Source organism: Haliotis rubra, unplaced genomic scaffold, assembly GCF_003918875.1.
Source record: "Haliotis rubra isolate DU_JTF1 unplaced genomic scaffold, ASM391887v1 Scf218, whole genome shotgun sequence".
Lineage (NCBI taxonomy): Eukaryota > Metazoa > Mollusca > Gastropoda > Lepetellida > Haliotidae > Haliotis > Haliotis rubra.
Window position 1 is genome coordinate 740,004 of NW_025766203.1, and position 72,089 is coordinate 812,092.

General features: G+C 40.1%; 2 protein-coding genes across 2 annotated transcripts; both read left to right on the top strand.

Annotated features, from left to right (window-relative positions):
• The first annotated feature begins 19,235 nt into the window (after positions 1-19,235).
• On the top strand, positions 19,236-29,432 carry LOC124277097 (matrilin-2-like). Its single transcript, XM_046712749.1, has 5 exons — positions 19,236-19,291; positions 21,329-21,386; positions 25,284-25,412; positions 28,444-28,557; positions 28,757-29,432. The coding sequence occupies exons 2-5, from the start codon at positions 21,332-21,334 to the stop codon at positions 29,347-29,349; spliced, it is 891 nt and encodes a 296-aa protein (XP_046568705.1). The 5' UTR covers positions 19,236-19,291; positions 21,329-21,331; the 3' UTR covers positions 29,350-29,432.
• Positions 29,433-37,685: 8,253 nt separating this feature from the next.
• LOC124277096 (scavenger receptor class F member 1-like) lies at positions 37,686-60,592 on the top strand. Its single transcript, XM_046712748.1, has 6 exons — positions 37,686-37,878; positions 40,302-40,425; positions 41,106-41,130; positions 56,303-57,126; positions 58,999-59,086; positions 59,754-60,592. The coding sequence occupies exons 2-6, from the start codon at positions 40,341-40,343 to the stop codon at positions 60,328-60,330; spliced, it is 1,599 nt and encodes a 532-aa protein (XP_046568704.1). The 5' UTR covers positions 37,686-37,878; positions 40,302-40,340; the 3' UTR covers positions 60,331-60,592.
• The last annotated feature ends 11,497 nt before the right edge of the window (positions 60,593-72,089 follow it).

Sequence of the window (72,089 nt, forward strand, 5' to 3'; positions counted from 1 at the left end):
ACGTCAATATGAAATTACTATTAGTCAATGGAAGGGCAAGAACAGACCGCATTGGGGGGGATGGCAGCAGTTAGTTTTCACTCCCGTGGGCCAAGAACATGACTGCCATTTATAACTTTATCTGACGGTTGTAAAATGGTTTTTTTTTATTGATGATGTACCAAGCACATGTCCAAATGCAGATGTCTTTGCATTCTAAACGGCGCACCTTCTTTATATTAATATTATATATATTCAAACCCAAAGCCGATGTAGAATTATTCACACGCGTAGTTATATGAGTTTTTAAGTTAAGTGCCCGGTTCAAACACAGTCATGAAAATGATTTATTAGAACCTTTGGATATACATGTATGCCCTCGAGCTCTGTTACGAGATGTTGAGGAACCAGCATGTACAGAACTGCAGTTACCAATCCGCAAATGACCTCACATGATCAATAAAGACATCATTAATTATATCTGTTTAAACACACTGGTTCCAGTGGAACAAACAATGAAACAGGTCACCACCAATATCACAACAGCGGTAGGTAACAGGAGATAAAGCATTTGACTAGGCGCACTGACCAGACTAGTGCACAGACCATTTTAACTGTTGGAGTAGCCTAATGGTTAAAGCGTCCGCTCGTCACGCTGAAGACCAGGGTTCAAATGGGTACAATCTGTGAAGCCAATTTCTAGTGTCACCCGTTGTGATATTACTAGAATATTGCTAAATCGGCGTAAAACCATATTCACCAGCTCACTTTTTTTGAGTGACATGCACGGGGGCGGTCGGGTAGCCTAGTAGTTAAAGCGTTGGCTCGTCACGCCGAAGATCCGGGTTCGAATCCCGACATGGGTACAATGTGTGAAGCCCATTCCTGGTGTCCCCCACCGTGATGTTGCTGGAATATTGCTAAAGGCGGCAGAAAATTCTGGTTGTCTGCAATGTACATTAAGACAATATTCTATCATCAGAGGACAATCTTGTAATCCCATTAAATAGCACTGGTGTAATAATGTTAGATATGAATTACGTCAACCATAGTTAAAATATATTCATTCAAAGACTGTGGAACAATCCTATCTGTTTTAAAAAAAGAGAATTATTTGAGAATTTACGTTGCTAAATTGGAAAGGTAGTAAAAAGTATCCCTTGTGAGAGAAAATTCTAAACAGAAAAGCAAAACGTGCTTGACTGTCATTTTCCTCATCACAAGGGATACAAAACTGAGGATCCTCACTTTTCAACATATTTCATGTGCACCCGCGGATTACCAATGTGACTTCTTAGCATTACAACTTCATCATGACTGGATTACCCGTGAAGATCCAGGTTAGAATCGATCTTCAGTAACCCATCCAAGTCGGTGGTCGACCTGGTTGACACAATGTCATGACATTGTATCCCAATTGCGTAGATCGATGCTTATGCTGTTGATCAATGGATTGTCTGGTCCAGACTCGTTTATTTACAGACTGCCCCCATATAGCTGGAATATTGCTGAGTGCGGCGTAAACTAAACTCACTCACTCATGACTGGATTGACATGCTCAGTAGGTATAACCTAGATTACACCTACTTGGTTTTATTTCATGCAGTTTGTTTATACCTACTTGGGTGTTCCACTTTTCTGGCATAAAACTGTCGGATATTGTAGACGCAAGAGTAACAAAGCTCCCGTAACTCGCATCCACAGCGTTTAATCGTTGATGGAAGACAATGATTACATTTTAGGTGTTGAAGCACGTTGACCCATTGCCAATACACGTTTCACGTTGATCGTTAGCCATTGGAACTCTGCAACTCTTGCTTTCAGCAAAACACTTCTGACAGTGCCATGCGTATCCACCTCAGACTGGATTACACGACCCAAGGACCATGCACTCCTGGATAAAGTGTCATCCTTGATAAGAACAATATCGTCCAGTTGACAGTTCCTGTTAGGAAAATTCCATTTGTGTCGTTGCTCAGAGACTGAAGGCACTCTTTCTTCCCCTCGACAAGAAGACGTTGGTCAAATAATGAGTACGCTTCCAACGTTGGCTGGCGTACACATGATTCTGCTGAAACGTGCCAGGCGGTGGGATAAAAAACATCAGGCTGCATCGTGAGGAGGTGATTTGGAGTGGGGCTGTGAAGGTCATCTGGATCTCCATAAACTGTAGTAAAAGGCATGGAGTTCAGGATAGCATCAATTTCACTAAATAACGTTCTGTACAGTTCATCGTCAAGGTATGATCCAAACTCATGAAGCATGGGATTGAGAATGCTGCGGGAGGATCTCATCAGTCTCTCCCAAACGCCACCCATATGGCTTGCTGATGGAGAATTAAGGCTGACATTGATCTTGTGAAGCATATCAGAATGATGTTTTTTTCTTGATTGAGCCGATCCAAAGGCTCCTTGAGCTTTCTAACTCCACCAATAAAGTTTGTCCCATTAACACAGAAGATTTCTTGAACTGGTCCCCTCCTGGTAATGAAGCGACTAAGAGAGTTAATGAAGGGACTTGTATCGAGTGAGTTATCCGATTCAATATGGACAGCTCGGTTACTGAGACATGTGAAGAGCAAGCCATAGAGTTTAAGACACTTCCTGCCCTCCTTTAATAACATGTGGTCCAAAAAAGTCAATTACTGTGTAGGTGAATGACCGACTGGATTCACTCTACATGCTAGAAGGTCAGACATCATCTTTGTACTTGTCTGAGTCTTAAATCTTCTGCAAAATACACATTTGTTCATCACATTTCTTATAGCAGAATTTGCCCTAGTGATCCAATACTTGCTCCTCAAGGCTGATAGAACATGAATTCTCCCAACATGCCCAAGCCTATCATGAGTGTCTCTAGCGGTTAACATGGAAACATTGCCCTTTGGGGCAGAATGATAGGATGTTTCGTGTATTCAGAAATATTGGCTCCACAGAGAAAGCTGTCTCTTATAACTGGGTTCAGCTTGTACAATGGGCTGCTATTCCTTACATTCTGTGCTCGGCCTCGTTTTTCTGCTGCTATCAGCAATAAGTTCATCCCAGACTGGTACTCTTGATGCTGGACCTGTACAGCTCCAGACGTGGAATGGTGATGGCCTTGAAAGATGCAATTCCGTGCATTACCCATCACCAGAGCAGTGTGAATGTTCTCTTCATTACAGAGTCGAATGTAGGTCGCACATCCATAACCTGTAACACTTGCATCCGAAAATATATGAAGCTGGCAAGAGACAACATTACCAAAAGCGGGTGGTTTCAAACAGCGTCTCACCTCAAGGTCTCTAAGCAACTCAAGTTCACACAACCACCTGTTCCAGCTATCACAACAGCTCCTTCCTACATGATCATCCCAGTCAAAAGACCTGTCCTTGCACAGGTCTTGCAATATTTTGGCTGGAAGTAGAACTTGAGATACAAGGCCAAGAGGGTCATACGGGGAAGACATTGTAGACAAAATCCCTCGTCGTATAGCAGGCTTTTCTGGCAAGTCAACTGAGAACTTGAAGGAGTCAGACTGAATGCATACCGAGAGCCTGTTCATCACAGCTAAGATCTATGGCTTGGATGTCTTTAGGACAATGCTCTGAAGGAGGCGAAGACAAGACATACTTACTGTTACTGGTGAATTTTGTGAGATTGAATCCCCCTTCAGCGCGTGCCGATCGCAACTGTGACATCAGTGTGACAGCAGTCTCTTCATCCTGAACAGACTGAAGACAGTGTTCTACGTAAAAGTTTCTATCTATTCTATAGGCAACATCAGAGTCATACGTGCCCTCAGACTTGCGTGCAGTTGCTTTCAGAACATAGTTGGCGATACTTGGGGGAAGAAATAGTCCTAAAGGTGTGGACAGTCATTCTGTATTCCTTCAAATCACTGTCTACATCACCGTCAGGACCCAATGACATTGCAGGTAATCTTGTTGCACCTTTTGTACTTTTACTTGATGAAACATTGCTTCATCGTCTCCCATGATACCCGCTGTGATGAGGCAAGTACGATATATGACCAGGCTGACCACAGAGTTCACTCTTGGGGACCTCACAAGCATATCCTGTTAACAGGATAGAGTTCATGAAGGCAACATAGTCTCTGTGATAAATATCATTCTTTAACATCTTTTTTTCTTTGCCATAAAATGTGTTTAACAGCTTGCTGTCTGTTACATGGCATCGCACCAACTTTGTGGAGTGGGATGGTGAAAATGACCATCAAGAAACTTCATATTCTTATCAGTGTCATCAATGAAGCGTTGATCTTCGATATAATATCCTCATTTATATTCCTGACCTCAAATCCAGCTGAAACAGTTTCAGTACATTCTCAGGTGTAATACACTCATTCACTTTCACCGTGTCCTGAAGAACTATTCTGTTGCAGACTACTGTATTATTCTGGAGATTACGGGTAAGTTGAAGTGGTCCGTTCACTGTCCAGCCAAGCTTGTAACAAACTGCAAACAGTCCTGCATCGTCTGAAGAGATCATTCCTAGCGGCTGTAGAGCTTCTGGACAGCATCCTATCCCCAAGTCAGGTTGATACGCTGGGAGCTTGTCTGCAAGAGACACACGTTTTAGAACTTCAGGCTTAGCAATGTGATCATGTTCAACGGGCTTTACATCACGAGAAAATATGCGTGGCAAACAGGCAGAGTTACTACTGGAGATGTCAGACACTATGAGATCTGGTACAACTGATGTGTCTATGAGATCTGTTCCATTCATAGTCTGTAATTTTAAATGGTTAGCATCCAATTGTTCCCTGAGACTGTCCGTAATGAAGCTACCTGTACTACCGTTGTCCAAGAATGTATATGTTGTAACTACCCTCTCACTTCCCTTCTGTCTGCCGTTTTCAGGACTGACCGATTGAAGGATAGTTTCGTTGATATTGAAACTATTGGAGTCCCCATGATCCCCAGTAAGGTGGTCTGGCTTTGTTGACTGCGGTATATAGCTCGTATTTTAATGGTATTACATGTAGTACTGATCTTTGTGTTAAATAAAGTCTTTTATCATTTGAACTGGTTAGTTTTTAGATTCAAATTGTGATAACTTATTACTTTTTTACTGTCCTTTGCGACATATATTTCTTATAGTTAAACCAAATGTTTCTCGTCACTTTATGGCCAAAAAATTGCCGATGCGACGTAAAAGTTTAACTCACTCACAATTTGTTGTGCTGGTAGTTATCTTGTTCATAGGTGTCTTGGTAGCTGATGCCTCGTTCGAGTCTTCAGATTTTCTGTTAGGCTTGAAGTTCTCATCGTGCAAAGCGGTTGGGTGACGTTTACCACAGGTCCTGCATTTTCTCCTCTTCATGCATCCCCTGACAGAGTGGTTCAAATAGGAACGTCTTATCTGCCAGAGACTTGCTGCAAAATGCACTACAATTATCAATGTCATGAGGTGCCTTGCAGAAGTAGCAAGATGAGTTTGTCTTACCATTTGAAGCACTGTTGTCAACTTGTGAAGCAAAACTCTGAGACTTGGGAACTTGTTATGTGTTGCGTGAAGCATCATTAGCTTTGCGGGGACAATCACTGCTCACAAACAGTGTCTGCTAACCAAACGTTGCTGAATTTGCTGAAAGCTACGAAGTCTACAAGATCTCCAAATCCAACATACTATGCTTCATCCATTCTGGTTTTCGTAACATGATCTCCCCATCTAGTCTGTAGATGCTGTGGAAACTTCTGTACAATTGACTCCCCTATAAGGAGCATGGTTTAATAGATACATATGAAATATGCTGTCCATCACATGACAACATTTCATGAGAAGATAGGAAAAGTGTCCAGAATAATCATCATTTTTCAGCGTAGGCCATGACAGCACTTTGTTCAGGTGTGCTGATGATACTTTATATGGATCTCCATATTTCTTTAATAGCAAATCTCGCCCTGGACACCATTGAAATCATGAACATTAGATGAATAAACGTTCTCAGTGACATTAGGAATGTCACCAGTTATGTTTGCGAGTACATCGTTCACGTTACACAACAAAGTCAATAAATAAGCACCATGCATTGCACACGTTGAATACAGAAGCGACGTTACCAGGCAAGGTTGGAAGAGCGGTGGAGCAATACGGCCTCACACAGTAGACATCAATATCATCGTTGTCATCATTTTCCTAAAAAAATTAGACGCAAGAATAACGAAGCTCCCGTAACTCGCATCCACAGGGTCTATTCGTTGATGGAAAACAATTATTGCACTTTTGGCGTTTGAAAACTAGAATTAACAGAAACAATTTGTAATATACTTTGATGCGGAAGCGTAGTAGGGCCACGGTGAACACTTTTTTCTGTATCACTATCTTCTACGTAGGAGTTTTTAAGTCCTACGTAGAACTTATTATCTCCTACGTAGGAGTTAGTATTTCCTACGTAGGACTTAGTATCTCGTACGTAGGACTTAGTATCTCGTACGTAGGACATACTATCTCGTACGTAGATCATACTATCTCCTACGTAGGGCATAATATCTCCTACGTAGGGCATACTATCTCCTACGTAATACTTAATATATCCTTTTTAAGGTTCGGATTATGAAGTATATCAGTGAATATTCATGACACTAACGCAGTGTTACTATACAGGGTTATTGTGTGTGTATTACGATAGGGTGACGTGGATCCTGATCTAATTGCAGGTATGGAGGTTTGGGCATGGTTATGTTTAACCTATCATGCATACATCTGTTCACACACACAGGTGGATGGGATGGTTGGGGTGAGGTTCTGATATGAAACTCGGGTTAAAACACGACCTCCGCAAGTTGTTGCTTGTCTTCAGATTGGGCTAGGTTGGATCGGATGCAACGCTCGTTTGCGGCTCGTTTCTTTCCTAATTGTTATCAGACTTGACTGGGGTATATACTGCGGCGTAAAACAATACGAAATTCAAAAAGGCAAAAGAATTGTCATTATAGTTACTTGTATAGATATAAGGATACGTACACATAGATTGCCACCGATGTCTGTAAATTATGACTCATGTGCAACGACCTTGATCTTATGTGTTAAATAATAGTAAAGAAAAACTGAACGTCAAAGCAGACTCATAACAGTCGATCAACCCATAATAATTGCAACAATTGGTTAGACTTTTAGATTCAAATTTAAAAGTAAATCCTGATGTATTAGGTAGGAGATACTAGACTCTAACAGTCTTGACGTGTCTGGGGATTTAAAGTACCATTTCCATTAATGCCGAGCGCCAGGCAGGGACCAACAAGTACCATATTTTAACGTCTTTTGGTATGACGCGGACGGGGATCCTACGTATGAGATATCCACCTAGGAGATACTAACTCCTACGTAGGAGATGATAAGACCTACGTACGGGTGCTAAGTCCTCCGTAGGAGATATTTAGTACTACGTAAGAGATACTAAGTCCTACGTAGGAGATATTAAGTACTACGTAGGAGATAGTAAGACCAAAAAAAAAGTCTTATAGAAATAGTAACAGTGAGAAAAAGAAAGATGCAAGACTCACATTTGTGTTCCTGTGTGCTACATTATTATCTAACAGTCAGGGGATACCTCTTGACAATTTGGAGGCTGCTAACACACATAAGAATTGGGTCCCAGTACCACATATGCTTTTTATGGTCACATGACAGGAAGGTGGTACTGTGGGGTATGAAACATAACTTAACAAATCTGCAAAAAGTTTCTGCAGAAAGCTGGGCTTGTACCCTAGCTTGCAGGATTACTAACAAGGGAGGTAACAACTGATACTGGGATGAAGTAAGAGCTGCACTGTGCTAGGGAGACAGCACAGGTCAGGAAGAATATGAAATATGTATATGAAAATTATGCGATAATATCTGCAGGAGAAATATGTGCACAGAATAAATGAAATTTATTAATCTTGCATAGCGTATATATTCTCTGATATAAGGTTTAAAATCAGAGTATGGAATCAACAAGGGAGAGGCAGATTTGTGAAAAGTTGGTTTGGCAGCAGCATCAGCTTTTATATTGCCAAATATGGTGGCATTACTCCGTCACCAAAAAAAACCGATGTCGAACTTGCCAGTAGAAAGATTATGATAAAATTGTAAGATTTCATGTAAGATATAGTTTTCGGTGCGTGAAGGCGTGACAGGGAAAGGTGATAAATTGTTAACTATTGAACTGCTGCTGAATGTACTCCAGTGCTGTCAGAATGGCCTTTGATTCAGCCGTGCACATTGAACTACAATACATGATCTGGTATTCTGAAGATATTATTTTGGATCCAGTAGTACTTGAAACCTTGTCACAATATCTGGCATTATTAACTTATTAACTGACAAGGAGGAGTAGGCAAGTCTGTATGGCGAAATTATATCAATATCAATGTTGGCAGCTGTAATGTGTGGTATGATCCGAATACCAATTATACGTGATGGCACTAGTTTAGTATTATTCTGAAAAAGTTCATAAGACAGCGTAGTTTGAGAGAAGGTCCGACAGCTTCCAAATACAGACTGTCACTTGGAGCGGTCTGAAAGCTCCTGTACAGAGTCCCAGGCCTTGATGTACTGGATGTAGTATTTCCAGAGTACTCTTGCATGTTTCACTATATATGATGAAACCATAATCCAGTTTTGAACGAATTTGGGATCTTTATAAGAGAATGAGAGTAGACTGGTCCTCTCCCACTTAGAATTAGACACGACTTTCAATAAATCCAGTGCCTTCAGACACTAAGCTTTAAGAAATTGTATTTGTGGCTCAGGCGTAAGATAACACACAAGAACTTCACTTCTTGTTCTTCCTTAACTGGAGGACCAGCTAGATAGAGCTGGGAATCACTATGCGGTTGATATTTACGTCAGGAATGAATGCAATTTGTTTAAAAACTTAAAACTGTTACTATGCGACCATGCATCTGTTTTATTAACTTACTGAGAAAGTGTAATTCCAAATATTACATGTTTTATTAAGTTGCAACTGTTTCTCAATAGTCCGAATATTTATTCCTCGACACGCAAATTAAAATCATCCACAAACGAAGATCCGTCCACAGAGTCATTTAAGACTTTTGGTAAACCATTTATGTTAACAATGAACAATGTTACCGATAATATGTTAATGGGACTGCCTGATCTTGATCATAGACATCTGGCAAAGTGGATCCCACACGTACCTGCATTTCTTAAATAGTGTAATTTATAATTAGGCATATGACCTCACAATCCCAGTTCGTGCAGATCCCATGTTTCAAGGTGGTATCATACGCTTTTTCTAAGTAAAGACATATCGATACCGCATGCTGTTTATTGACTATAGCATTTTCCACAAATGTCTCCAATCTTACCAAATGGTCAACAGTACTTCTTCTATGTTTTATAAAACCACACTGGATATTTGTTTTAAGAGTATTTGTTTCTAGGTACCCTATCAGTCGTTTATTGACCATGCTTTCCTTGGTTTACATACACAGCTTGTAAACGATATTGGCCTGTACCTAGAGGACCTGTATGATCCCGACCGGGTGTAGGTACAGGAATGACGACAGCCTTCCGTCATGAAGAAGGGAACTTCCCAGTAGCCCTTACATTGTCAGAAATACATAATATTACTTAAATACAAATGTTTAAATAGCTGATAATGAATATTATCACCCACTGTAGCTGAATCGTGTGCTTGCCCAAAAGCAGTGTGCATTTCATGTAAGGAGAAAGGTTCATTATATAGTCCTCGCCGTCAGCAGAAAAAGGATTTTTCTTTCTTCTTGGTATTTAAATTCCTGAAATTTTGGTGTATAATTGGATGAGAAGGAATGTTTCGCTAATCGTTGTTAGTAATCGGTTACCCTCCTTTGAATGGTGAGCACGAGATCCAGAACGTCTTCCTTTAATTGTGTTGTATCATATTCCATAGAGGATTTAGGAGTACTTCCATCAGCAATTTTCAGTTATTCTTCTGAAAAGATCTCAATCGGGTCAGAGGTTTTATCAATTATTTCAAATAATTATATCAATAATTGTACGTTGGCGTAATGCCCCAAACAATGATTAATTAGCCTTAACAAAATTATATATTGATGAAGGTGGACTAGTGAAAGTAAAAAGTAAAGTTGGAAAATGGTCTCTTCCACAAAGGCTATTGGTGAACTGACCATTCAAATTCGTTGAGCAGCCTTGAATCTGTTCAAATCAAATCTGCGACAAATCAAGTGAGGAGTGCCTGTATCATGGTGTAAATAAGTATGTGAATAATAATTAGAAAAACTTAATGTATTATTGGTAATAATTCCTCCGGAACTTTGTGTGTGTACCAACCCAGAGCGGGCTGTGGACAGTTAGATCACCCACGATGATACATAGTTTAGGTAATTAATCAAACAATGTCTGAAGATCAGATCGCTGAAGAAAGAAAGAAAGCCGAACATTCAAAGAGCACAATGTAAACGTCACGTGTGACGCATGTCGGACGGCAACAGCCTGTAGGTTGCTATACTGTTGAACAAGGCTCTAAATCACTTCCTCCTTCACTAATATAGGAGGAGGAGAAACACGAGTCATCATAGCTGCACTAACGAAAGTTACATTTGCCTGTCTGCTTTAAATATGTCTATCTGAATATTTTAGACTTAGAAACGCTCTGAAAAACTAACGAAAAACTAAATGCCAGGCTGGTTCGGCGCCCATGACATCATTCCCAAGAATCACAAATTTCAGGAGTCCAATAACACCAAATTGGCCCATGAGCCACCCCCTTCTGGCACAGAACACTGGGCAGTCTTAAGTAATCAATAATTTATACACATTAGATCAAAGCCGATTGATAGAATCGGGCTAGTTGTAGCACCCGACAAGGTGAAGTAAGAACCAAAGTGTTGCGTTTGGCAAAAGAAACACGGTTCCAGGCTCCTGTTGCCCTCAACCACCAGAAACCCGTCCTCGGAACCAATTGCTATAAGCGACAGCAATCAACAAATCAGTTTGTCAGCATTAAGGTCACAATGTAAATCATCGAATACCTTTATTCCAAATCCTCTGAGATGATTTAAATGCTAAACGCGATCTGAATATTGGCACACTGTCTGTTACTTGAGCTTACTAAGACGTACATCAGAGGATTCTGACAGTAACTTTTAAAAACTTCAGGAACTCACATGTCTTTTTCGAAATATTGTCTATTATGGAAACAGCAAATGGAGTTCAACAAGCTTAAATACACCCGATCGATAGTTTTGTGGATGCGGAAAAACTTGTTCAAAGCTCCGACCTGAAAGAAACCTATGCCTCCTTAACCAGAATACCACCGGAAGCATCCACTAAAGTAACCGAAACATCTGAAAGCTGTCAGTCGAACTTGCTTCGATCAGAGCCATTTATTTCTTGTGTCACCTGAAATGTAGAAATACTTCAATGCAGAAATAGGGGCGGTGGGGTAGCCTAGTGGTTAAAGCGTTTGCTCGTCACGCCGAAGAACCGGGTCCGATTCTTCAAATGGGTACAATGTATGAAGCCCATTTCTGGTGTCCCCCGCCGTGATATTACTGGAATATTGCTAAAAGCGGCGTAAAACCATACTCACTCACTCAATGCAGAAATCAATTCCAACCACAGTCATCGTATGGTCAGTATTCCTCTTTATCCCAGGCAGAAATATCTCAGTAAGTTCGAAAACCTGAAGGGGATCAAATATTTAAGTACATGGAACATGCAATAAAATCTACATCCAAATCTTCAACAAAAAAGTTAAAGTAGCAGAGTTTGGAATAAACACAGCAAAGTCCTTGATAAGTTCGGATTCCTACGGGACACGGATGTGTGCGAAAGGAACCGTAACAGGATACATTGCTTGTAAAACAGGATTTGTTACAGAAATAAATAGTGGCAATTCTCGTGTCATCATACTGCACCTCCAATGATTTTTTTTAACATGGAGCAGAACAGAGAGAACACATCGTATTCTCTCTGTTGGACAGACTGCAAAAAAGCGGACGATTCTGTGCCTCTCAAATAGATCTTGAGGACACTAGAATGTATGGACCTTTTTTTCCACTTATTTCGCTCAAGTCTTTGGCATGAAGTACTAAACTCGACTCGATGTATTCGCAAGTGCAGGTGCTGACCTAGGAACCATTACCGTTAGTTCGTCTGGGCTCGAATAAATTCAACATTCTTAAAGTTAAACAAATCAAGATAGAAGGGGATCGGCCAGTTTACTTTTGGGTCAGGTCTATACGTACACAGGTTAGAGGATGCAGATTAGAGACACAGGTGCAAGTTAGAAACCCCACAATGCCCATGTAACGCACAACGTTTGGGCAAAATACAAGTGTACAGCTGAACGCTTGTACCATAGTCAAATCAACGAGAACTTGTGCTCTGAACGTCCTCGCGTATACTTTTGGTGTTATTGGTTGGACGATTGGCATTATGTATTCATCACTGCTTTGCTTCCATCAGTTACGAAGCATGACTATTGTAGAGACGTACGAATAAAATTTGCAGTCATGTCGACTTTACTTAAATTAATAAAGCTGTTCAGGTCAGTTGGCACACAACATCCTATTTCTGATTAATAGTTTTGTTGGATTGCAAAGTGCCAGCACAAAACTAATCGTTTGTATTGTCTCATAATATGGTTGTTGTGATAAAGTTAAATGGCTGAGTGCAACACAGGATCGTCCTGTCATCAAAGTGCTGCGCACCAGCACTCTAGGCTCATAATTGTGTACCTGTCCTCCTGGATTTCAAGGAAATGGATCTATCAATACAGGTTGTGTACAAACGCAGAATGCTCCAAAACGTTAGCAAATAAAACACACGTACTTTTATTTGGTTTGAATGTTTAAAGCCGCAGTCAGAAATATTCCAGCTATATGACTGCAGTTTGTAAATAATCGAGCCTGGACTAGACAATCCAGTAATCATGAGCAACAACCTACGCTATGGGGATACGATGATATGTGTCCACCAAGTCAGCAACCTGACCACCTGATCCCGTTAGTTGCCTCTTACGACAAGCATGGGTTGTTGAATACCAATTCTTATGCGTGTAACACAACTGAGAGAGTTCAAGGTAGACATGAACGTGGCATTGGGAATATTTAAATTATTGAGTGAGTGAGTTAAAGTTTTACGTCACATGGGCAATATTTCAGCCATATGACGACAAAAAGTTATATACTAAGAATAAATATATTTATACATTTGTAAAAAAAACTGTCAGCGAAGGACAATATAACGATTAGATTATCACATATTAAATAAAACTAGTTTGAGTTAAGTGTAAAATGCTAAGTAATTTCAAAACAACATAACATAAAATCGGGCTGAAGATCACCAGCAACTGAAGGTAGATCACCATACAAGGAACCATGGGGACTTACATTACTTTTGCTACCTTCATGGGCCCTAGCTGGATTCACATAATCTCCTCGGCTGTTGGCGAATTTTCAGCAATTTATTTATATTTTTGACTTGTATACCTGAACATATGAAACTTGTTCATGATATCCAGATATCATATTAGTACACTGAACACACCAACATATAGAGCTGACAAAAGTGTGCAATAGGCTCTAGCACATATGTTTGCACACTGAATAACATCAGACATCGCTGTTCCATGATTATATACTTGGCGTCATTAATAAAGGGTCAAATGATACGCAACCAGAAATTATTGAGAATTTAAGATTGTAATTTTTTATATTTTTTTCACTAACTACTCACGTATTAAATGTGAATATTAGCAGAACATAACTACAGATTCAAAGACAGGTGAACAGTTAGTATTTTGTCAAGTCACCATGCGCAATGGACAGTTTCCTTCATAAGTCCCCAAACATTTTCTATTGGATTTAGGTCAGGACGATCGCTTGGTCAATCTAATAATGTCATATTTTGGGTCCAAAACCAAACCTGTGAATGCTTTGAACAATGTTTTGTGTCGTTGTCCTGCTGGATATCCAAACATTTCCATAGAACACGTGAGCAGATGGAAGTAAATGTCCCTCGAGAATATATGTGTACCGCTCACTGTTCATATTCCCTTCAAATACTCAGTGGGCGTTGTCCCTAACACAGATATGCCGACCCACACGTTAAATTTTGGGCGCTGATACAAAGGTTTTTCAGTTTGTTTGGTCCCGAATTTCAGTGTATAAGGAAACAGCCACACAGAACCTTTCATCTGAGAAAATCACATTGTCCCAGTTAAAATTTCTATGCTGTAAGCACCAGTTCAACTTTTGCTCCTTTTGTTCAGGTTTCATGATCGGTGATGAAATTCCTCGACATTTCTGCCAACCCATTGCATGCAGCTCACTTCTAATTGTCTCCTTACAGACAGACACGGTTTCTCTATCAATCATATCCAGCCTTAAGTTTTCTAAACTCCATCGTTTGTTTTTAGAAACAAGAATACCAAGCCGCCTCCTGTCACCGACAGTCAATTTTCTGCGCCTCCCTGGTGCTCAATACCATATCCATTTGCAATAGTTTTCAAAACATGAAACCAAACAAACTGAAATACCTTTGTGTCAGCGCCCAAAGTACAGTCTGAAATTTAACGTGTGGGGTGGCATATCTGTGTTAGGGGCAACGCCCTCTGTGTATTTCAAGGGAATATGAACAGTGAGCGGTGCACAGATATTCTCGAGGGACATTCCATCTGCTCACGTGTTCTATGGAAATTTTTGGATTTTCCAGCAGGACAACGACCCAAAACATCGTTCAAAGCATTCACAGGCCTGGTTTTGGACCCAAAATATGACATTATTAGATTGGCCAAGCTATAGCCCTGACCTAAATCCAATAGAAAATGTTTGGGGACTTATGAAGGAAAGTGTCCATAAGAAAAATCTGACAAATATTGCTGAAATGAAAGGAGAGGTGGTCCGATATTTGGACAGCATTGGCCACGACTTTCTAACTTCTTTGATCAGTAGTATGCCCCGCCGCATTGAAGCCTGCATTGCTGCCCATGGTGACTTGACAAAATACTAACTGTTCACCTGTCTTTGAATCTGGAGTTATGTTCTGCTAATATTCACATTTAATACGTGAGTAATGAGTAAAAACAAATTTTAAAAATACAATCGTGAATTCTCAATAATTTTTTGGTTGTACTTGATATGTTGTGTTAACAGAGATTACAAACAAAACATTCAGGTAGATTTAACTGTTTCAAACCCAGATAAGAGAGTGAGTGAGTTAACATTAGTGTCACATCGGTAGTTCAGACATATCGTCAATAGGAAAATTGTATAATAACAAACTGGAGTGATGTCGCTCACCTGCATAAAACGTATTCAAAAACGCCATTAAATATGAACATAGAAAGGACACTCAGGTTAAGTACCTGTCAGCATTAATTGACCCTATGCTCACAATAGTTCCGAGAAGCAAAGTGCTAAGTGCATATTATATCAAAAGGCAGTCATCAGTAACCTCTGAAACAAGAGTGAGTTAGTGAGTTTAGTTTTACGCCGCACTCTTGTTTCAGAGACCCGTGAAGGTCAGAGTTAGAATGGATCTTTATCAACCCAAGCTTGTCGTTAGAGGCGACTAACGGGAACGGGTGGTCAGGCTAGCAATTCTCAATTCAATTCAATTCAATTCAAAGTTTATTCTCATGAGTCATATACATGACATAGAGTAAAACAATTACATGTGCAAAACAATGAAACAAATACATATTACATTAACGGAGCGTACGCAAGCCCCATTTCACAAAAAGAGCAAGTTTAACAAGTATTGGTTTGTATGTGATAGACATAAGTGAAATATATTTATCCACAGTGGGATGTTTACAATAATATGGAGGGAGATATTTGTTTCGTAATTTGTTTAACTCATTGCATTCTAACATAAAGTGAAATTCATCCCCAATTTTACTCTTGCATGATGTACACAATCTATTTTCTTTATCAAGTTTATGCCATCTACCAGTTTCAATAGGGAGTCTGTGGTTACAAGTTCTAAGTTTTGTAGTATAAATACGTAAATCTAAAGGAAGTTGCAACAAATAAGTTTCAATATAAAGATTATCCTTAAACATATTGTAATATAGGCCTTTCGATGATTGTGATTTACTTTCTCTCCAAGTTTGTAGAAACTGATCAACGAGTACAGTTTTAACATTATTTACCAGCCAATGGGTACTCTGAAATTCTTGTAACTGCCAAATGTAGCTAAAGCCTGTATTCTCTAAGACAGATTTTACTTCCGCTATTAGCGGATATTTAGCATTTGCCTGAGAATTGTGCAAATTGAACATTAATTTATACATTACTTTTGATAGTTTACCATGAGATAATAATAATTTACACCAATATGATAACAATCTCAATTTGATAGAAATACTAAGTGGATATCTTCAAAGTTCACCGTAAACCATAAAGTCTTGGGTTGTTGTTTTTACCGTCAATATGTATTTACGAAATTTTAAATGAATACGTTCTAATTGAATAGTGTTTTCGTAGCCCCACACCTCAGCACCATACAATGAAATAGGCTTAACAAGTTGATCAAAAAGTTTAAGTTGGCAGTCGACCGGTATATCTAACAAGCGAATGTTTCTAAATATAGCAAACATTGCACGAGAAGATTGATCAGAGAGCCGTTTAATGGCTTTACAAAAGCGACCAGTGCATGTGAATAGTACACCAAGATAAACATAATGTTTTTCTACCTCTAAAACAGTATTCTGCAGAACAATTAATGAACCAAGTTTACTGCTTCTTTTGGAAAAAAATAAAACTTTAGTTTTAGAAATGTTTACTGTTAGTTTCCATAGTGTACAGTAAGCATCAAACGTTTCCAAACAAAGTTTCAAATCAGAAAGAGATTCAGATAAAAGAATTACCAGCATAAAGAATTACAAGTAGCTTAATGAATATACCAATTTCTTTTAGTGCATAAGCATATACAAATTCCAAACCAATTACGTTATTTGATAGAAAATATTCCAAATCATTTAAAAAAAGAGCAAACAGAAATGGAGATAAATTTTCGCCTTGTCTAACACCCGTATTACAAGGAAAGAATTGGGTTGTACTGCCATTATGAGAAACACATGATTTTATATGCTGATACATATTTTTTATAACATTAAAACATTTTCTAGTAATACCATTATCAACCATTTTCCGCCAAAGGCCACAGCGCCACACAGTATCAAAGGCTTTACTAAAATCAACAAATACGCAGTATAATTTCTTATTTTGATTAAGGTATATATATATCAATGCCTTTAAGATATAAATGTTATCAATGGTGGAATAGTTTTTCCTGAAGCCCGCTTGCGCAGAGCTTATGACACCAACGCTGTCAGAGTAAGATTAGAGCCGTTTACTTAATATGGAAGTGAATAGTTTACCCAAGCAGCTTAAAAGTGACACCCCTCGATAATTAGCAGACTTGGTTGACACTTGTCATCGGTTCCCAATTGCGCAGATCGATGCTCATGATGATGATCACTGGGTTGTCTTGCCCAGACACGATTATTTAGAAACCGCCGCCATATAGCTGGAATATTGCTGAGTGCGGCATTAACAACAAAGTAACCAACAATTAAAACTAGCAAGTATCGTCCTGTACACGACAAATTATGAAATGAAACGGGCTAAACAGTAAACTAAACAGTATATCTTACTTTTTTCACCAGCAGGTACCCTAGTTGGATTTACACCATCCTTTCATTTGCAATCGATTACAGGAAATTCTAGTCCTGAATTGAAATAACATATATTCTACGAATCCTGCTTAGGTGAAATCACACATTTTGTACATAAAAAATGAATCAAGTCAATTGTCTTAAAAAACTAATGTACCAATAACTACTCAACTAACCGAAACTTCGAACCATTAAACAGATCCTTTACAGATGATGATTTGAAATATTAATACCTTGTGAGGGAAAAATGGGAATGTACTGCCGCTGAAGACCCAGGGTAGATTAGGTCCTCATCACCCTATTGTCTGTGGTACAAAGCGACCAAATTCTGCAACCAGTCCTGTTTGCCGTGGGTTGGTGGAGGACGGGGTACTGGAATTTGAGGGCACAGGTTCCTCCAATTGGCTTCCCTTGCCCTAATACACCACCTAGACGAGCAAGAATGGCAGGTTCTATCAGCTGGCCATGCAACGCCCAATTACTACTGTTGCACGAAATTGATAAAGAATGATCGATTTTTTCAGGCTGGGGCAAATCGGAATTACAATGCCCAATATCGTTTTCGTTTGCTCAGAATGCGGTGGCTCATGGGCAAAAATAGTATTTTTGTTGTTTTTGTCTCTGCTGGAGTATATCATCTGTGTATCCTGTCCGTGCAAGTCAGAGTTCCACTTTTTAAGTGTTGTCCTCATCATACTCCCTGGTGGGAGGGGAGCTCGGATATGAAATGTAAACCCTAAACATTGCTTATGTAACACGCACAAACAAAGCACATGTCCAGTTGACAACGATCCTGATAACGAACAGTGACATCTGACTACTTCTACCAAAACAACCGGCCATGGTTTATAGTGATTGAGACTCAAGATAAAACACGCTTGTGGAATCCAAAGTTATACCATGCATTGCATGAGACGTTAAGTTCAATTAAAGGCTCAGTGTAAAGTGCAATTGAATGAAGAAAAAGCCAGCAGATAACAAACCTGACGACTACTGAATCGTTTGTTAGTATTCCTGTCTCAGTCTCTGCTCACAGAAAACCCAACTTTAACGCCTACCTTTTTCTAGCTCTACAGTGTAAAGATATTTAACTGTATTGACATTTCCATGTCATGGTGGAGTGTTATGCGCACAATCAGTAAAAACATGAATATGTGCACTTGCAACATGAGCAACACTATGAAAACAATTACTTTAGACACATTTTATTTTGGCAGATTGAGAATTGCCTGGAGAACTCTTCAAATATCACTTGAAATTCGTTCGAGGACAGCTGAACGTTTTATTTCAGTTGAGAACGTTACTAAATCTCTTGTTAGGCCCTTACTGTCAAACACATGCTATACATGACTCCGACAACCTTGGTCGTTTCTCACGAAATCAACCACTTTGTAAACTGCAGCGAATAAAAACAAACAATTGATCTCCGCGAGCTGGTCCTAATGAGTGGTGTGCATAGGACCAAATACATTAATCATCGTACCATCCAGAACATAATACTTTATCGTTGCTTCGTAAGCGTTTTATCTTGGTAGCTCTCTTAAAACTATTACAATTCAATAGCATGCACATGTTGCTCTGGAGGAAAGGATGCATATAAGACCAAAGCAAAACCTGTCATCAAACTACAGATGCTGTAATACGCGAGGCGACTGTCAGAAAACAAACGGTAAGATGTACACTCACTCATTCAATTCTAGACAAACTTTGAGGATTATAATCATCTCTTTCTATAGGTGTATCATGCTATAGGCAATCTTGTACAGCTGTTGTTATTCTCTCAAGGAAGGGGTTGGTTACTTTAAATTCCGCTACGCTGATCTGAATTTTGAAACGTCTGTCGCCAGTCTGAATTTTCAGAATGAAATGGTATTTTAGGGAAAGACGAGGTAAGATAACGATGAACGGTCCATACGAACAGCGCACGGGCATGGGGTTCATAAAGAATTTCATACAACGCATGTGTCCACCCTGTGCATTGATGCAAGCCTAACGCCTAATGATTTGGCGGAGTTTCTGCAGCGTTGTTGGCGGATTCGAGTGACGTCGCAAACGTCGTTCCGTTTCATCCCTGACGTGTTCAGTGGGTGACAAATCAGGGAATCTCACGTGTCTGGATAACACACTAACATTGCTCTGATTAAGATACAGATGTGCACCCCGAGCAACGTCTGATCAGGCGTAATCATGTAGCAACGCCAATCCATGGCCTTCACAGTTGCAAAAACGGTAAAGCAGCCACTTGCGAAATTCACGTATGTGCACCTCAAAGAATTCAAAGTTCCCTCAATCACAATTACTGGCGTTCTTGCTGCAGCTGTTATTCCAACCTGTCCAACCATTATGGCCCTAGATCCCATTCCATAACTCATGGCCTGACGCTAACTTGACGAATCGGTTAAGATACACATGAGATACACCCATTGCTATTTTTGTCTGCACTCGACGTCAAATGTTCTGGCATCAGAATTAGCCGTCGGGCGGGATGTCGTGCATGGATGCCGTAGATATTGTTGAGGAGTTCTCGCAGATGCAACTCTGTTGTCAGGTATGGTACAGGCCGTAAAGTTTGCTAGCTGTAACCGTTGTCGGATGTGCGAAGTTTCCCAATCCTTTAATACTATAACTTGATTGTCGTGCTAAAACGTCGCCATAAGTGCCAAACTTCCTTTCTGTAGAGGTTGAATCCACAAGGCACGGGGTACCAGACTGACACATACCCATAGCTCTCCATTGGCAATTTTACCCGAGGCATGGAATGTCAATCTTGTTCCAGAGCCAGGGACAGAGGTGTCTTCATTCGCTTAAGCCTGCATTGAGTGGAAATGATACGTGCCTAGTTGTCTGGTCTTTCAAAGTGAATACTGATGGCAATCCTTCTCGAATATGTCGTGGAGCTTGCAAATGTAGAGCGGTTCGAACAACAGCTGCTTTTATTCCTGCCACCATTTATCACACTCCTTATCTGGTTTCAAATCCAAACATTCTTTCATAAAATTAGTTTAGTTTTACGCCGCAGCCAGCAATATTCCAGCTATATGGCGGCGGTCTGTAAATAATCGAGTCTGGACCAGACAATCCAGTGATCAATAGCGCCAGCATCGATCTACGCAATTGGGATACGATGACATGTGTCAACCAAGTCAGCGAGCCTGATCCCGTTAGTCGCCTGTAACGATAAACATGGGTTACTGAAGATCAAGGGGTAGAATAGGTCTTCAGCAACCCATGCTTGCCACAAAAGGCGACTGTGCTTGTCGTAAAAAGGCGACTAACGGGATAGGGTGGTCAGGCTCGCTGACTTGTCATCGGTTCCCAATTGCGCAGATCGATGATCATGCTGTTGATCACTGGGTTGTCTGGTCCAGACTCGATTATTTACAGACCTCCGCCATATGGCTGGAATATTGCCGAGTGCGGCGTAAAACTAAACTCACTCACTCAGTCACTCACTGAAGATCAATTCTAATCCAGATCTTCACGGGTCGAATTACGGATGAAGGCAAACCATGCCAATAACACCTGCCTCTGATATTATATGAAACATCTATCCAACATATATTTTGCAGGACTAGAGGAACACTTTTTACAAGAATCCTGTAATTCCTTGGTAAAAACATATTTTAGTGGTGAGATTAATATTGAGCATGTACTTTTCTATTTTATTGTGTGTGGAAATGATATTATTGATATATGTATTTTACAGGAAATGACAGCCAGATTTGTTCTCCTCTTCCTCGCAGTACTGTCCCTGTACAGCGCTGGTAAGTCGAACTACCTCTAAATAGAGCATAATTTCCTTTGTTTGTGTTGCCTGAGACCGTGGTATGTTAGCTGCAAAATATTTTGACATACTTATATCACAGCGACCGACTGAGCCAAAGCAACACCTGCGGGCCAGGCTACACAGGAAACCGTATTTGGACCGATAACATTTCTCCTAAGGCTACTTTTGACTGATTACCCAATCTTCAAACGCTTTCTTTTCTTGAAAGACGACAATCTGAATCAACAAAAGTGCATCTTGCAGCAGTTTCAAGTCAAGGCAGAAAGCAAAAGCTTTCAGGCCTGAATTTAATTTGAATTATCAACATGATTTCTTAAAGTTTCATTACTAACAGCTGAAGGGATGGTGTAAATACAGCTAGGGTCCATGCAGGAAGCAAATGTACTGTAAGTCCCCATGGTCCCTTGTATGGGGATCTACCTTCAGTTGTTGGCAATATATAGCCTGTTCCTATATTGTATCGTCTTGTATAGTTAAACTGTTTTCAATTTCATTACTAGTTTTTAAATTTCGATCTGTGATAAACTAGTTGTTTTACTGCCCTTCATTGACAGGTTTTAATAATTTACCTGTATTTATTATAAATATATAACTTGATATTGTCACGATATGGCTGACATACTGCCGATGTGACTCAAAATCTTAACTCACTTTTACTCTATGCTTACCGACGATGTATTTAAGGCAGAAAAACAACGGTGTCGGCGACCGAAATTAACATTCATCGTTCAGGGCGAACTGATCTGCTGTTCTATTGACGCACGTCGTCTGTCCCTTTCGTTAAGACGCGAAGTTACCAAGATGAAAAACACATTGAAGATGGTTGACGTTCGGGTTAAATAACGTCTCTATATTATCTGAATGTAATTTGAGATTAGACCATACGGAGGAAGTACATTTTGATCAATACATCTCACATGAAGCTGACTTGTCACGCATCATGATATGTCACGTATGCACCGTTGGGCTGTGGACACAGGCTTAGTTAGCGAACATTTGTTCCGTAGAAAAAAAAATGAGAGGTAATGTTTCCACTAGCCGTAATTTCCATATACGTACATGTTAATTTTGTGTAGCAAAAATAATTATTGTAAGATCCAAGTCAAATTTTGCACATTTCTGAGGAATCATCTTACCTACAATCACATAATTTCTGTTTAATTTTCTGTTGCTAATTTATCGAATGGCAACAGTTTTATCAAGATATGTACAGTGCCGTGAACATGGCGACCTATGAGATTGTCCATTGTGGAACCATACGTAAGTGGATAAATGTGATGCCATTAGCTAAATAGTGGTCGGAAAATTTAACTGAAATTATGTGCGCAGAGCATAGATAATTTCACATTTGCCTGTCAAATTTTACAAAGATCCATCCTAAACTCACTTCATGAAAATTATTTAAGCTTCACTGAAATAACATGTAAGTATATGGGGATTACGTCAAGTAGCCCAATATAACTGGCAGGAGTCTGTAAACACACTGCGCGTTTGCACATGCGATAGCAGTACCAGTTACAATGTATAAATTAAAAGCATTCTGCATGAAAACGTCCACTCGCCCATGGAATGGTATTAACCGTGCTCATGAAAAGCAAAAGTATTCGGTTTAGCCTATTAAACGAAGTAGTATTTATCCACCCACTTAAATACTTACTTCACGACTAGGGCTGCACGGTATTACCGGTATACCCGTAAACTGCAATACGTAATTGTAACAACTACATATCGCGATACGTTTATGACGTACCGGTATACCCATTTAACACCGCACATAATACTTCCGCCGGTACACCTCCTAATTTTAATGGTGAGGAAAAAGATGTATATGCATATTCAGGTAATATGGGTGGTGGTGTGTGGGATTGGGCAGAAGTCTTTCTAAATGGTTGGCAACGGGTCCACTTAAAATTGTCTAAGAGCAAAGTATCGTCGTTTTGAGGAAATCATTAAAATTGAATAAACTAATGAATAAAATCCAGTTTTCATAAAAGTTCTCAAACGTGCATCTAGGTTACTACTTCCATCTTTTCGTGCGATCATGTTATGTAAGTCAAGTGACATCTCGGCTTTCGTCGCCTCGATCTTCATGTTCGGACACGATGTTTAATGAGAAAACATTTGCGTAAAGAATATTTGTCACAGGTCACCACCTAGCACGATACGTCCAATCAGTTCCATAATTTACGTATATATGGCGATTTGATGCTTAACACGTTCAGAATAGCATTATTGTATCCAAATCTTTTGTCTAAAAGTTTTCGTTTATGAGGACGGTATCCATTGCTGTAATATGATTGGCTAACAAACATGATTTTTACCAATGACGAACCTTATAGCAGACTGTTGCGAAAAAGCGTCATTTGAAACCAATCTTTATCCAATAAAATCGCTTCTTACAACTGCAAAAATACTCCTGGCAAGGTTACTGTGTTATTATTGATGATTACAGCTTTGGAACAATATCCGCCATCAAATGAATCTTCTCGAGTGTTGTTCATACGGAGCGTCGAAAACGGAGGCATTTCCCAGTGTTGTGTCATGATACCGGGTGAAAAGCCACGGTTATCGGGAAAAAGGCGACCATACATATTCTTTAATTCATCTTTATATACGTACAAATGAAATTATAAAAGAAATAGGTAAGAGGATATTATGGCATCTTACAAATGGATTAAAATAGCGGGAGTTTACGTGTCCTTCGTGGTTGATATGGACATTTTAAGTGTGTAAAAATGTATTCCTATTAGAAATAAATTTATTGAAGTTGAAGTTGTATTATTTGAACGATTTGATAAACATACCTTTGGTATTTATCAACAGTTGGATTGGACCTAAACATTTTAATGGTGTATGACATAGCGATAATGTTTCACGTGCTGATATTTTCCTTGATAAACGTAGGCTTTTATCTTATTATAAGATATATTTCTCATGGTTTTTGGTTTTTTCATTATTCTATTCAGTATAAAGAAAGTGTACTTTACCTGATACAGCGTGACTTTTGCCAATCGTGAGTGTTTTGTTAAATCATTTCTTTATGAGAAAGTGTACCAAACGCCATTCGTGAAATAAGTAATGTTAATAATACTTTTACACAAAGACATGGGCTCATATATCATTGTTTTCATTATAACGTGCCTTTCAAGATCATGTCACATGATTGTGACTTTAATTAATTTTTCTTGAGTAATACAGATGTGCACAGTAAATTCTTTAACTCTTTAAATTATTTCAAGTTCAACACCCTTTGCTGTTTAAAGAAGTTAAAGTATATAAATAGAATGGGTGGGTCGATGGAGGACATGGTGTAAGCTAGTTTCAGTTGAATTTGTCATATATATGAAATGGGAAATCATGCATTTATCTGCGTTAACTTTTCTTTGAACAGCAGTTACATTTACAAGAAAGACTTGTTGAAAGTTTTTTAATAGTAAAGCGTAGGGCTAGTAATTTTTTGAAAGGACTAGTGACATATAAAATCCACTAGCCCGGAAGGCCAGTTAAAAGTTTTATTTAATGTCGATCCCTGCTGTTATAAATTTATAATATAAACAGAACGATGTTCTGGATTTTCCTGTTTTCACTTTGAAAGAAGCTATGCAGTGCACAATGGTTACTCACATATAATGTGATTCAATATGAAGATAATTAAATATTACCAAGTGGACAGATCTCAATATCTGTTCTTTCACAATATATTGCAATACGTATGGCAATACAGAAGAGTGTCTCACAATATATCGCAATATGAAATTTGGGGCAATACAAAGTCCTATGGAGGACCAAACTTGTGTTGATAATGTTAGTAATCCCGGATATCGCTACATACAGAAATCACTCTATGGTGACGTAAATCTTCATTATCTTTCAGCAACTGCAAAAGTTGTTCACCCATGCAAGAAGAAGCCATGTGCTAATGGAGGAAAATGTATTGAGAAAACACCAACGGATTTCTACTGCAAATGTGCTGCAGGGTTCTCAGGTGGCCATTGTAGAGGATGTAAGTACCGCCCAATACAGATAGAAATAAAAGCCTGGCTCCAACCGGTATTCCGGTTTTAGAACTTCTCCAATGTACCCTCTATCTGTCCTGGTAGATCGGGTTGTCAGGTTGATTGCTCTGGTGATTGCTCATCGTACGTAAATTCATCAAGGTTGGTTTGTATCTACCAGGTTTTAATCCGATTATATTTGTTCCTTTATGTGACGGCTAAATTAGGGTACAATCGGCATTGGCTGGAGGGATGGTGTAAATCCAGCTAGGGTCCACGCAGGTAGCAAAGTCATTGTACGTCACTATGGTCCCTAGCATGGTGATTTCCCTTCATTTGAACACATTAGCGATCTGTATAGCCTATTTATGTATTGTCCAAATAGTGCTATTAGTTTTAATTTCACATGCTAGTTTTAATTCGAGCTGTGATGGTCTCGTTGTTTTACTGTCCTTTGACGACAGGATTTATAATATATACATATTCTTTATCAAATTGGTTGTCGTCACGATATGGTTGAAACATTGCCGATGTGTACTCATGGGTGATTTGAACGGCCACAACCCACTCTGGGTAGGTAGCTGGAGATCTATAGGCCATTTTTACAATGTACTGTTCTTTACTAATGTGTTCTTTTAAATGTCAACTATACTAGCCACATAAAGAAACTGTGCATTGGCAAAATATTATCCCAGTTGATAAGTACGATAACAATGTCAAAGGTACATATAAACTTTAATGGAGGGATCATGAGATCATAACAAGTCGGGAGAATTTCAATTGAAAAGTCAATCACAATGACGTCACGAGTCCACAAGCGGGACAGGGGTCAAACGACCATGTCACAAGCTCAATAAGGGGTATGTCCACCATCGGCATTGGGAACAGCAGTGTATCGACGACGCATAGAGCCTATCAAACGTGCAAGGAAGGCTTGTGGGATGTCACGTCAGATTCCCTCAAGTTATGTTGCAAGGTCAACGACGTTCTCTGGCGGATGAGGAAGACGGCGTAGACGTCGATCCATCTCGTCCCAAACATGCTCTATCGGGGAGAGATCCGGTGAATTTGCAGGCCAAGGCAGTAAGTCAACGTTGTGGTGTTGCAAGAAATTCATAGCAACCCTTGCCGTATGAGGGCAATGTCCTGTTGGACTGTTAACCAAGGGCCATGACGTTGCAGATAAGGAATTGCCACGGGTCGAAGAATCTGATCCCTGTAGCCCACACCAGTTAAGTTGCCCTGAACAATCACCAAAGGAGTTCTTGAGCGTGCTGTTATTCAACCCCAAATCATCACGGAATCACCACCAAAGCGATTCCTCTCCAAGACACAGGCCTGTGCACAACGTTCTCCAACGCGTCTATAGGCACGTTGACGTCCATCACTATGGGAAATGTTAAACCTGGACTCATCTGTAAAAACAACATTTCTCCACTAAAACAAGGGTCTGCGGACATGATTTTGGCACCACATTCGCCGAGCTTGTCGATGACGTTGTGTCAGGATAGGCCGTATGGCGGGACGTCGTGGTCTGATCCCGTGATTACGTAAACGTTGTCGAACTGTGTTGGGGTGGATACGGCGAAGTCCTGGGATGGTTCGGGCAGTCATCACTGCAGTCTGAAACCTGTGGCGAATATGGGATATCCATATGTACTATCTTGGCGTTGTTACACGTGGACGTCACAAACGTGGCCGACCGATGACGTCATTTGTGTTCTGGTAGCGTCTCACCAGTGCAGAAATGGTGTTCCGGTGGCAGGGGGAAATGTGCAGCCATTTGTCGTTGAGACATTCCCCCGCGGACCATCCCAATGGCCTCATGACGTTGTGCAGACATGAGCCTTGGCATGCAATGCGTTTCAATAGCCGTTTAATTTTTTGAACGATCGCAAGGGCAGGGGTTGAGCTTTCCAAAGTGACAGTATTGTGTGGCATTCATTTGCTCTGTTTCTCTTTCCCGGAATGCACGTGCATTCTCTGAGTTTAAATCCGTATGTGTCTACACAGATTTGATAAATTTAGATTTTAAATTTTTGTATGCACAGTTTCTTTATGTGCCTAGTATAGTTTTAATTTATACTTATGGTACTCTAGTAATTGTAGCAATTCTAGACTTGTTAAACGATTTGTAAATAGATAAATATTTTATGATTCTAAGTTATTAAATTAGTAACTCAGATTGTTCGTGGCTGTATCCTCAATTATTTTCAACCTGAGAGGATACGTAAGTCCCAAAACATTCAAAGTAAAATTTTAATCCTCCACTGTTTTACTCGTAGTATTCTTGTCATTTTAATTTGTGGCTAAATTTGCTTACAATTGCCAGCGGCTGAAGGGATGGTATAAATCCAGCTAGGGTCCATGCAGGTACCAAAGGCACTGTAAGTCCCAATGGTCCCTGGTATGGTGATCTACCTTCGGTTGTTGGCAATCACTAGCCCATTTTTACATTGTATTGTCTAAAATAGTTTTCTACTTTTAAAAATAATACTAGCTAGTTTTAACTCTTTTTGTGATACTCTAGTTATTTTACAGTCCGTTGGTGACTGGTTATTTAATTCCTTGTATTTATTGTATGTACAACATTTCTCGTCACTATATGGCTGAAATATTGCCGTGGTGACGTTAAATTCTAACTCACTCACTCTAGTAGTTCTACTGTCCATCGCTGACAGACGTCTTAATACTAATATACTGAATATTTATATCCGAATCCTCGTCACGATATGGCTGAAACATTTCGGATGTGACATTAAATTTTAACTCACTAACTCATCATGGGGGTATAATGGCCCGGTACGTTGCTTATACAGTCGCTGCTCTGTTTGATTGTAGGCATCATTGGAACACGGCCTAATGCAGCTGAAACATTGCTGACTATGGAATCTTAACAAAGAAGAGCTCCATAAAATCTGGATTCTTGGATAAATACAATGAAGTAAATGAATTAAACAATCATTAAGTTTTCCTGTGAAAAGGTTAAGTTATACAGACCACAATGTGCAATAACACGTTATTTATGCCTTTTTTCAGCTGCAGACAAGTGCTTCAATAAACCTTGTAGAAATGGAGCGATCTGTAAAAATGACCCAAATGGATACACTTGTACATGTTTGGTTGGATATGAGGGACGTAACTGTGGAAAAAGTAAGATTCCTCTCTTTTCTTTTCCACCAATATGACAGCAAACTGTTGCACAAAACAACCACTTTATATATTGAGAGTAGCCATCAATCAAAGAAATCATGATGACATAAATATATCAAATAGTATTCATTCTCGAATCTAACAGAATTTGAATCTGCACCAGAGTAAATACTAAAGTGTTCAAACCCTATGTTTTCAGAATGTCGACAGGAGAAACTGGATATCCTTCTGATTGAAGACGTATCTTCATCCATACCCGAAGCACAATACATGGCGATGAAGGACTTAGAAGTCGAACTGATCTCTTACACTCTCATAAGACATAATAGTATTAATGTGGCTTTAATGACGTATTCAGGAAAGGCTGAAGTGAACTTTTATCTGAATAAGAACAAGAACAATAAAAGAGGTGCAATTGCTGCTGTTAATGCTCAGAAACAAACAGGCGGGTCCACTTTTCTCGCCGATGCGATCAGCTTGGCTATAAGTGATGTGTTTGTTGAGAAAAACGGCGACCGTCCAGATGCAGAAAACATCGTTATTTTGTTTACGGATGGCAATAGTAGCAAAAAGTCAAGCATAAGGGACCCCATTGGCGAACTCCTCTCAGAGGCAACAGTTATTATCGTTACTCCGTCATCAGGTGTTCTCGACCTGTCGGATATTAGTAACGTGGCGTCAGCTCCCGATGAAGAAAATGTTTTGTCTTTGAGCGACCCTTTGGCACTTGATGAAATCAAGAAGAGAACCATCTACAGGAAGTGCAATGTGAACGTGGCACTCAGGGAATAGAATTCGTGGTGAACCCTGACATCGAAACTTTTTGTAGAAATAGTTTCATGAATAAAACTGTTGCATAGTATATACCTGCTGTATAATTTCATCTGTTGTTTTTAACGATGTTAGGATTGTCACTTTTCTTTGGCATACATTGACCAGTACGTGTAAAGTCCTCATTGAAAGATAATAGGATACGCGCCATGTGACAGATTCGTAGATAACTATTTCTTCACAATATTTTCGCCAATGGTCATAAGGTCAGCTTAACCATGTATGGCAGTCGTGAAGAGACACTGCGTCGTGGTGAGTGCTGTGTAACGCTAATAACTCTTTTCCCCGTGTTACCCGTGAAGATCAGGGTTAGAATATTGATCTTCAGTAACCCATGCTTGTCGTAAGAGGCGAGTAACGGGATCGGGTGGTCAGGATCGTTGACATGGTTAACACATGTCATCGGTTCCCAACTGCGCAGATGATGCTCATGCAGTTCATCATTGGATTGTCTGGTCCAGACTCGATTATTTACAGACCGCCGTCATATAGCTGGAATATTGCTGAGTGCGGCGTAAAACTAAACTTACTCACTCACCCTTGCATTTGAAAAGCCTTCGCAGTTAAACAGAATATGTTCGTTGGTGAATGCTGTGTTCTAAACTAAACTAAACCTGGTCTTTTTATTGATGCGCCACATGTCATCGTATCTCAATTGCGTAGATCGATGCTCATACTGTTGATAACTGGATAGTCTGGACCATGTTCGATTATTGGCAGACCACCGCCATATAGCTGGGATTTTCTGAGTGCGGCGTCAAACAATAAAGAAACCAAACAAAATCAACTGCTTAACTGATTCGTGACCAGGGCTATATGCACTGGACCACACACGCACGCACACACACACAAACATACATATATGTATGTATATTCCCAGAGAGGGTACGTAAAACCACGTCAGTATGGTGTGTGGCCCTGTCGAAAGAGCTCAGTGTTTGACAGCTTGACCCCCTGAGACTTTCCTGTCCCACAACGAAGCACTGTAATACATGTGGTCTCACCTTAGGCAAGTGAGTGTTTTCACCATTGCCTCTGCTCATCCAGCAGGGAAAGGATAGGTACGTGGTGTGGGGATCACATGGGTATTGACAGCAGGTACGGGACAGGTACGCGGTGAGGGTACTAACAGCAGTCATGGGACAGGTACCTTGTGTGGTGGTCTGATAGGTACTTGAAACAGGGATGGGTGGGTGTGTGATGCAAGGGTCAGGCATGTACTGTTAACAGGTTTCGGGCAGGTTCGTCGATCGCTTAGGGAAGAGATACGAAGACCAGAGATGGGTAGATACTTGGAGCAGGAGTGCTGAGGAATGTGTCATTACATATGAGAGAGAGAGAGAGAGAGTGAGTGAGTGAGTGTGAGTGAGATATTTTAGGCCGCGTTTTGCAATATTCCAGCAATATGACGGCGGGGTACACCAGGAATGGTCTTCAGTCATTGTACCCATGTCGGGATTTGAACCCGGATCTTCGGCGTGAAGAGCCAACGAATCGAACCCGGGGCTTCGTAGCTGCGAATGACCAGTGACCTGTGGGTACTTCGTCCCGCTATGAGATGTTTATTAAGGACGGAGGGCGGTGGGGTAGCCTGATGGTTAAAGCGTTCGCTCGTCACGCCGAAGACTCGGGTTCGATTACCCACATGAGCACATGTTTGAAGCCGATTTCTGTTGCTCCCCGGCGTAAAAACAAATTCACTCACTCATACATCGAACACGGGATCATATAGTCTTGTCGCCGCTGTCGCCCGCAAGAAATGGCTTACAAACATTGCAAACCACCCCTGGATATACAGACCCGTGTCAGTTATATTCGGACACTTGACGTAATTCCCATACACTTACATGTCAATTGAGTGTAGCATAAATAATTTTCATGAATTTAATTTTTGTAAAATCTTGCAAACTTGTGAGGAATCATCTTACGAACAATCGCATAATCTGTTTAATTTCCCATTGCTTATTTATCGAATGGCAACAATTAAATGAACATATGTACATAGCCGTGAGATCCTTAAACATGGCGGCCTATAGGATTATGCACTTTTGAACCATACGTAAGTTGATAATTGTGATATCATTAGTTATATACTGAGTCAAAATAGAAACTTCACATTCTTTCTTTAGGGCACTATAAAAGAACAAGAGATGGTAAGATGGTTAAATTGTTACTATTTCATTGCTGAGATCTGTGTGATGTACTCGATAAACTGACAGTGCCATAATCAGTTCCATTAGGTTACACCGCCGTTCCAAAACATGGGTATACAGAATGTCAAGTCACAAGAATAAAAATGCGAAATTTCTCAGTTCAATATCGTCTATGGCCGCCCCGCGCATTCACCACTGTCAAACACCGTCTCCTCATCGACTGCCTGATGCTTGTGAACACGTGGTTGGGGATTCTGCGCCATTGCTCTTGCAAGGCAGCGCAAGGTTCCTGCAAATTCTGAGGTTGGTTCCTAAGACCACGAAGCCTTCTCCCAAGTGCATCCCAAACGTGCTCTATTGGATTAAGGTCAGGGGACCTCGATGGTCCATGACGTTGATTCCAGCGTTTTGAAGGAAATTTCGTGTCAACATGGCGGTATGCGGCGGAGCATTATCATGCTGGAACTGTAGACCTGAGCCATGAGCCGCCATGAAAGGAACGAGTTCAGGGGTGAGCACCTGGTCGCGGTAAGCAGCAGCTGAAAGGTTTCCACGGATGACCAGAAGTCGGGAACGGTTGTTCCCTCAGAAAGCACCCCACACCATGCAACTTCCGCCCCCGAATATGTCGACTTCCTGTACACAACATTGGGCATACCGTTCACGACGTCGTCTCCAGACTCTATGCCTGCCGTCCGCGAATCTGAGGGTAAACCTGGATTCATCGCTAAAGACGACTCGATTCCAGTCTCTCTTGGTCCATCGGAGGTGACGTTGGGCCCACAGCAGACGTTGACGTTGATGAAACGGCGTCAATATTGGCCCACGATATGGACGTCGAGAATGGAGATTGTCAGCCCGCAACCGATTTCGACTGGTCTGTGAGGACAGTCGACCTCTAAACATCTCAGTCCTGGTTCGTGTAGCCGGCAGAAATCTGTCACGTAGGTGACGTAGGACGATTTGACGGTCTTCTGCTCGTGACGTCACACGTGGACGACCCGACCTTGGGCGATCACCGATCAGAAGTGGTGCCAGTTTGTTGTAGACGACCTCGCAAGTCATACACAGTACGACGGCTGCATCCCATTGCTCTTGCGACGTCAATAACTGTCAAATTTTACATAGATCCATCCTCAACTCACTTCATGAAAATTATTCTACACTGAAATAATATGTAAGTCTATGGAAATTACGTCAAGTGTCCGAATATAACTGGCACGGGTCTGTAGTTGCCCTCAGAGGGTTTCAGTTTACCCGTTGTCCTTTGTGTCGCGGATGCGTCGACGAAGAAATGCATTGCATTTACCACTTATGAATGCAAAGTATAAAGTTACACTGCCAATGTGTTACCAACTTTTGGCTTTGTATGGTGTGAGGATACTGATATTTATTGTCTATATTTTACAAGGTCTGTATGGAGTTTCAGAAACAGAAGTATGTCAATAAAGACTCAGTAACGCATATAACAGGTAATCAAGTATTATTGTCTAAAATTACATCTCAATGTTATAAAACAGTACAATATCAATACCTGTGCATATCTTTATGGAGAATATGATAATATCGCAGAGTGCCAGGTGTACACAGACAGACGGACAGACATCCATGGTGTATATTTCTAGTAGTCAGACAGGGCAACTCCTGACTTGTTCAGCAGTTTCTGTAATGGAACGGTCAAGAAATAAGCTTGTTATTGTGGAGTTGGCACTTTCCGTAGATTCCCTTTTCCGCCCTTAAGACATATTTGTGCCTATCAGATAGACAGGAGTATAACTGTTAAAACTTCCAATTTTAAATATTGTTCTGGCCAAAGACTTTACTGTAGCATTCAGAACATTTACAAAAATATGTTTTCTCGAAAAAAAGAACCCGCCGCCCTACAACTGGAATATTGCTGAGTGCGGCGTAAACAAACCAACAAACTATACACTGTAAACTTAGTTAAGCACCCCCCCTGACATATCAATTCAATGAGCCTTTGGAGCATATCTGAGACCTGATTGGTCGTCGTGTGCAACAAAAGGATACTCCTGTGCAGAACCCGACCCAATTGAAAGCTGTTTTCACACGAGGAATTGCGTAGACTGCCCCTTCAGAGGATCGGAAGGCTGACCGTATGAGGAGGAGAGTGTTGGCTGTCATACAGTCACATGGATGTTACACTCGATATTGACCTTGAATCGTGTAAGATACGAAAAATAACATTTTGAATGTTCACATTCAGCAATAAATTCAACATTAAACATTCCAGGGCCATACTTGTACAGACATGGTTTTGTATGAAAATCGGTGGGTTTATTTTTGTTTGTTTTTAAATGAGCAATTATCATCATAAAATCAACATGGATTACATACATTACATTCAAAGGATCATACGTGTTAGAAAAACTCATGTTTTTCCATTGTGGTCACCACGAGAAGTTGTATGTACGTGTTGAAAACCTATCATTCCAAAAATACAATGTGTGCTTGATTAAGTTAGGTGTGTATATGTGTCATTGACGTATATTTTCCTCACGTCACAATATGGCTGAAATACTGCCGATGTGACAATAAATTATACTCACTCACTAATACCTAATCTCTCAATACATGCTGCAGAGTCACATGTAGTGATCAAATAAATTATCATTAGGGAACAAGCCAACATTTATATTTGGGGGACAACATACGTATTAAGACGTTATTTGTTTGAGCGCTTTAAACAACCGAAATTAGGAAGTGATTCGCCGAAACGTCCAATACTGCATTTTGTTTCTCCTGTATCATAACACAACAACACTTGAAGATCCGGGTTAGAACTGATCTTCAGTAACCCATGCTTGTCGTGAGAGGCGAGTAACGGGATCGGGTGATCAGGTTCATTGACTGGGTTGACACATGTCATCGTATCCCAATGTGTGGATCGATGCTCATGCTGCTGATCGGTGGATTATCTGGTTCAGACTCGATTAGGGCTCAGATTTCGTATTGCGATATGTTGCGATACACTCTTCTGTATTGCGATACATATTGAAATATATTGTGAAAGAACAGTTATTGAAATCTGTCCACTTGGTAATATTCTTTTACCTTCAAATTGAATCACAGTATCTGTGCGTAACCATTGTGCATTGTATAGCTTCTTTCAAAGTGAAAAAAGAAAAATCCAGAACATCCCTTAGTTTATATTTTTATTTTAAAACAGCAGGGATCGACACTCACTAAACTCACTGGCCCTCCGGACTAGTGGATTTTATATGTCACTAGTCCTTTCAAAAAATTACTAGCCCTACGCTTTACTATAAAAAAACTTTCAACAAGTCTTTCTTTTAATTGTAACGGCTGTCCAAAGGAGAGTTAACGCAGATAAATGTATGCTTTCTGATTTCATATACATGACAAATTCAACTGAAACTAGCTTACACCATGTCCTCCATCGACCCACCCATACTATTTATATACTTTAACTTCTTTAAACAGCAAATGGTGTTGAACTTGAAATAATTTAAAGAGTTAAAGAATTTACTGTGCACATCTGTATTACTCAAGAAAAAAACAATTGAAGTCACAATCATGTGACATGATCTTGAAGAGCACATTATAATCAAAACAATGATATATGCGCCCATGTCCTTGAATAAAAGTATTATTAACATTACTTATTTCACGAATGGCGTTTGGTACACTTTCTCATAAAGAAATGATTTAACAAAACACTCACGATGGTCAAAAGTCACGCTGTATCAGGTAAAGTACACTTTCTTTAGACTGAATAGAATAATGAAAAAAAAATAAAACCTGAGAAATATAACCTTATGATAAGATAGAAGCCTACGTTTATCAAGGAAAATATCAGCTCGTGAAACATTATCGCTATGTCATACACCATTTAAAATGTTTAGGTCTAATCCAACTGTTGATAAATACCAAAGGTATGTTTATCATATTGTTCAAATAATACAACTTCAACTTAAGTAAATTTATTTCTAATAGTAACACAAATTTACACGCTTAAAATGTCCATATCAACCACGAAGGACACGTAAACTCACGCTATTTTAATCCATTTGTAAGATGCCATAATTTCCTCTTACCTATTTCTTTTATAATTTCAATTGTACGTAATCAGAAAATTATTATATAAAGATGAATTAAATAATATGTATGGTCGCCTATTTCCCGATAACCGTGGCTTTTCACCTGGTAACATGACACAACATTGGGAAATGCCTCCGTTTTCGAAGCTCCGTATGAACAACACTCGAATAGATTCATTTGATGGCGGATATTGTTCCAAAGCTGTAATCATCAATAATATCACAGTAACCTTGCCAGGAGTATTTTTGCAGTTGTAAGAAGCGATTTTATTGGATAAAGATTGGTTTCAAATGACGCTTTTTCGCAACAGTCTGCTATAAGGTTCGTCATTGGTAAAAATCATGTTCGTAAGCCAATCATATTACAACAATGGATACCGACCTCATAAACGAAAACTTTTAGACAAAAGATTTGGATACAATAATGCTATTCTGAACGTGTTAAGCAACACATCGCCATGCATATGAAAATTAAGGACCTGATTGGACGTATCGTGCTAGGTGGCGACCTGTGACAAATATTCTTTACGCAAATGTTTTCTCATTATACATCGTGTCCGAACATGAAGATCGAGGCGACGAAAGCCGAGATGTCACTTGACTTACATAACATGATCGCACGAAAAGATGGAAATAGTAACCTATATGTACGTTTGGGAACTTTTATGAAAACTGGATTTTATTCATTAGTTTATTAAATTTTAATGATTTCCTCAAAACGTCGATACTTCGCACTTTGACAATTTTTAAGTGGGCCCGTTGCCAAACATTTGGAAAGACCTGCCAAATCCCCACCCATCACCACCCATATTACCTGAATATGCATATATATCTTTTTCCTCACCATTAAAATTTAGGAGGTATACGGGCGGAAGTCTTATGTGCGGTGTACCGGTACATCATAAACGTATCGCGATACGTAACTGTTACAATTTCGTATTGCGGTTTACCGGTATACCGGTAATACCGTGCAGCCCTAGACTCGAATATTTACTGACCGCCGCCATATAGCTGGAATACTAATGAGTGCGGCGTTAAACAACTATAACAGCACAAGGCAGGCAGGCGTACTGTAAATGTATGTTAACATTGTGAGATGAATTCTGAATCTAACTTTGCACATTTTCAGCTATTTCACTCCTGTTGTATGTTAAAGATCTGACAATCCTTACACTTCATGAACTGTCTGCACTATTTGCTTAGCAACGCGGTCAACCGATTCTGTGCATGTCAGCACGAGGGATGAGTTTCCAGGCCCCAGATGTGCTTCAGACACAAGATATTGAACCAGTGACAGGTGCTTCAAGGTCTAATGTTATTAGGGATAATTTATCCATTAGAGCGGTTGTCAGGTTACTGTTTTGTGATCAATAAATGCACAACTAAATTATGTTTGTGTTCAGCCATGTAAGCACATATTTTGTTGAGTGTATTATTTAAAGAAGTGTCACAGAGTCCGGTGAGATGTTCAACTAGAAACATATCTGGCCTGGGTGTATTTATAAAATCGTGTTCGTACAATGGGTCGTTTTAAAGACATGCCACCTCGAACACTTAGATTGCTCATAATAATAGTTAAATACTAGTCTAAGATTGACAGCAAATAAAATACTTATGCAACAGTTTCTGGGTGACCTACACTGCCCGGAAAATGTAGTGAGTGTAGGTTTACGCCATACTCAGCAATATTCAAGCTATATGGCGGCGGTCTGTAAATAATCGAGCATCCATCTACGCTATTGGGATAGGATGACAAGTGTCAACCAAGTCAGCGAGCCTGACCACCTGAGTTGGTCTGACGTTTTGATTATGATCGGTGTTTCATTGAGTATTTTATGTTTGTTAGTTTTCGAGTTAGATTGCAATTCATCGGTTCGCTTTGGAGCCAAACGGACTATAGTGCACGCTACTCAACACGACCCATTGTTCAGCTGAAAGGTTCGTGTGTAATAAACGCAGCAGTGTTGGGAGCTGACAGTATAAATAAACTCGGCGAAACACACTATCGATGTGAGGAGCTGTTTGGGTCATCGTGCTCCAGTTAACTGACCAATGACGAGTTTACACAACAGTCAAGAAGTAATCACTAAAACTGTCCAACAAAGCTTCTAGTTTCGTTTCGTGGTGGCGGGGTAGTTGGTGGGAAAGCACATCCACCCAAGCTCGTGTTTGGTGCCTGTATGATACCACGGTACAGTGTAGACACCAACTGATATACAACTGTTGTGTCGATTGCGTCTTCAGTCAAAACAAAGGTCAGTGTGACCCGGATAAGCTTGATAACATTTAGGTTATTGTTTGTTGTTGTGCAAACCACCAGTACTAGTACAGATCAAACAGAAAGTACGAATCTCCTCTGGGAACTAATACCGTATATTAGTTAAGAAACGTATTTTCAATCGATGTCAGACGAAACTGACAGATAGATACTGGCAGCAGGGATAGGGTAGGTACGCGGTGGGGTGGTCAGGCAGGTACTGACAGCAGGGATAGGGCACGTACGTGGTGCGAGGGTCAGATATATACTGGCAGCAGGGATAGGGTAGGTACGCGGTGCGGTGGTCAGGCAGGTACTGACATCAGGGATAGGGTAGGTACGTGGTGCGAGGGTCAGATAGGTACTGACAGCGGGGATAGTTCAGGTACCTGGTGCGAGGGTCAGATATGTACTTAGAGCAGGGCTATGGCAGAAACGTGGTGCGAGGATGATATATAGGTTCCGCAGGGATGGGGTAGGTACGTGGGTGCGAGGATCATTATAGGTACTGACAGCTGGGATGGGGTAGGTACGTGGTGCGGGGGTCAGGCAGGTACTGACAGCAGGGATGGGGTAGGTACGTGGTGCGGGGTCAGGTAGTCACTGACAGCAGGGATGGGGTAGGTAGTAAATACGTGATGGCAGGAATGGTCAGGTAGTGTTGCGATCAGATGGATACTTAGAGCAGGGATGGGGTAGGTGCGTGATGATGGGGTCAGGTAGGTACTGGCAGCAGGGATAGGGTAGGTACATGGTGCAGGAGTCAGATAGGTACTGGCAGCTGGGATGGGTTCAGGTACGCGGTGCGGTGGTCAGGCAGGTACTGACAGTAGTCATGGGGCAGGTACGTGGTGCGGGAGATACGAAGACCAGAGATGGGTAGATACTTGGAGCAGGGGTGCTGCAGTGCCTGAAGCGAAAATGGTGTACGTGAAAGACGGATGTGTAGGTAATTCAAGCGGGAAGTTCCCCCATAAAAGTGAGGTGTGTGTGTGTGTGTGTGAGAGAGAGAGAGGTAGAGAGAGAGAGAGAGAGAGAGAGAGAGAGAGAGAGAGAGAGAGAGAGAGAGAGAGAGAGAGAGAGAGAGAGAGAGAGAGAGAGAGAGAGAGAGAGAGAGAGAGAGAGAGAGAGAGAGAGAGAGATTTATCAGTTGTTCTAGAGTTGCAATATGAACATTTAGAATTTTAAATGAAACACTTGAAGTGATCATGAGTGAATGAGTTTAGTCTTACGCCGCACTCAGCCATCGGGAACCGATGACTTGTGTTAACAAAGTCAGCGAGCCTGACCATCCGATCCCGTTAGTCGCCTCTTACGACAAGCATGGGTTACTGAAGATCTCTGAGAGAGAGTTCATTTCCTCCATAAATCAATTCGAAGATTGTTGATACATGAATTCAATCAAACATAAAACACATTAGTATTTACATACATGACAATGTCGTTCATAGTTGACAATTGATATGTACAGAAATATAATCAAACATTAAGAGAGAGAGTTCACTATATAAAAATGTCAGAGGGATAACCTTTAGAACCTGTAGTTTCTCCGACAACAAGGCCTCAAAGCAACAATATGATGACGTCAGTAGATGTACATATAAACCTGAACGGTGCTTCTCACTATATATTAGACATGGCTTCTTTTCCCGGAATTACCGCATTTGAGGTTTTTGTTTCTCCCAGGTTTTGCTTTTCGTAAGTAAGACCTCTTGCCAGGTTTTACATTTCCCTAACTCAATATTATCATCAACATTCAAATTCAGATGATACGTTAGTGTTTGAAATCAATTGAAAAATATCGTCAAAGATCAACTTATATGTGCAAATGTTTGTCCTAGCAGGATTGGAACTGTATATTTCTGATTCATAAGCGGACGCTCTACCTCACAGCCACCGATCCGACAAAGAACAAGGGTTGAATTATCTATTTATAGTTAGGCCTACTGTCATTTAATTGATTTTAATAGCGCTTCAGTTACTATTATGTAGCTTCATTACATGGTCATCTAATTATCCATCATTGACGGTTTATATGTATAATAAAGCACCCCTCCTCGGTTATGGTTGGGAAAGTAAGCCCTCGACCATCGGGTGGAGAGAAGTAAGACCTCGAGCGTTACGCGCTCTCGATCTTACTTCTCCCCACCCTCCGGTCTCGAGTCTTACTTTTCCCAACCATAACCTCGGAGTCGTGCTTTATCCTACACATAACTAATATAATATTATTGCTAATATATAATAATGCAGTTGTTATTTTCGTCAGACTGTAAAACAATTGACAAAAGCTCCTTAATTTCATTACTCATGAAATATCATTGTATAGTTTCTTATTGTATAATTACATATAAATATTATCAATGTGACATAATAATGACTATATTTTTTTCTGCTGACCTATCTACCTGCAACCGCTTGAAGGACAATACCTTCACGTGTGTAGTTAAAGTTGGATCAAAGATGACAGTGAACCTGACACAGTACTTCGACCCTGGCCTGCTGTATGTCTTCCTTGTGTTTGTCATATCTGCGGCTGTATGTGACGGTAACTAAACCTTCAATCTGTGTTCGACCCCAAGTCTTTGACGGGTCGGTGGGTCCGCCTAGTGACTAACGTGTTCGCTCATGACGCCTAAACCTTGGTTCGATTCCCCGTGTGGGTCTAGTGCGTCAAGGATATTTCTGGTCGGTCGTTCAGTTTCCGATGAAATTTCGAGAGTTCAGTGCAATTACAGTGATCAACCTCATGCCATTCTCTGTAATACACTATATGTTCTCCATAAAAGGAAAAATAAAATGGTATTTTGTAGTTTTGAACATTTTGCAAAGGCATTCAACACTGTAAATCGTCAAAAAAAATATTTACAATTGCAGAAAAAATAGTACTCATTACTGACACATTTTATAATATCCTACTTTTGTAAGAGTATTATATCAGCTTAAGAGTATAATCCCACATACTTTTTGAGGCAAATACGTCAAATAGAGCTTGGCATCTTTGTCGATTTTTGTTGAAAGCAGACCAATGAAATGAGTATGGTTTTACGCCGCTAAAAGTACTTTCATAGCGGGGGGACACTGGAAATGGGCGTTACATATTTACTCGTTTCTGGAATTCAACAGTATTCTTGTCTGAAGTTTAATAAACAAGCGTCGTTACCATTTGGTTACCCCATATAAATGCTTCGTATAACAACGGTAATGCATGTTTGCTTCGTTTGACAGTTTGTGGGCCAGGACATTATGGGGGAAACTGTTCTAACGTATGTCCATCGGAGTGCGGACGGACTGTGTCGACCAAGAGGACTTTGTGAGGACTGCCGTGATGGGTTATATGGTATGACGTGCAGCCAGAGCTGTCCATCAACATGCCCCGACAACTTGTGCCACAGATTCAACGTGTCGTGTAAGAAGGAATGCAGAGAAGGCATGTACGGCAAGAAATGTGACAAACATTGTTCCAGGTGTCCAGGTCCTTGTAACTGGAGGACAGGGGAGTGTATTGGGAACTCTTCAGAGAAAACAGACTTGTCTCCTTTGGATCGCCATTCACCGTCCGAATCTCTAGCATCTGAGGACAGTCATATTGGTAAAATATATGCATTTTTCATGACATTGTACAAATGGGTTTAATCGCCAATGAACGAACTGAAAAAATTCGCCATTGCCGTCATCGACGCTGACATGACAGTGGACTAAAACCTAAAAAATATAAATTTATTGTCACATTTCTTGCAATTTCAGATCCTACGTTACCTCTTGCCATTGGTGTCCCAGTTGCCATATTGCTTGTCGCAGTACTTGTGTGGTATGTATACACAGAGCACTGCTTTACATAGGTTAATGAAATGTAATTAATTATTTTAGCTGTACATGCAGGCTTGATGAAATATATTCCATTCCATACATATGATGAAGGTTTGTGTGGTGATATAAAATACGTTTATGCAAGTATCACTACCAAGGAAACAATGCTACTTTAAGCTATCTATTTTATGAAACAACCTTGATGATGTACACGCGTGCACTCAGTGAGTAGTTTGTTTCGATGACGAGACTTGTTCCATATAAAATCAACACTAGTGGTCTTCGTTTTCAGGCTCATACAGAGGAAAAGACTGCGAGCCTCAAACCCTTGTGCAGCGCACAGAAAGAACGCAGCCGAACAATCAGACGTGTCTTCAGAACCATTATTATAGATCTGATGCCAATGTATCCGAATTGCTTTTGGTTTGTTTCACTGACATTTTGCTGATTTCTGTAGTCACTGGGCTCTGGGTGTGGTTATCACAGAGATAACAATTTAAGTAACCATAAACCGTTGACGTTCCAACATTGAGAAATGTCTACAACCAGTTTTTAAATTTTTTCACTCATTACTCACGTATTAAATGTGAATATTAGATGAACATAACTCCACATTCAAAGACAGGTGAACAGTTAGTAATTTGTCAAGTCACCATGGGCAGCAATGCAGGCTTCAATGCGGCAGGGCATACTACTGATTAAAGAAGTTTGAAAGTCGTGGTCCATGTTGTCCCAATATCGGACCACCTCTTCTTTCATTTCAGCAATATTTGTCAGATTTTTCTTATTGACACTTTCCTTCATAAGTCCCCAAACATTTTCTGTTGGATTTAGGTCAGGGCTATAGCTTGGCCAATCTAATAATGTCATATTTTGGGTCCGAAACTCAGGCCTGTGAATGCTTTGAACGATGTTTTGGGTCGTTGTCCTGCTGGAAAATCCAAACATTTCCATAGAACACGTGAGCAGATGGAAGTTAATGTCCCTCGAGAATATCTGTGTACCGATCACTGTTTATATTCCCTTCAAATATACAGAGGGGCGTCTCCCCTAACACAGATATGCCACCCCAAACGTTAAATTTCGGGCTGTACTTTGGGCGCTGATACAAAGGTTTTCAGTTTGTTTGGTCCCGAATTTCAGTGTATTAGGAAACAGCCACACAGAACTTTCATCTGAGAAAATAACATTGTCCCAGTTAAAATATCTATGCTGTAAGCACCAGTTCAACCTTCGCTCCTTTTGTTCAGGTTTCATGATCAGTGATGGAATTCCTCGACTTTTCTGCCAACCCATTGCATGCAGCTCAGTTCTAATTGTCTCCTTACAGACAGCCACAGTTCCTCTATCAATCATATCGAGCCTTAAGTTTTCTAAACTCCTTCGTTTGTTTTTACAAACAAGAATACAAGCCGCCTCCTGTCACCGACAGTCAATTTTCTGGGCCTACCTGCGCCTTCCTGATGCTCAATGCCATATCCATTTGCAATAGTTTTCTAAACACGATAAACAGTGGACAAAGGGATCCCTGTTCTACTTGAAATCACTTTAGCTGATCTGATGTCCTTGTTATAATACTATAAAAACAACTTCCTCTTCTCTAAATCATCCATACTGAGGATCACTGAAAATGTCGTCTGCTAGCAAGTAAACAAAGGGGCATAACTCTCACAAAATAATGAAAAAGGATTAACAGAGTTGTTTCTCTTGAATGAGACCAAGCACTTGATAGCTGGTCAAGGTTGTTTATACTAGAAATCCAATTAAACATATTCCTAAAATTCGCAATAATTTCTGGTCATGCTATACCTGTTATTTCGTTGTTGTATTGTAAACAGGTATTTATGCAATGTCGCACACTTATCATAGATGTTATACGACAATTCTTTGTTATTCCCTTTATACTCTGGTCTGGTCTTTAGATTTAGCAATCACTGATACACGTGTAAGCAATTATATTAATATGTGTGTAATTATAATAATAACTTTGTGTGCTGGCGATTGGGTGCCTGGCTCTGGAGATGTAAGTTCGGGTTCTGCATGGGACTCGGCCCGGCAGAGGTGCGAGAGTCTGTGCTTTGCTGGGAGGGCGTGGCCCCAAATAGAACATCTGTTGCACTTAACCACTTTCTCAGTGGCATTGTGTATTCAAAGTATTGCTTCTAAAATATTATGTAACAGTTTTACAGCTTAAACTGTTCTCTTCGCCTCCAAATACAACAAACGTCTGTTATTCTGTTATATTAATATAACCGTTAAAGCCAAAGGACATGGTGCAAATTTTGGTATTGTTACTAGAGAGATCCGACAAGTTTCATTATCGTCAAAACTACCTAACATCAGTGCCTGTTCGTTGTGAGATTGATTAGCCTTGTAATGTGATAAAGGGGATGTCATTTTTACACAGATGAACATAATGATTCTTTAACCAGAGATTCATTTTTAGCCGCTGGGCTAATACACACGCGGAACAAAAAGTATCACAACACCTAGTACTTTTGTTCTCTCAATATCCTAAAAATGCCATGTATCAACATTATGAAAATAAATGAAAACAACAACAGGTAACAAGTCTGGAGACATATGAAACACTTGCAAACCTCGTGTCATGAAAATACAGTTTCATTTATCATTCAGTCTTGTTAGAAAACTGAGCTAAAACGCATACTAATTGTCTTAAACCGCCATATGACACGTTCTCAACTAACCTCAACCAAAAGATGGCAAGTTATAGATATTGTTAATGCCGGGTTATCCGTGAGACAAATTGCCAGGCAATGAGGTCGCCAGCCCTCAACAATCAGTCGATTAGTGAGGACATATCACCAAACAAAAGATGTAAAGGATCTGCATAGTTCAGGCAGACCACGCAGGGCATCAGCTAGACAAGACGCAATCCTACTAACACTTGTTCGGTGATTTCCCTTTGCAATGTCAAATGTTAAAACGGCAATGGCTTCCACATCAGAAGCTCTGTCTTAAAAATACATTTGTGACGTCATTCCATTGTCTGCTCGCTCCATTACTTTTCAGGAATGGAACGATGTGTACCAGCTTCAAATTTTAGACTTCATTTTGTCATTTTGACATATAACTTTGATAACAGAAATATTCCCAATACTTTGAATGTAATTTAAGTAGGGTAATATCCTCGTAACTCTCCATTCCTTAAAAACAATGTGCCTCGGCCCCTCCGGGGCCTCGGCTCCATTATTTTTAAGGAATGGAGAGTTACTCGGACATTACCCTCTACATAAAACTGTTAGAAATCGACTGAAAACAGCAGGGTATAAGGCCAGGAGACCTGTCCGACAACCTTTGTTGACACGTGCCCACATGGATGCAAGATTACGGTGGTGCCGTGACCGGCATCGGTGGAACCTGGCTTCTTGGAGGAAGATCCATTTTTCAGATGAAACATTTTGCTGTTTGTTACTGACGGAAGGACGCGTGTGAGGCGAGAGATGAACATGGCATATGCTCAAAGGAAGAAGTTCCATTCGGCCGAGGATCCTTAATGGTATGGGTCTGTGTGCCGTATGGCTGCACATAGTGCCTAATTTTGATAATCATTCTTTATAACAAGGCCAATCTTTATGACTGACAACACCAGTCAGCGAGCAGTCATTGACTTCCTGCATAAAGAAGCCATTACCACCCTTCCATGCCCAGCCAGAAGCCCTGATTTGATTCGAGTATGATTGGGACATTCTGGTGAGTAAGGTTTGTCAATCCAGAATATTGATGAATAAGAACAAGCATTGGACCAAGAATGGAAGAACGCATTCAGCGTCTTGTGCACTCAATGAGGACGAATGTTCAAAACGTTTTCCAGGTGCACGGAGGTTGCACAAGATACTGTGTCTTCTGTTTCTGAAACTAGAGACCCTATTTGTTGATGGGGTGTATGCATCGTGTTACCCGTTTTGGATACCATAATTTTATCTCAATTTCAGTTATTACAGATTCTTTGTTGTTGGGTTTTGTGTAAATGAAAAGTCTTTTTATCACTTCAGTGATCATTTCCTGTATAGACGCACATATCATTTAAACTGTGATTAAACAAAGGTCCTGTCATAAAACATGAGTGTTGCGATACCTTTTTCCATCTGTAGATGTGATCATTCATACATTAACAAACTCGCTTGTAACAGTCAGAACCGAGACACACTGCACGAAAAAATGTTCAAAATGATACTTTTGCAGGGGTTCATTGGGACAAATGGTGACATATGTCCTCTGGAATTAAAGCCATCATTTCCAGGCACAGTACACAAGTCACCACTACAATTGTATGAACATTTCATGTCTTTGTAACATGCAGGTTCAGTCACATTTCATATACTGAACAAAATAAGTGAGGGATATTGGTATTTTTATGATTGATATTTAATCAGTGTGTCAATGAATAAATAGATCATTATTCATAATTTCAAAATGTACATATATCCCTAACTATGTTTGTCCAGTATATTAGCAACTCAGCAAATTCAGTACTAAAAGCGTGCAAGAATGCTGGGGCAAAGAGTGAGTGAGTGAGTGAGTTAAAAATTTAACGTCACCTAGGCAATATTTCAGCCATATAGTGACGAGAAAGGTTTTACATACACAATACGGTGTAACAGATGGTGTCAAAAACTAGCATGGAAATCTAAAACTATTTTATTTACGAAAACAATACAAAATGAAAACAGGCTATAGGTCGCCAACAACTGAAAGTAGATCACCATACTAGGGACCATTGGGACCCTAGTTGGATTTACACCATCCCTTCAGCCGCTAGCGATTGTAGGACAAGTTTAGCCGAAGTTTAAAATACCAGATATTTACACGTAGTATTTTTGTTAAGTTAAAATGTAACTGTGAATGTTTTGGGACTTGCGTATCCTCGCAGGAAAACGCTTGGGCAAAGAAGAATGCTCCTCAACATTTTTGGCTCCGGTCCATCAGTCCATCTCAGGGAATGTGTGTATGTGTGAGTGCGCGCCTGTGTGTGCGTGCGTGCGCGCGCGTGTGTGTGCGTGCGTGCGTGTTTCAAACAGTCTTCCGATGTCGACACCTATTTTCAAACTCAATAAGAGCGATACAGCAAATGTCCCAAGCGATTACAATGTCGTCACACTCCAAAGCTCTGACTTTCGGTAATCCTGTTTTCAACTTTAAAGAATTACAAAATAGACAAGTAGCCCAAGTGCACTTTCTAGGATTTCCTCTGGGAATTTTCAAAAGTGCCATCCATTGACAACGCAATGAATCAGCTTATCCGACATGCACTGACACGCTTTCTACTCTCACCTAGAGTAGATTATCCGCAACCATAATTACCCCTAATCAGAACCTAACCTTCCATGGAAACCGCAGTTCGGCGTCTTCAGACTAGTGGAAAATCGAAAGTTCGGCGTCCTGAGACGACACCTCCTATGCATGCATGACTGAGTGAGTGAGTTTAGTTTTACGCCGCACTCAGCAATATTCCAGCTTGATGGCGGCGGTCTGTAAATAATCGAGTCTGGATCAGACAATACATTGATCAACATCGTGAGCATCGATCTACGCAATTGGGAATCGATTACATGTGTCAACCAAGTCAGCGAGCCTGACCACCCGATCCCGTTAGTCGCCTCTTACGACAAGCATGGGTTACTGAAGATCAATATTCTAACCCGGACCTTCACGGGTCAGTGACCATTTACTGTATTAATATTTATTGTTATGTGGCAGTGTTATTCATTGTGTATCAATATTGTATCAGTTGATCGAATACGCTGTACAAGTAGATTCAGTATTGGGAAGGGTGTGCTATATTTAGTCAAAATTCTGGATAGTACTGCACGGTGCTGGTCTTAGAGTGTACGTCCTCAGAGAGTACTGTAAAAACTTCTAGACATTCACAGACAGACAGACAGACATATTTATTTGTATATGTGGCCCTGAGGCCAATAGTACATGTGTACAATAATAACAGTGCATTTATGCGCAACCTGTAAATACGCGAGTTATAGGAACATCAATAAATCCATAAACACCCATTCACAATTTACATTTTTTCTCTCAACATAAGTATGTGGTACAACACTAGGGCTACCTGAAACAACAAGTCAATATTTTCTGTGCGAAGTAGCATACAGAATTTTTGTCTCGACGGTTGGTTATAGAAAAAATAAGGCAAATATGTTTCTCTTATTTCTAAATATTTCGGGCATACAAGTAATACATGGTACTCATCTTCTTGCGATAAATTGCAGAATGGACATTGGATATCTATTGCATTTGAAGTTTTGGCAAATCGCGCCGCTTGGACTTTGAAGTTGTAAACGTTACATCTGAATTTAGTAAGCGTACGCTTAAGTTGTGGTGATTTAATCTTTGAAAGGTAAATTTCTGTATTAATACAATATTTATATTCTGAATAAAAGTTGACACAGGTTGATGACGTTATTTCATTATACCAGTCCTGTTGATAAATGTCTTTGCATCTCTGCTTGAATAATTTGATGAAATATTGTGTATTACTTACATTTTGAGCGAGCCATACATTTCCAAAGCCATGACTAAAAAGAATAGTTCTAACGAAGGAAACCCAATTAATATCTCCGGTATCATCTAGTGTTGTAAGCATTTCATAACTACATCTTGAACATCGTGAAATTGGTTGTCTCATCAATCTTAGCCAATATGAAATAACCCGTCATCGGGCGTTAATAAACAGTGGAAAACGTCCACATTCAGCTAAAATAACCTTGTTCGCAGTTCTGTAGCCAACACGCAACAAGAACTTCTAGACATTCCCTTGTGTATGAAGGGAATTAGCTATTGCCTCTCATCTGACATGACATCTCAAGTTACCTGAAGACCAGCCTTGTGTGTGACAATCATTATGCCCCACATACTCTGCCTAGTTGCGGAATCACGGAATCGAGATCAAGATTGTGTTTGTGCATAAAGTCTCCGGCCGGTATACATGGTGTTATAGTGTCAGTTGCTAGGATTACTATTGTTGAGGTAAATGTTACTAGCATTGTATTTACTGCTACGATCACTGCTCTTTTACATTACCTTTGAATTTGTACCACTCTATTTTGTACTGCCATAGTAATATGCTAGTGGAGTGTGTGTGGAGCATAGAGCCCAGGTCACAAATCAGCTGAAGCTAAGCAAAGTTGATTATGGAGAGTCCTTGGATGGGCGACCGTGTTTGGCAGCTTGACTCCTGAGGGTTTCTAAGACTTCAGTCCTGCCCCACAACAAAGTACACATGACATATGTGGTCTCAACATAGGCAAGTGGGGTTTTTTTCATGAATTGCCTCTGTTCACCCAGTAGTGAATGGGTACCCGATGGGATGTCATATGCCTGTTAACCGTCTAGCGCCTCACAGGCAGCTTGGGATATCCGGGGTAATACTGTGTTAGCGCTTTCAGCATGCACAAGTGCGTGGAAACATGCGCTTTATTATAATTTGTGAACTTAGTTAATTTTAAAATAAAAAATTTAATCGTAGCACACGGCTTTGTTGTTTGCTGGTTTCACAGCTAGTTCACATACGGAAGAATTTACAAAATCCAAGAACGACACGGAAATGTTTCACATTGAACTACACATTAAAACTACATACATAAGTCACCTTTTCCTTGCCACAGCCGCGGACTCACAGTTAAATTAACAAACGAAACGAGAAGCCTAGAAGTCCACAGGTTCCAAAGATGATCATGCACTGTAAAGTGAATTAAGGTGAGAAGTGTTCTCATATAAGTGGTAGTATATAAAGAAATTACATATATCTGTACTGACCGAAACAAGTTAGGGATCATAAACAATACTTAGGGACATATTTTGTAGTGAATACTGCGTATCACCACTGTATCAACACTATTGTATAGTGATTCACCAACACACTGTCATAATACACACTGCAGACTGTGCCTTTGGCCGTGATTTCTCGTGATTCTGTCGCTTTTACATTAAATGCATTAAAATACTAAAACTATTTCATGATTCCTGACTTGTTTGGTTCAGTATGACTAGCGACTTAGATGGCCATAAATCTGTTTACGCCACCATTCCTTGCGCGTCGTTCAGCCTCTCCATAATCAGCCGGTTGTGGGTTTAAATCCCGGATTCATCGTGAATTATGTTAAGTTACTACAACATCCATGCTCGTGGCTTTCACCAAAGTGATAAACGTTAACGATCTTCGTCGCCTATAACAGTGAATGTTTGAAAAAAACAAATACTTAGGAGATAAACGTACTGTGTTTGGAAATTAGATGAGGGTTAGACCGAATTGATAGTCTCTAAATTTCATTTGAAGCCGAACGCGTAATTTCCAAACACAGTATGTCTCCATTCTACCATAACCGATTTAACATCGAACTTCCTCGTACTGCGGAAGACACGGCGTAATCTGGCAAGGGACGAGGGCGAATTGAACTCGTCTGTGAAGGGAGTGGTAGGTGCCGTTCGTACTTTTGTTAACATTGCAACATGAAAAATATTCTGTCCAAAGAAAACAAACTACTGTATATTCAATGCAATAATGTAATACCTAAGAGCTTAGTTTTTATAATCATAACTCCACACGACCGAAACCAGCCTATTGTTTTGTGTGCCGTGTTACTGTACCCCCCTGGCCACACTATAATGGAATCGTCTGACCTACTTAATTTCTTGGAAGTAGACAGTTACGCAACAGTTCGAAGTGGCGGACGAGCCAGTGTTTACATTTTGCGAAAGGTTGAAATTCGAGGTGACAGTGGAAAATACTTGACTGACTGCCGAACCTGAACCCCGTAGAATCGAAGAATACATCCTTTTCTGATCGACCTATGACCTGTAACTCATCAAAGACTGTTGATTTTAATGACCGGCGAGTGTCTATCATGATTTCACATACGTGCCTCCATCCCGGCATGCGACCAAAGAGTGACAGTGCTGCTTTGTGTACATGCGACTAACTTGGGATTCCTTGGAAAATTGTTCTCATCATTTGGGACTTGATTGTGGCCAAGCTTTTCAAAGTATACGAACATAGCAGTGACAGCCTTGCGGGGAAGGTGGCAGAGAGTGGAATTCTCGTGGTTTAATTTTTGACATTTTGAACGATGCAACGGGACATGATGGAGTATGAGTGGCCTAAATTTTGTGTTTCGCCTGACCGTTATCTTGCGAATTTCCCATTCTAAACGGAAACAAATATACCATTTAGCATGAAGGTAAATGTTTACGAACGTTTTGCCGCACAAATAGGGATATATAGGGATGTATGTTTACAAGGTTTTCTGATTTATATGTTAGATATTGTTTGTTTATGTTTAGCGCTGTGTATTGTAATTGAGTTTGAATATTTTTATAATAGAAGGTAATAATTATGATAGTGAGGTTTCCCAATATTTTTGGAGGAGAAATCGTATAATTGTATTTTTCGAGTTTTAATAAATGTTTCATCAGCATTTCCATCACGTCTGTTGTGTTGATATTAGTCATGTTGGTGGCCGAGCGGCAGTGTTGTATACGTGCGCAGTGAAGCGCCGTGAAATCAGATACCGTCTGATTTTGTGGATTGACCAATCAAATTCGAGCATTTCACGTATCCATGGTAGAATGTTCAAACATCGGTATAAAATTGAATATAGGGAAAGGACATTGACTGTTAGTGACTGTATCGCAACGCATTTAATTGGGATAAATCATGAATTTTGATCCTGGAGCAATAAATTCCAGTGGACTGCACAACGATTTGCAATACTTCACTTAAACTGCCTTCATGGTGTAGTGGTTAGAATGTCCGCCCGGAGAGCGGAAGGTCGCGGGTTCGATCCCAAAAAACGCCATACCAAAAGACGTTAAAATATTGTACTTGTTGGTCCCTGCCTGGCACTCGGCATTAATGGGTACAACAAGGACTGGTCGGCTCGGAGTCAGTATAATGTGTCTGAGTGGGGTATTCATGCTTAACTGCAGCATGGTATCACAGTGAGCTAGCACTATAAAACCAGCTTTAGTCTGTGCTAGTACAAAAGGCCACACATAAACACGCATGCACATCGTCTTATCAGCGATCCATTTCAATGTATAATGTTCACGTCACGATATGGCTGAAATATTGCCGATGTGACGTTAAATATTAACTCACTCACTCACTCTTATCAGCGAAATATTCTTAAAGGTCACATGCAACGTAAAACACAACTTTGCAGATTCTGATACCTTTCGGTATGGACTTACCGAAACAAATCATCAAAAATGCAAATTCAACTTATAAAGTTGTAAAAATAACGCGATGAAAAAAACCCGCGCGAAATCGTAGTTGAAACGAGTCCCTAATTTTCCCCCAGCGCTTGGGGGAATTCAAGTGGTTTCAACAGCTGGGCTGCGCTCATAGCACGTGCGCAGTGAAATAGGTTCGCGCAGCTTGGAAGCGGGTTGTCCGGTGAAGGCTTTGGTGTGAGCTATTTTTCTCATGTTTTGTTGATATTTCACAGGCGCGAGCTTTTTATATGTTATGGCAGTAGATTAACTGTTTATATACTTTCATTTGTCTATTTCACCACACGTTCTTCTTACCGAGTCACTTTCTCAGTTCGATACTTAAAAGCAATGTCATTATTTAGCGTTGACAGAAATTCTAACTGTGATACAGATATGTCGTTGTCACAGACAAAACTCAATATCTGTTTTATTGACACCTATGTGTCTGCCTGCCTGTCTGCTAAAGACCATATTCAATACACAACTGCGATCACTGATAACATGCAATTTGAACTTAACACCAATCAGGCTATACACCATAAACAAAATGCATTGATTTATGGCCCGAGTTCGGTCTCTGTCACATTATGTAATTACACAGACAGGCAGGTGTGATATTTGTACACATGACATGTTATGATGTCTGTTGATTGTAAAATGTTATACACAAAAAAATGAGCATGTATTTACAAAACCCAACATCTCTATATATACACACACAATGAGCCGTGAGGGCATCTGCAAATGAACCAGCCGTTACACTTGAGTGCACACCCACCCGCTCTGACTGGGTTCGGTATCCCGGCTGCTTCGTTTCTTGGGAAACAAACCCAAGTACACAATATTGCACTTTTGATTTGCGATTGTACGCGTATAATGTTTTTTCATAACCAGCAATGTATATTATATGTCATGAATAAGTGATAATTGTGTTTTAATTATGTTTGATTTTTTGGTTGCATGTGACCTTTAAGTATGACGTTAAACCCACAATTTACCTCACCACTACTTCATTTAATGTCACTGAACCCGAAAAAAACAAACACTTGTTTTATTGTTGATTATATGAAGCATTAAAACATGAACTTAAAAAACTTGAAGAATGTCAAGGCATTGCCGTGTTAACAATAGGATGCACACTGTTAAGCCTTTTGTGTTACTGAAAATACAGAGGGATAATTTACGCTGTGAATATATTTACATAATGTTTAACACAAAATGTGGTGAAATGGTACGAATCATCGCAATTGTTAGTTGGATCATGCGTTTTGGACTAACTGTTTCATTGTTGATCTGTTGGTTGGAAGGGTGTAAGGAATAGTGTAAGCACAACACAGTCCCATTATTACTTCCAGATAACGAAGATGGCTATCCGTTGAAGCACATCTTATATAATGGGCACAGTCGAATTATTGTTGATGACGTGTCTGCTTGTCGGGTTCCACTGCAGTTCCAGTAATGGTAAGTGAGTGAATGATGATGAATATATCGCACATATCATACAACTTATGATACACATATGAAACGTTCAGGTGTAACACATAATTTCTAAAATCATATCCCGAATATGAGTGAGTGAGTGAGTTAATATTTATCGTCACATCGGCAATATTTCAGCCATATCGTGACGAGAACAATTAATGATTATATCATATAAAGGTAAAATTAGAAATTAAAACCTGTTGACGAAGAACAGTAAAACTACTAGTATATCACAGAAATCCAGTTCAAACTAGTGATGAAATCTAAAACATGTTAGCTAGAAATGACAAGACAATGTAAAAACAGGCGTCCCGAATATGACAAGTGAGTGAAAATTTAACGTCACCCGGCAATATTTCAGCCATATAAATTTTAGTAGTTAAAAAACCAGAGTATCAAAAAAAGAGTAATAGCTAGTATTATTTTTAAACTTAGAAAACTATGTTAGACAATACAATGTAGAAATGGGCTAGTGATCGCCAACAACTGAAGGTAAATCACCATACTAGGGACCATGGGACAAGTCACTGTACATGTGATATAACTTAAGGGCAACAAAGAACAGTGATGATTAATGTAGGTTAATAATTGTCTCTGCAAACACGTGACCTTTACAATGTTTGAAATGAAGAAAAACAGATTTACTGATAATGTGCTTGAGTTAGACTTTGTAAACATTCTACTACTGACTGGGCTACGACACAAAATTATCCATGACCCATGAGTGAGTTGAGTGAGTATAGTTTTACGCCGCTTTTAGCAATAGTCGAGCAATATCACGGCGGGGCACACGGGAAATAGGCTTCAAACTTTGTACCCATGTGGGGAATCATACTCGGGTCTTCGGCGTGACGAGCGAACGCTTTAAGCACTAGGCTAACACACATACACGCACGCATGCACGCACGCACGCGCGCGCACAACACACACACACACGCACACACCATAACCCATGATGTCTTTTCTCTTGTCAAAATGTCGTTATGGTGGTATTGTCACTGTGCTGGCTTTGCCTAATAGCGTCTTCTTTTACTCCATTCTATATGGCCGGGGCATAAGGAGAAATGTTCATATATTCTTGACGGGCAAACAAATGGTTTACTGCCTGGGGTAATTATTCACACTTTAGATCATGTTGAACATATGTTCTAAAGATCTAAATGCAGTTGAGTTTCCATTCACATTCTGACCAACAAATATTTTCGACAGATGACTCCAAAACACACAAAATATAAGTGAGAATTCAAACCCAGGTGTATCAAGTGAGCGTCTAAATCAGTTGGTTACCTCATTGCCCAACATCTACTTGACTTAAACAGATTTCACCATGATTTTTCGAATACATAAAGATCTATGTTTGCTTCATCTAACGGTCTGTCGGCCAGAGCTGTATGGAGAAAACTGTTCTAACGTCTGTCCATCGGAGTGCAAAGACGGACTGTGTCATTCAAAAATTGGGCTTTGTGAAAACAAGCGTCGTTACCATTTGGTGACCCCACATACAGTACAACCAGAAATTATTGAGAATTTAAAGATTGTAATTTCTTCTTTTTTTTCACTCATTACTCACGTATTAATGTGAATATTAGCAGAACATAACTCCAGATTCAAAGACAGGTGAACAGTTAGTATTTTGTCAAGTCACCATGAGCAGCAATGCAGGCTTCAATGCGGCAGGGCATACTACTGATCAAAGAAGTTAGAAAGTCGTGGTCCATGCTGTCCCAATATAGGACCACCTCTTCTTTCATTTCAGCAATATTTGTCAGATTTTTCTTATTGACACTTTCCTTCATAAGTCCCCAAACAATTTCTATGGGATTTAGGTCAGGGCTATAGCTCGGCAAATCTAATAATGTCATATTTTGGGTCCGAAACTCAGGCCTGTGAATGCTTTGAACGGTGTTTTGGGTCGTTGTCCTGGTGGAAAATCCAAGCATTTCCATAGAACACGTGAGCAGATGGAAGTAAATGTCCCTCGAGATTTTTCATCTGTGTACCGATCACTGTTCATATTCCCTTCATATACACAGAGGGGCGTTGCCCCTAACACAGATATGCCACCCCAAACGTTAAATTTCGGAGTGTACTTTGGGCGCTGATACAAAGGCTTTTCAGTTTGTTTAGTCCAGAATTTCAGTGTATTAGGAAACAGCCACACAGAAATTTCATCTGAGAAAATCACATTGTCCCAGCTAAAATTTTCTATGCTGTAAGCACCAGTTCAACCTTCGCTCCTTTTGTTCAGGTTTCATGATCGGTGATGGAATTCCTCGACTTTTCTGCCAACCCATTGCATGCAGCTCAGTTCTAATTGTCTCCTTACAGACAGCCACAGTTCCTCTATCAATCATATCCAGCCTTAAGTTTTCTAAACTCCTTCGTTTGTTTTAGAAACAAGAATACCAAGCCGCCTCCTGTCACTGACAGTCAATTTTCTGGGCCTACCTGCTCCTCCCTGGTGCTCAAAAGCCATAATATCCATTTGCAATACTTTTCAAAACGTGATAAACAGTGGACAAAGGGATGCCTGTTCTACTTGAAATCACTTTAGCCGATCTGATGTCCTTGTTATGATACTCTAAAATCAACTTCCTCTTCTCTAAATCATCCATACTGAGGATCACTGAAAATGTCGTCTGCTAGCAAGTAAACAAAGGGGATAACTCTTCACAAACTAATGAAACAGGATTAACGGAGTTGTCTCTCTTGAATGAAACCAAGCACTTGATAGCTGGTCAAGGTTGTTTATACTAGAAATCCAATTAAACATATTGCTAAAATTCTCAATAATTTTATGTTCATACTATACATGCTTCGTTTTATAATAACGTTAATACATGGTTGCTTCGTTTAACAGTTTGTGGGCGAGGGTCTTATGGAGAAAACTGTTCTAACGTCTGTCCATCGGAGTGCAAGGACGGACTGTGTCGACCAAGTGGACTTTGTGAGGACTGCCGTGATGGGTTTTATGGTATGACGTGCAGCCAGAGCTGTCCATCAACATGCCCCGACAACTTGTGCCACAGATTCAACGTGTCGTGTAAGAAGGAATGCAGCGAAGGCATATACGGCAAGAAATGTGACAAGCAGTGTTCCGGGTGTCCTGGTCCTTGTCACTGGAGTACAGGGGAGTGTATTGGGAACTCTTCAGAGAAACCAGACTTGCCTTCTGTAGATCACCAGTCCCAAACACACACACCAACCGACCAAACCACACACTCCACATTGACGACGGATGCAAGGGGACATATCGCTGTGGTTAGGCCGAGATGCCGTGAGGGGGAGTGTTGGATTGAATTTAACGGTTGGCCAGTCTGTCATTACGGGTGTGCAGATGGCACTCGCGGAACAGCTTGTGCCCAGACGAGGCCCAGAAAGTGTACACAATATGAACGTCATGTCACGTCGTGCATATCGAACGTCAGTCGACTGTATGGTGAGAGCTGCAATTCAATCTGCTTTGGTTTAACGGGTAGGTGTTTCAATGAAAGCAATTCGGATGAAAGTCTAAAGATTCAACATGTGGAGGCGTGTTCCCAGAACTGCAGCAATTACTGTCGCAATCTGTCGGTGCATGACACAGGCCCATGTGTCCAGCTGTCAACAGCCTGTGTGGATGAATGTGTCCATGACTATATAGGGGCACTTTGTGAACACATTTGCGATCGAGCCAAGGAGTCGGAACCAGATACCACACCACCAAGAGGTACTAACTTTACACATCTAGCATGCATGTGGTGTAGAAATACCAAGAGCACGATGCATTTCCTCATTGTCTTACACTACTGACACCTACCCGTGAAGATCCGGGTTAGAATTGGTCTTCGGCCTGTCGTGCTTGTCGTACTGACGACTAACAGGATCGGATGGTCAGGCTCGCTGCCTTGGTTGACATATGTCATCGTATCCCAATTGCGTAGTTCGATGCTCATGATGCTGATCAGTGGTATTTTTGGTCCACACTCGATTATTGACAGACCGCCGCCATATAGCTAGAACATTGCTGAATGCGGCGTTGTACAACAACCAAACCAAACCAAACCAAATCAATGTCGCGAGTTGTCCAAATTTGTTGGCACCTATTTATGTATGGACAAGACAAGTCAATGCCCCACACCATCTTTGAAAAATGACATACAATCCTCTGACGGTCCACTCACACGGGGACTAGGGGTATCAGTCTTGCTGACTTGGTTGTTGCATGTATCCAAATTGCGAAGATCAATGCTCATGATGTCAATCACTGGATTGTCTGGTCCAGAGGCGACTGCCGTAATATAGCTTTAATACTACTGATACGTCATTAAACCACAGACAAACACCAATCAATATGTCTTGTTTCCATGACGTTTACAGGGGAGAACAATTGGTTGGCCGTTACTGCTTATAAAGACGAATCGATGTTCAAAGCGATATATTAATTTCCAGTTATGATTTTGAAGTTATTCTATATTCTTCCACAATACCTTACAATACAGTCATTTAATCATTTTATATATTTTTTTAAAATGCTGTCGCAGATTTGATAACTCGTTGTTTAATACATACTTTTTATTCCTAATATATGATATTAATCATACGGAAACACACGAGGTTAATAATCTCTCATCATATAATGTCATTCTTAATATTACTCTAAAATAAGAAGCAAATCGGACGTGAATCTCGAATGAGAATCGAGCATTCGCGTAACAATATATAGCGGTTCACCAAGGTGAAGGTCGTTCATGACGGCGGCATATGGTTGTGACTACCAAAAAAGTAGTCGCTAATACAGCACAAACATACTTTCTGATACCTGACGGAATCGATTCGTCGTCTGTATTGTGATCGATACGAAATCCTTGATTGGTACCTTTCTTAGACGATTGACTTTCAGTCGTGCCTCATAATCCGTACCTTCAATTTGAACGAAGTATTCCGTTTCATGTTTTCCATAGTCAATTACTGCAGTAACCACTCCAGAACCTCTGTCACCAATTCTTACAGAATCACAAATTTTGAGAATGGGGGCAGCCATGTTTGTTTACAAAATATGTAAAATCGCAACGACGTCATCAATGAAATGAAAAACGTTTTAGGAATCGCATGGCGTGTATGGAGTTTTGCGAAAGTAGTTCGTGGATTGACGTGATTTGCATAGTTATCAGATTTGGATACCAAGTTTATCAGATTGCTTTATTGCACCGATAACACCCTTTATTAGATGATAATGTACATTATGCGTCAGTGAGTAAATGACTCACTATTTTCTGCCCGATACTGATATTCTCGAGAAACTGTTTGTCATAGAATCAGTATGACGCATTGAAATTTCAGGTCGCGTGTGTGCTATATTTTACGTATGGCCAACTTTCAGTTTCGACTTCCATTTGCTTTGTCCAAAGCAACTCAATCAAGCCACAATGATAAGAAGTGGCTGACCTGAAGCAATTTGACTTGGCGGAGGACGCATCTAAACGAGGCAGGTTGGACTGTTTTCAAAGAAAACACATTCCTTAAATTGAATAACTAACTAAACTTGCAGCCCCTTGCAGCCAACTCATTGTGCATGTCTGATAGTTGATTTTGTGAACAGGTGGTCGTCCGAATATCATCATCATCACCATCATTATCACCATCATCATCGTTATTACAGCATCCTGTATTCTTCTCGCAGTAAGGTGGTAAGAATCATCGCTTTTATTTCACCGTTTTGTAATGAAAAAGCCAGGAGCAATTGCTACAACAGCCTCGAATTACTTCCATCTATTCCATTCATCCATTCAAATAATTTTCAGATTATAATTTTCTGTTTACCATGAATACCCTGGTTGTTATGCATAGTTGCGTCCCTTATGAACGCTAGGAAACTATGATTATAGGTTCGAATCCCGTTTTATTGGTTTGTCAGGTCCATATTCGATTATGTTAGCTTGGAGTTCAACAGCAAACAATAATACATAGAAGATGTATATTGGGTAGCAAAACATTTGCAGCTTCTTGGGTATTAACAAGTAATGTTATTTAAAATAAATTTAGTAAATGTAATAATTTGAATCTGTCACTGAGTTAAAAGCGAAAGTATTTTTCATGATATGACGTTAAAGAATTCTAAAACAAACTGTGAGTTTGTGAAGACTTCTTTGTCACATCGGCATTATTTCAGCAGCATCGTGACACTAAACAAGTTATTCATTGTTCAGAAATAAAGTTTCATTATAAAATATGAACTCGCCGCGAAATCACTGAAATATTGTACAAAGCGACGTAACATACTATTGATATTGACATAATTGCCCCCTTACGTATGGTTTAATACTGTCATAGTTACCACACAATAATCAATTGCAGTTGGTCAAACAGACCATCAGCATCCTCTCCATCTCTGCCTGCTGCCCGAGACGTTGATGATGTCGTCAACATGACGGATGATCGTGATGGGAATGCAGGTGACGGACTCAGAGAGGTGGGGGACATGGGCGCAACCTTCCTTCTCAGTGCAAGCTACCTCTCAGCAGTCCATCGCGCCAATCGGGATACGGAAGATGGAGATTACGCCGTTCCAGACAACCACTGGAAAATCTCTGAGAAACATCAGCCTCCTCCCAGCACCAGTTACATATCCCCGGTTCACAACGCTGTATATTCTGAGGTAGAGGATGGTCGGACACGGCCAATTGATCACCGGCAATTGTTTGGGGATTACCATCCGTGTCCCGTCAATGACAATCAGGCCTGCGATCTGTCTGCCAGGGGCGTTGGGTACTCAAATCCGTATGGTGCGCGTAACAGCACAGGGAACGCCCGGGTTCCACCTCAAGAACACTACGAGTCCCTCAATCGTTTCCAACACATCGACCCGAATCGTTTGTACTCTTTCTTAGAAATTGGTGATGAGGAAACTAACGTCAGCACTGACACGTCATAAATACACTAAAGCACCGTTGTGTCGAACTTCTTTTGTCTCGAAGCAAAAGTTTGGTGACTGCGTATATATTATGTAGTCAACATTTGGCTTTTGTTTTGAAACTCGGATAACTCGAAGTATAAGCGTGGGTCCCAACAACATCGACACAACCGTAATTGACTTAATGTATGCGGATACACAAATCATCATCGTTCATAGTGCATCTCTCTTGGTGTATATGCATATAAACAAGGGTGAAGTGCATGTACACGCCTTATTACTTCTTCAAGTGTTTAAGTGACCCGTGAAGATTCGGGTTTCCGGGTAGAATTGATCTTCAGTAACCCATGCTTGTCGTAAGAGGTGACTAACGGGATCAGGTGGTCAGGCTCGCTGACTTGGTTGACACATGTCATCGGATCCCATTTGCGTAGATCAATGCTCATCATGTTGATCACTGGATTGTCCGGTCTAGACTCGATTATTTACAGACCGCCACCATATAGCTGGAATACTGATAAGTGCGGCGTAAAACTAAACTCACTCACCCACTTCTAGTGTTTAAGTTTAAATTCTATTTCTTCATATTATGAAACAAGTGTGTTATATATCTAGGGAGGAGAGGGAAGGGGAGGGGGTGGCTTGGGTGTGCGGGATTGTAATAGGTTACAGACCATTGCCGGGACGAAAAACATTCGTGGATCTGGACCATTGGTGAGAGGATCTCATCGAGTCATGCGTGAGTTCTCATTTGCAGAATGGCAATGCGGTAGCCTAGTGGTAGCCTAGCGTTCTCTCTCTCGCTATGCCGAAGACCAGGGTTCTATTCCCCACATAGGTACAATGTGTAAAGCCCGGTTCCGGTGTCCCCCGTCGTGATAATGCTGGAATATTGCTAAAAGCGGCGTAAAACCAAACTCACTCACTCGTACCCGAGGAGCCGCTCTCAGCCCAGGTTGAAAGCTATATGTCCTGTTTGCAGTCGCCAAGCCAGGAAATACCGCAAACCGGCTAATTGCCATGGGACTCTTTCCTACATAGCATTGTTTCTCCTCATATCCATGTGAAGTGAAATCTATTTTTGTACAGACTTTGATTTGCGGGAGTTTTAATATGTAAATATGTTTTTATCCCAAGATCAAATGAGAAAAATAAGAAGAAAACCTCTGTATAGGGTTCATTGTGATCACGAATTCAAGGCCCGATTCTCCGAATAATGTGCCCTGCTTTGTCTGTTCCATACCCACTCAAGTGGATATCAATAAATTACAAGGAATTAAGCCAACTATTGGTTATGCTCACTTAGGTTGTCAGTCCAGATTTGAAAGGGTTATTATGCGACGATGTCTTATTTGTCATTTTAGGCTTTCTCATGAGGATCCTCCATCCTGTTCCCCTTGTGATGGAATAATCAAGGACAATCATGTCCTGATTGACTGTATTGATTTTTCCATCACAAGGGATCAATATGTCTGTGTAAAAACAATGAAGGGTCTTGTAAACCAGGTCAATTATCATTTAATAATTGGTTTGTGGACATAAATTGAGTTATTTGAAAATATTTGATAAACATATTGTTTTGTAAATATATAAATAGCACAGTCGTCAGCTGCTGAAGGGATGGTGTAAACCCAGCTAGGGTCCATGCAGGAAGCAAACGTACCGTAAGACCTCATGATCCCTAGATTGGTGATCTACCTTCAGTTGTTGATGATGTGTAGCTTGTTTTGTCTATGGTTTTAGATTTACATGCTGACTGTGCATCTGTATCTGTGATTTTATGGTTGTTTCAACGTAGTTTGTCAACAGGTTTTTATATTCTCTAATTTACGTGTCACGAATGTATACCTTGTTTTAGTCAGGATATGGCTTAAATACTGCCGATTTGACTAGAAATCCTAACTGTTTCACTCACTGTTCCATACCCGACCCGTAATCGTATGTTTTATCAAAGTGGTATACGTCTGAGATACCACAATAACCTGACTTGACAAGACTAGCATGCTGTTAGAAACAGCCTGTACCCTTGTCACTCACGTTCCGTATCTGTTTTGGTTAGGGACCATAATTTTGGGCTAGAGGGTTAGACGGGGAATGATGATTTTTTTATGCATGTATAATGTGAATGACACCCCCCCCAAAAAAAAAAAAATAATAATAACAAAATAAATAAATAAAAATAAAAATAAATAATGTGTACAAAGTGATCCCCCTGCTTGTCATGTTCAAAATCAATGACACTTCCCCGTCACATTTATTTATGTACTTGACAAGACTAGACAAGTCATGACAAGACTAGCATGCTGTTAGAAACAGCCTTTACCCTTGTCACTCACGTTCCGTATCTGTTTTGGTTAGGGACCAATTATTATTTTGGGCTAGAGGGTTAGAGGGGGAATGATGATTTTTTTATGCATGTATAATGTGAATGACACCCCTCCCCCCCCAAAAAAAAAAAAATAATAAAAAAATAAATAAATAAAAATAAAAATAAATAATGTGTACAAAGTGATCCCCCTGCTTGTCATGTTCAAAATCAATAGCACTCCCCCGTCACATTTATTTATGTACACCCTTTTTTTATTTCCAAATCCGCGTTCCCATGCTACTCACCACCTTTCTTCACTTCTCTGAGTGCCATTCCATGTGAAATACTATGTGTTAGTGTTCAAATAAATAATTTAGGCACTAATGTCTTCTCTGCGTCTAAGTGGAAAGAAGTACAAAGTGCATTTCAATTTTTGTTGGTTATTTTTATTTATTTTTTGTTTAAATTTGTTTTTGTCATTTGATCATTATCTAATTACCTGTCTGGTACGATGCGTCCATCCATGTCCCATTTACTTCGAACAAGTAACTAATGGTATTATTTTCTAAACATGCGTCTGTCCTTCTAATACTACTAATAGGATTGACATTTTATGGATACATACACAATAAGCGTTCGCCTACTACCGGTTTGGGGCGCCGGGGTAGCCCAGGGGTTAAGCGTTCGCTCGTCGCGCCGAAGACCCGGGTTTGATTCCCAGCATGGGTACAACGTGTGAAGCCCATTTCTAGTGTCCCCGCCGGGATGTTGCGGGAATGTTGCTAAAAGGGGCGTCGAACGCACGCACGCACGCACGCACGCACGCACTCACTGCGACAGGATTGATTATCAGCCGCCCTTTTCTGTAACCTTCAAACCTCGGCTTGTCCCGGACTAACACAAGATGGACACGAATGCAGTTGCAGTTCTACAATCTCTACAACAGTACCAGCCACGTGCAATCAGCGGGCGATGGGGTAGCCTAGTGGGTACAGCGTTCGCTCGTCACGCCAAAGATCCAATCCAGGTACAATGTGTGAAGCCCATTTCCGGTGTCGCCCGCCGTGATATATAGTTGGAATATTGCTAAACCCGGTGTAAAATCATACTCAGTCGCTCACTCATCCACTTCGCGGATGTTCAACGCACGCATGCACACACAGAGATACACATACACAATTATTGACTTGAGATTTCGTCTGTACACTTGAGTTTGTCAATTTATAATGAAAGTATTTGGTATATTGGATTCACAACTAAATGCACACGACAGGCAAATATTTGACCAAACATATTCGTCAAATAATTTTCAGAGATTAATCTGTAGTGAACAAACGTAGTTCGAACGTCAATGAACAATGAAACAACATTGATTTTGAAATGTTTTACAATTCCCCTTCTTCTCTTCTAATTGTTTTAGGTCCGTGAAGATCCGGGTTAGAATTGATCTTCACAACCACATATCACAGGTATGCATGTCTCAGGGAGTATGTCTGTGTAGTCCTTACGGTTTAAAAATAGCTTCGTCACTTTTTTCTGTCTAAATTATTTTCCGCCTTTATCTGTGTAACTATCGGAGAGTTCCATTTTTGTTTTTCTTAAACTTAGACTGGATAAAATGAGTTTTGAGTGATTTGATTAATACACGCTTTTTGGTTTCGCCTGGTACCATCACTGCTTGAATTAACTGGAATTAACAGTAGGATAAACGTTTGGAAAACGCCTGGACGTGACAATATTTTTGGAAAACTCTCTGACGATCCGAAGAACTCAATGACTACAGGCCGGTTGTTTTCACATCCGTTGTTGTTTAGAGAATAATATTTTATGGTAACTCGCTAGTTTTAAATAAAAAACCTGTGATATTCAAGCAAATTTATTATCCTATTTCTTAGCAGGAACGGCATACATTGTTCCCGGTAGGTTCATGTCACATATCTCTGTACTCGTCATGTTTAAATGCAATGCTATTTTATCACAGCACCTGGTGTGAAACAAATCTCCTTGGGCAATAAAGCGTTATTATTATATTTAACATTTTTAACACCGTGGCGGTGTGTGGTCCTGCGCATAACGCTCAGGTCACAAATCAGTTGACGTCAAGCAACGTTGAGCGCGGAGAGTTTCTAAAGCTTCTGTCCTGCCCCACAACAAAACAGGTGTGATACATGTGGTCTCGCCATAGACAAGTGAGTTGGTTGAAAATTGCGTCTGTTCACCCAGCAGAAAATGGGTACCCGGTGGGATAAGTCACGCGACTAATAACCTAGCTTCTCACTGGCAGGTTGGGTTATCCTGGGTAATAATAGTCAGATTGTTAGCGCTATGAGCATCCACCTCGTGAATGGTGTTTACCGCAATATAAATGCACAATTATCAATTATTCGTTATTTAAAGTTCCGCCTTTCGCAAACACTTTGCATGTGCTTCTTCTTCTTCTTCTTCTTCTTCTTCTTCATCCAATGCCGTAGGGTGGGAGAATGAGTGAATGGATCCGTTGCACACTACCTTGTCAGTTCATCCTAGTTATTCAGATATCAAGCGAGGACCAGCAGGAGGCATCGAAAATATGGAATGCGTAGAAAATTGTGAAAGGAATATCCACAAAGATTGCAAACAAGATAAATCTTTTTAAACTTTGTTTCATGGTGATTTTCAGTGGAACCACATAGAATTAATCGCAACAAACCGAGTGCACAAGCACACTGACATATGTCTGGGTGAGTTAGTGAGTATGGTTTTACGCCTCTTCTAGCGATATTCCAGCAAGAACTTCACATATTGTACCCATGTGAGGAATCGATCCGGGTGTTCGGAGTGACGAGCCACGAGGGTACTGCACCACCCCCAGTATATATTGAACTGGAACATATCTGTGGGGCTGCGCTACAGAAGTCTGGACAAGTACAGGCAGGCCCTGCCCTCTACTGAATCCACACCAATTACAATAGCGACTGCAACATAGATGCGAAACGTTGAAACAGTATGATTTCATTGTGCTTCGCCCACACTAAACGCCTGGGTAAAAGCGCAACGAGTTATTGATCGTACCTTTGAGTACTTGTGAGATACACAATGATCAAGCAGTCTGTCACTTCGATCCACTTGACATCAACAAGAACGCTTTACATACACGTTACACCATAGCAAGCCCCGCCCTTGAAGAGAATGTTTTCTCTTGTGTGGTAGGACTTTGTACCAAGTACAGTAGGATGGTGTCTTCGTGCACACAAAAAATATCAGAAACTCTATTGTCATCCACAGTACAGTAGGATGGTGTCTTCGTGCACACCAAAAATATCAGACAATCTATTGTCATCCACATCGTTTGTTCTGCATCATCTTACTGCACGCCCTGTCCTCCCGAGGCAGCCATGCATCATATTCGGCTTTGTAATAGTTATTGTTTATCATGTACTTATCCACTCACTCAATTTCTAAATGACTTCGAACCATTGTATTCCGTTCATGAATATGCTTTCACATTACAACGAAGCCGACAGTATCCACAAAGAGGGTCCTTCTTAACATATTTGAATATAATAATTACATTTAAATTTGAGTTCCAGACAAACGGAACTCAACAAATCCTGGTTAAAATAGTTATGCAAGTGTTTACTGTGAGTGAGTGAGTTCAATTTATAAGTCACATCGGCAATATTTCAGCCATATCGTGATTATATAAATTGCAAGTTATATATTAATAACAAGAAAAAGGTAAATTATGAAAACCTGTCAACGAAGGACAGGGAAACAACGAGTTTATCACAGATATACATTTAAATCTAAAACTAGTAATTAAATTTAAAACATTTTCACTACAAATGACAAGACAATATAATAAAAACAGGCTACAGATCGCAAACAACTGAAGGTAGACCACCATACTAGGGACCATAGGGACTCACTTAAAAAAATCCTGGTAAGTTTAAATTTACTTTGGGACTTACGTACCCTCTCATGAGGTCATAAGTCAATAATTTTACAGTACTTTGAGAACCCTGAACAATCTCAGTTGATAATCTAACCTATCAATTATAAAAAAACCCGTGTTTACAGGGTCCGGACAGTGAGTTCGACACAACCAGGGATTCGACATAATGGAGTTGGAGACAATGAGGCTCCAGTGCATTGTCGAGTACGCGCCAAAACATGCTGCCGATCAAGATGAGTGACCTACAGAACGTTTGCTACCTGGATGGACCCTTGTCGGATATACATCATTCCTTCAGGTGTTGATAATTTTAGTACAATATCAAAATGTATCAATTTAATTTAATTTCTTTTATAACCAAGAGTGGGTGAGTGAGTTAAAATTTATCGTCACATCGGCAATATTTCAGCCATATCTTGACGAGAACTTTTAATAATTATATTATAGATCTATGAAAATAGAAATTAAAACCCTGTTGACGAAGAACAGTAAAACTACCAGTGTATCACAGATAGATATATAAAACTAGCATATAACTAAAAACTTCTTCTATAGTGCAAGACAAAACAATATGAAAACGGGCTATAAATCACCAGCAACTGTATAAAACCAAGAATTAAATGAGAATGAATATCAATAAAATGATCCCTCATTGATGATGATTTGAAATATGTATACCTTGTGATTAAAATATCAAAACAGTGATGCTCTAATTCTCAGTAATTTCTTCTTCTGTCATGTCAGACAACCAGCGAGCCCAAATAATTCCTCTGCAAGAGTTTAATGTCCTGTTTGTGGACACGGTTACTTGAACGTTTTAAATGTGGTGATCGACAAGGGATTAAGAGATTGCTGTCATCGCAAACGCTCTACTAAGAGTGAACCGCGGCGAAGACGAGCGGCATTCTTAATTTCGCAACTAATTCCCGAAACAGCTTTGGAAATTATTAAAGTTAATGGGCAGTTGATCCTTAGCCTCAATCACTAGACATCTAGCCCAACGGATCAATATTCTGAGACACAATGTTTGTTGATTTCGAGACGTCTCTTATTCTTATTTCGCTTTGATTTGTTATATTTATCTATCAGTTTTATGACAGACTGGTTCGGTCCATGACAAAATTAGAAACACACATCACTCGGACGTCAACATCACCAAAATGGCCCATTAGCCACCGCCTTCTGGCGTAAGAGTGAGTGAGTGAGTGAGTGAGTTTAGTGAGTGAGTGAGTGAGTGAGTCAGTGAGTGAGTGAGTGAGTGAGTGAGTGAGTGAGTGAGTGAGTGAGTGAGTGAGTGAGTGAGTGAGTGAGTGAGTGAGTTTAATTTCAGTCACGTCGGCAGTATTTCAGCCATATTGTGACTTGATCAAGTTATATAATTTCCAACAATACCTTTCACACTAAATCGTGTTAACAATGGACAGTAAAATATTATAATAACTAGATGATAACAGATGTAGGTCTAAAACTAGTGTGTAAGCCTTAACATGTGACTGCTCACAACAACACGAATCTAAAGATGGACTATAGATCACCAGGAGCCAAAGTTAAGCCACCATACTAGGGACGTAAATATAAGTATCCATGCATTAAGCACCTACACAATTTATGATATACATATATAACAGTGAAAGGAAAAGAGTAGGAGTATTATAGTCCAAATTGATTGTCCAAAACGCGTCAATGAATTATTTATGTTACATACTTTAATACAATCACTGATGTTCCTTACAAATCAGTTGTGTATTCCACCACACCGGCAATTCAAAGCAAAGCCTTACAATGAGAATATTTAAGCGTTACGTCAATATCATTGTGATCAATGTCTGTTATTTACTATGCCACACAGAATATCTGAGCTTCCTTTGGGATGTTTTCATCTTTCCATTCCACTAAGTAATTGTATGTATTCCTTTGATTGTCACGTTCAAAGTCATTATTAGTAAGTGTTGTTAAACATGATGCACGTTGCTTTTCCAGTTGACTTGCAGGCATGGTAACTATGATCATTACCTATCTAGCGTCCAATCAAGTCATCACAGACCACGGGGACCGAGGCTTTCAAAGTGTGCCTGAGAATCATACGGACAACTCCCATCATTGCTCGAACTATTTCCCTTACAATTTTAGTTTCGTTTCTGTGGCAATCATTTGTGAAATCCTTGCTGTTGCCGTGAACAATGATTGTAGGGGAGTTTGTGGAGAGGTCTTCGATACGATTTGTCACTCAATTACTACTATTGTCTATTATGTAATTTTCACGTCGATAACACCAACTTTCACACTGCACATGTGGCCTTGTATGTATGTAAACCCGATAACAAACCGCAGTTTCCTCAACTACATAGTTTCTCTTGGGAGACACGATTAATCAATACATTGTACTGGAAAGCTATGGTATGAGCTTGTCATCAAGGTAATTGTAATGGCTGCTTGTTACGCGCAAAATAACGGAAATGTAATATCACGATAGGTGTTGTATCGTGACCTCAGTATCGAGATACATATCTAATCGTGACCTCACTATCGAGATACGTATCTTATCGTGACCTCAGTATCGAGATACGTATCTTATCGTGACCTCAGTATCGAGAACGTATGTTATCGTGACATTAGTATCGAGATACGTATCGTATCGTGACCTCAGTATCGAGATACGTATCATATTGTGACCTCCGTATCCAGATACGTATCTTATCGTGACCTCAGTATCGAGATACGTATTATATCGTGACCTCAGTATCGCGATACGTATCGTATCGTCAGGCACCTGTGTTGATAGATCCCTAAACGATATGATATAAAATGGCCTATACCTAACCTATAGCTGAAGGGAGATCACCATACTAGGGACTCACAGTACTTTTACTACCTGCATGGATACAAACTGGATTTACACCATCGCTTCAGGTGATGCATTTCTTGCTGGACGGCCGTTATTTTCCTGGTAAGTAAGTTCGAGATCGCCTCAAGTCGTCTTACAAAGTCAGCAAGACAGCAACTGCAGATACCAGTTCAGTTTCTGGGTTCTGTTTCTCATTCAGTTATTTCAAATCAGACGAACAGCGGAACATCGTAATAACTTTATAATAAAGCCACGCCATCAGCCGAGTACTTGCGATATTAGCTGTGATGCAACACACCGCGTTATAGCGCGAGTAAACGCTGTCATCCAAAAACGTATGATGTCAGAAAACTCATAACAGAACGATCTTCCTCGATTTCATTTTGACTAAATTTAATCCCGTTTTCCTTCATTAAAACTGTTTACAGTAACATCGGAGAAAACGCGTGTCAAATGGCATCACTTCATTCTATGACAAGATCAGAGTTGTGTATTGTGCTTTTTTTAAACATGAACATTTCTGCTACGTGGTGATTTCACTGCATTAAATGTTGATGTTTTGTTAGTGACTCTGAATCATACCTGGCTACTTGCTATTTTGCCACACATCTGTGAACTCCGAGGTTCCAGTCATACTTTAGTTATGCTATCTGTCACGTCGGTAATATTTCAGCCATATTGTGACGACAAAAAGTTATGTACAAAGAATAAACATATGTATACTTATTTAAAAACCTGTCAGCTAAGGACAGTATAACGACTAGGATATCACAAATCGATTAAAACTAGTTTGAGTTCAGTGTAAAATGTTAAATCATTTCAAAACAACACAATATAAACTCGGGCTATAGATCGCCAACAACTGAAGGAAGATCACCATACTGGGGACCATGGGGACTTAGAGTACATTTGCTTTCTGCATGTGCACTAGCTGGATTTACATCATCCCATCCGCCGCTTGCGATGGAAGGGAAGTTTAGCTATAATTTAAAATAACGAGTATTCTACGTTTAAAAAGCATGGTTGAGCTAAATTCACCTTGACAGTTTTGGGACTTACGTATCCTCTCAGGACAATAATTTTACGAACTCCCTTTGAGGATACAGCCGCTAACAATCACAGTTTGCTAATTTTTACTACCATTGATAATAAAATGACATTTATCTATTTACAAAACATGTTGTTCAAAATTTATCTAATAATTCAATTTAAATTAAAAATTCGATAATTAAATGAGAATTAACATTATACAAAAGATCCTTCATTGTTTTGACACTGAAATATTTATCCTTGTGATGGAAAAATCAATAGAGTCAAGCAGGACATGCTTGACTGTGATTCCCTCATCACAAGGGATACAACATTGAGGATCCTCATCTTTAAGTAAAATACTCATGTGTGTATCGAGAATGGCCAATACGGCATCGTCTTAGAATGACCTCTTCAAATCGGGACTGACAACCCAAGTAGGTGTAACTGATAGTTGGTTTTATTGCATGTGTCCCCACTTCTTCTGCATAGGATCCCGGATGTAACTTCTTATAACCCGTGTATAATCACTGTGAGGTATCAGAAGTGGTGTCACAGATTGGTTGAGAGCGGCCTTGGCAGCAGAATAGGCCACTGTGCTACCAGTGATTCCAACATGGCTGGGCAACCAACAAAAGACGATGTCATATTGGCCAGTAGCAAGATCATTTTGCAATTCAAGTATTTCAATTAAAAGTGGATGTTTATATGACCTATTGTTAATAGCCTGAAGGCAAGAAAGAGAATCTGAAAAAATTATGTATTGTTTATATTTGGATTGTATATTTATATACTTAAGAGCAGATAAAATGGCGTTTGCTTTGGCTCTACCTAATCATTCAAAATAACAAAGATTATGTTATTCATTTCCATGTTATTAAACAATGTAAGGTTTGGCTCTTGTTTTCAATTTTCTGCATTATGATCATACATCATATACCGAACTGTAACGAACCGAACCGAAGGCCTTGTTCTGAAATATGTGAGTGACTGAGTTAAGATTTAAAGTCACACTGACAATATCTCAGCCATATCGTGACGAGAACAATTCATATCAATATAAAAAACAATAAATTGAGAAAATATAAACCTGTCATCGAAGGACAGTAAAACTACTGGATTATCACAGCTCTTAATTTAAAACTAGTACGCTATCATAAAAAATGTTTCACTATAGACAACAATACAATGTAAAACCGGGCTATAGATCACCAGCAACTGAAGGCTTATCACCATACTAGGGACCACGGGTGCAATATGTACCGTAACGTGGTGAGAGCGTACCGTTTCACGAAAGGGGACGTTCTGAACGCCCCAAAACAGACTGATACGTTGGATATGACTTGTACCTAGCTCTCTAACATTTGCAAGCTGAACCATACATGAAACATTGATAGTTCAGTTTCGATAGTATCCATGCTTTGAGATTTTTAATGTGTGGGATAAATGATAATTTGCTGTCTTATGTTATCCCCAAAAATTTGGCGTCTTTAACGATTTTGATGGGAGTTGTATTCAGGAACAGTTCTGCATCTTTGTGCATCCTATGTTCATTACAACAATGGAAACAGCACTTTTTAGTGAACATTAAGAATTTCCTGGATTTCATCTATTTTTATTCTTTGATACAACTTTTCGGGTTTTGTTCTGGCCCCATCATCAGG

Excerpts from the sequence above, each read along its gene's own strand:
- LOC124277097 (XM_046712749.1), top strand. The coding sequence starts at position 21,332 with ATGACAGCCAGATTTGTTCTCCTCTTCCTCGCAGTACTGTCCCTGTAC. Across the intron at positions 25,413-28,443 it reads AGGTGGCCATTGTAGAGGAT|CTGCAGACAAGTGCTTCAAT; the intron begins GTAAGTACCGCC and ends GCCTTTTTTCAG. Across the intron at positions 28,558-28,756 it reads GGGACGTAACTGTGGAAAAA|AATGTCGACAGGAGAAACTG; the intron begins GTAAGATTCCTC and ends CTATGTTTTCAG.
- LOC124277096 (XM_046712748.1), top strand. The coding sequence starts at position 40,341 with ATGACAGTGAACCTGACACAGTACTTCGACCCTGGCCTGCTGTATGTC. Across the intron at positions 41,131-56,302 it reads GGGCCAGGACATTATGGGGG|AAACTGTTCTAACGTCTGTC; the intron begins AAACTGTTCTAA and ends GTCTTATGGAGA. Across the intron at positions 57,127-58,998 it reads AGATACCACACCACCAAGAG|GTGGTCGTCCGAATATCATC; the intron begins GTACTAACTTTA and ends TTTTGTGAACAG.